This window comes from Corylus avellana, chromosome ca3 (assembly GCF_901000735.1).
Source record: "Corylus avellana chromosome ca3, CavTom2PMs-1.0".
NCBI lineage: Eukaryota > Viridiplantae > Streptophyta > Magnoliopsida > Fagales > Betulaceae > Corylus > Corylus avellana.
This window is the reverse complement of record NC_081543.1, coordinates 8,231,021-8,303,109: the sequence shown is the minus strand read 5'-3', so window position 1 is coordinate 8,303,109 and position 72,089 is coordinate 8,231,021. Positions and strand designations below refer to the sequence as shown.

At 33.7% G+C, this 72,089-nt stretch overlaps 4 protein-coding genes across 4 annotated transcripts; all 4 read left to right on the top strand.

Moving 5' to 3' along the window:
* The first annotated feature begins 15,357 nt into the window (after positions 1-15,357).
* On the top strand, positions 15,358-20,802 carry LOC132174845 (probable trehalose-phosphate phosphatase F). The gene is made up of 14 exons (XM_059586548.1): positions 15,358-15,437; positions 15,554-15,623; positions 17,989-18,114; positions 18,213-18,713; positions 18,905-19,045; positions 19,129-19,200; positions 19,316-19,441; positions 19,584-19,640; positions 19,722-19,823; positions 19,922-19,999; positions 20,087-20,156; positions 20,257-20,327; positions 20,429-20,521; positions 20,621-20,802. The coding sequence occupies exons 4-14, from the start codon at positions 18,423-18,425 to the stop codon at positions 20,684-20,686; spliced, it is 1,167 nt and encodes a 388-aa protein (XP_059442531.1). The 5' UTR covers positions 15,358-15,437; positions 15,554-15,623; positions 17,989-18,114; positions 18,213-18,422; the 3' UTR covers positions 20,687-20,802.
* A 3,362-nt stretch (positions 20,803-24,164) lies between these two features.
* On the top strand, positions 24,165-31,399 carry LOC132175114 (uncharacterized). The gene is made up of 13 exons (XM_059586946.1): positions 24,165-24,299; positions 24,375-24,468; positions 24,593-24,671; positions 25,046-25,121; positions 25,236-25,319; positions 25,404-25,508; positions 26,537-26,617; positions 26,743-26,807; positions 27,625-27,694; positions 27,776-27,853; positions 29,130-29,227; positions 29,327-29,462; positions 31,089-31,399. The coding sequence occupies exons 1-13, from the start codon at positions 24,240-24,242 to the stop codon at positions 31,233-31,235; spliced, it is 1,173 nt and encodes a 390-aa protein (XP_059442929.1). The 5' UTR covers positions 24,165-24,239; the 3' UTR covers positions 31,236-31,399.
* A 14,210-nt stretch (positions 31,400-45,609) lies between these two features.
* Positions 45,610-50,397, top strand: LOC132176597 (acid beta-fructofuranosidase). The gene is made up of 6 exons (XM_059588853.1): positions 45,610-46,242; positions 47,424-47,432; positions 48,128-48,978; positions 49,061-49,464; positions 49,566-49,653; positions 49,763-50,397. The coding sequence occupies exons 1-6, from the start codon at positions 45,861-45,863 to the stop codon at positions 49,970-49,972; spliced, it is 1,944 nt and encodes a 647-aa protein (XP_059444836.1). The 5' UTR covers positions 45,610-45,860; the 3' UTR covers positions 49,973-50,397.
* A 13,826-nt stretch (positions 50,398-64,223) lies between these two features.
* On the top strand, positions 64,224-69,229 carry LOC132175623 (monocopper oxidase-like protein SKU5). The gene is made up of 9 exons (XM_059587622.1): positions 64,224-64,731; positions 64,984-65,093; positions 65,182-65,452; positions 65,550-65,688; positions 66,150-66,516; positions 67,221-67,586; positions 67,695-67,773; positions 68,552-68,751; positions 68,849-69,229. Exons 1-9 carry the CDS (start codon positions 64,591-64,593, stop codon positions 68,949-68,951), a joined length of 1,776 nt encoding a protein of 591 aa, XP_059443605.1. The 5' UTR covers positions 64,224-64,590; the 3' UTR covers positions 68,952-69,229.
* Positions 69,230-72,089: the final 2,860 nt, after the last annotated feature.

The window sequence follows — 72,089 nt, the reverse complement described above, 5'->3', positions numbered from 1 at the left end:
TTACTATCTTTTTCATCCACTTTGATTATTAACCCTCTTTTGAACTCATTTTTGTATTGAATTATAAAAAGTTATAACTCTCATAATCCTTTAATTTTTTTTATTTTTTTTTTCTATATCAATAAACCATACTCCAACATTGTGTGATCCCTTGTCAATATGCATAATGTAAAACGTATTCATTATTATATGCTTGGCAGGGGCTCCTATAAACAGCAGCTTTTTAAAGAGGTTCTCAATTGGAGTGCCTAGTTTCAATGGGACATAAAGATGATATTGAGAGCTATGATGTAGAAACAATAATATTGCACCAATAATGATGTGTATCTTTTTCACTTCTCTTTAATTCAGGCACCATACTTTTTGACTTTGATGAAGGGGATCAATTATATCTTTTCTTTCTTAATCCTCGAGATGGTGGAACCCATGAAAAGAAGTAAGTTCAATTCTGTCAGACTTTCAACTTAAGAAAGTCGTTTTTCTTTTCTTTTATTTATTTTTTTATTTTTTAATGAAACAACTTAGAAAGTCTTATGAATCAAAGAGATTAAAAACATGAAGATTCCACACACCAAAATGTTGGGCACCGACGAATCTCTATCATCCTGTCCCACTCGTGACTTGCAGATTATTACACAATATTACTAACTTGCACGCCCCGGCACTAGACCAACCTAATTGATTCAACAACAAACCCTAAATGACTCTTTCTACCTGCTAAAGAGCAATCAATTCACTTGGTGTACAAGATTTTCCATTCGAGGGATGATCATGTCATGTCACGTCATGTCATGTCACGTAGCGGTGCGGTGCGGCCACTTTGTCATTCTTTTTTAAGCAAAAAAAAAAAAAAATCAAGTAAAACTTTATTCACATTAAAAATATAAAACACTCTCCAAAATACATTAATAAACATACCCTTTTAACCTTAACTTTGAACTTTCCATATAAATAATTCATAAACAATCTTAAAAAAAAAAAAAAAAAAATTAAAAAATATCATTTGATAATGAAAAGAGATTTTATGCAAGTGTGGGCGATAAAGGCCCAGAATCGTTTTCTTATGTACATGATCTATTTCGTTTAATATATTTGGCCACAGCTTCGAAGTCACAAAAAGGGGTGGAGCTCCGCCGTTGGAAGTGCACGCGCCGGGAATGAGAAGATTCCGAGTGTGAACGAACGTGAATGTCGGTCAAAGATACCTCTACCAAAGCCGTAAAATGGTTTTGATTATTCTTCATCACTCGCCTTTCTCTTCCGTGTGCCTTCAGTTTCCACAAACAACCCACCTTTTCAGCAGGAGGCTGATTCAGATCTGTTGTTAAGTCCTCGTCAGCTCCGACTAAGGCCACGTCCCCAACCAACTTTCCCCGTAATTTGTGCTGGTGGGACCCATTTACAACAGAGCCCGATTTACCACTTTGTTCTCGGTCTTTGCCAAAAGTATTGTGGCCACGTCATCGTGTAACATCAATGAATGGGGAGGTGGGGGGGCCCAACGCTGGTTGTCGTTTTCAATATGGACAAGGATTTGCCTCGTGTATCCGAGGTGGCTGCATGGACTGTACTTGGGTTTTTCTGCCTTTTTTTGGTCCCAGACTTTGCTGTCCTCTGCACTTTGCCAATTCCCCATGCTTGGTAAAATCATTTTCCGCACCAAAATTAGTAATCTACTTATTTTTTATTTTTTTTTTATTTTTTTATATCTTCACATAATAGAAAGAAGAGGAGAAAAAATTCGAATTAATAATATCTGTTTTATTAAGCGTGATCCACAACCAATTGAACTATCCTTAAAAACAATAATCTAATTTTTGTTTCATAATACAAGAAAAATATATTTTAGTTTCTTTATACACTCATATTAGTCCGGAAGTATATATTATGATGATGAAACTGTACATGTTTTGGTTGATTTCACAATAATTCCAAGTAATTTTGATATATATATATATATTGTAAGGTTGTTTGGTGGGGAAGAACATAGAATATAGATGATAAACAATAATTGATTTTCAATTGGGGACAGCAAATGATGTTGAGCATGCTATAGCTAGGTCTCTTCTATGATCTATGACTATGACTACGTGGTACTTGCAGGGGAAGGAAAAAAAAGGCCAGTTACATGACTATTCATAGAATTTGACCCTAATTTTAAATTAAAACTTAAAATTTCAATTATATCATATAGTTCTAAAACAATTGCAATTTGAATCCTTAATAAATTCCTGTTTACTAAAATTAATAAAAAAAAAAAAAAATTACATGTAAACTGCAATTGGGAGTAATGTATATAGAAATTAAAATAAAGAAAAAATTCCCTAATGTGGACTTGAAAAATAAAATGTTGTAGCATGAGATTCTAAATTATTTAACAGAATTTGACTTCAGGAACTGAATTGTTTTTTTTTTTTTTTGGAATATCTCAAGAACTTTTGATTTTACTTTCATACGACTTGAAGAAATTTGTAATTTTGGCCAACTACAGTGACTAATTATTTATTTATTTCAAAAAAACCTTTTTTTTTTTTTTGTATTTTTTAAAAAATTGTTTGATTTTTTTTACAATTATTTTATTATTTAATTTGTTAAAAGAATAGGGGTATAATAGGAATATAAAAAAAATAAGTGGCATTTTTAATACATTTTGGTAGTTTGATGTGCTACTTTAGTATCTTTTGAACATTGTGAAACTTTATCGTAAACGGCTATTAGTTTGAGAAACTTTTTTATATTTTTCTCCAAAAATAAATAGGGTAGATGAAAAAGTGACATCAAATGAGAGTAAGGTGGCAATTTTAGGAACCAAACGTTGCAATACAGAGGTATTTAATTAGCATGTTTTCATTAAGGTAGGATTGGGGTTTGGTATCACCTGAGTGTTTGGTCGCCCCCCCCACCCCCCATCCAGCCTTATAAAAAATCGCCGACCTTTACCTACTAGCCAGTATTTTCAATATTGGTATGAAAACGACAATTCACAACAAATGTTTATACAACTACTATATATATATATATATATATATATATATATGGACAATAACATGCCGGGCTTAATTATAAAATGTAATTAATGTGAGCTAGCAGAGATTACATCCCAGTGATATCAAAATGAACTCAGCGATGAGGTATGTCAAAAAATTAATTTAGTCTCTACAGTCAAGTTTCGTTAAATGACTTAACATATTCCAATAACGTGAAACTTTAGAACTAATAAAATTGTGACTTGTCTCCTATTTAAGTAAGTGTCACACTAATAAAATCTATTAAATTAGTGAACGTAATTTGATTGTAGGGGCAAAATTATTATTTTTTGTATATCTCAGGGACCTCTGAATTCATTTTGATACCACATGGAGCTAATTGCAAATTAGGTAAATCACAGTGACTAATTTTACATTTTTTTTCCTTATATTTATATATATATATCATCATTTCAATAACCCATCGAATTTTTTTGGGAATAGGATCAATCCTTTCCTTTTCAATTGGAATGGGAGGAGTAATTTTACGATCAAAATTTTATTTTGTTTTATCTAATCATGTATATAATATTATTACGTGATAAATATGTTGTCATATCATTTACCATCTTTAAATAGCATGACATCACTTTTATCATAAAATGGCTACTCTCGCTCTCGTCCCCAAGAGATAGCTCAATTGGGATCACGCTTAATGAAGCCAAGGTCATTAATTCGAATCACCCTCTCCCTCTTGTGCGGGATAGTCATTTTTATATTATAAACTTATTTTTAAGTTGCATACGCTCTTTTAGTTTTCTTTTTATTTCTTCATGTTCACTTTTTTCAACATTAATAGTTCATCGTTTGGGATTAGAGATTCTGTTATAAGACATATTAGATATGTTAATGTATACGATGAATCAATCATTTATAAACTTAATTAGAATCATTTAACAATAATAATATCACACATAAAAGAAATACAAGACCAAAGTTTGTTAAAGTCTTGCGAATGAAGTGTTTGTTAGATTTATTTAAACTAAATTATTTACTTAAGTCTTTCAAATAATTATGAAATATATTTTATATCTAAAAATGGTTTTGATGGTTAAGATTTTGGACCATAAAATTGGATTTGGTGGTTAAGATTTTGGACCAAAGTGTCGAGTAAATTGGATTTGGTGGTTACCATTTTGGACCATTATGCTACATTATAAAGTGTCCATTAAATTGGATTTTTTTATTACAGTTTGGACCATTAAATCAAAATGTTTTTGGACCATTAGATGTATCCAAAATCATTATAAATATAACTCTTTGGTCATATATATATATATATATATATATATATATATATATATATACAAAGACACACTACCAAATAACTTTTTTTATTTTTATTTTCTACAAATTTCCTTTGTACAATTTTATTTTAAGGGTGTTTCAGACTTTCAGCTAACTCTAAAAAACTATTACGACTTCATTTTATAATCGAAACATTTTGTCAAAACCTTTTAATACTTTAGAAATGAGACAAAGCGAGGCAAGGAGTCACCAACAGCAAGTCGCTCATGTCGCCTAGTGAGCATGTCGTGGGAGACCCATTGTGCACGTCCCAGTTATTACATGATCCCGCTATTTATGGTAACCACTACGTACGGGATCTGACCCAAGCACGCCTCTCCTGCACGAGAGGTATCGGGCACGACTCTCCATTGACAGAGATGGGCCCACAATGAGGCATGGCCATACTGACCCAATCCCAAGGGCGCACTACTAATAAAAAGAGAGGAAATTATTCAAAGAACAAAGCTCTTACGCTAGAAAACTCCCACTTCTCCTTCTTCCCTTTGAGTTCAATATCCTTCTAATTGTCGATAGCTATATTGCACCACCCTCAATTCAACCCAAGTTCTCTAGGGTAACCAGAAACTGTGTTAACAATGGATTCTATTGATTGAGAAATGTTAGGTTTCACAAGATTATTTCTCAAAATTTTGGATCATATAATATGTGTTACTATCTGATCTATTGTTTTAATAAATAAAAGCACAAGGTAATGAAATATTAATACATCAATTGAGAACAATTTTTTTTTTAAAAAAAAATATATATATATTGAAAAACATAATATTTCTTACATGTTAAACATGTGGATTGGCACACACATAAAGTGAAACTAATTAATTAGTGACTTTTTGTCGTGCAATACTAGAAGTCTAGACCCTGACTTGACAAGATAGGCTATTAAAGTATAGGGTAGCCTGGTAACTAATGCGAACCTTCTGCAATAATACAGCTTCGACCCTCATTGGAAATTTGTTTTTTAGCTCTGCCACAGGCCATGTGTACTGTTATGCTGAGTGATTTGCATTAAATTAATTAATACACTTAATTTATCATTATAAAAATATAGTATTATGAATGAAAATTGTTGTTTAATTGGTAGGAAATGTAGATTTTTTTTTTTCTATAGTTTGACTGTATAACTTTAGCGCTAAACAAAATGAGAGACTAATTAATTTATAATTTCTTTAAAATCACTTATAAAGTTTAATTTTATTTAATAAGTATGTAATGAAAAACTAATTAGTATCAATGAATGTTTTTATAAACCATTAAAGAACTAACCATCTTTTCAATTTAAAACAAAAGTGTTACACTTGAAGAGGATCTTGATGAGAGATTTGACATCTCAATGCACCCGGCCCCTTTGTTGGATTCTTTTTTTTCTTTTTTTTTTTTGGAAATTTCATATTGATAGAAATATTTATTTTAAAGGTGGTAACGAGTTTGTTGTTAAAGTTGATTGACATTGTATAGAACAATCCGGACTAATATTCATCCAAAAAAAAAAGATTTAGAGAACAAACAATCATAATTCAAATTTCATTTAGGACTGGCTAGATTTGTTGATAGTTAAGCAATATCCACATAATACAGCTCCAATATTTTATTAACGGACAAAAGAGAAAGAAAAAAAAAAAAAAGTTTTTCACTCTACATGAAAAATGAAACATATGTTTTCCCGTTTTATATGAAAGAGTAAGTGACGCAACGTACTCGTCTCATATCTCACTCATATACCATTGGGTTAATTTGACAATGCTCATCAACCATTGAATCAACATTTATTTAAAAAAATAAATAAATAAATAAATAACTAAGTAAATGGACAAAAATAAAAATAAAATAAAATAAAAAAGTTTTTACTTTGCAAGGTTGCAATGTATTGAAATATATTTACATATATATGGACATGAAAATATACTAATTTATTGGTGGTGGGGGGCATCCTTTTGAACTTATAAAAAGCGCCTAGGAATTGACTTCTTGTGTTGAAAGTTGAAGTAATTAATGTTAATTAATTTAGAGTGTGAAAGGAAGGAAGCACAAGGAAAGTGCATGCATCTAGCTACCGATCGATCCCCCAAGTAATTAAAGGGAGAAGAAGTGAAGAAACAAAATTGCCCATTTCCGTTATCCAATGTTGTTTGGTTCCGTAATCCTCGTATCATTCATGCATTAATCTTATATAATATTAAATCAGAAAATAAATGGCATTAATGCATGCACCATGTCGCCACGTGGGTAGCTGCTTATAATGTCCATCTCCTTGCCGCCCATAAGAAAAACTCACACTCCCCTTACACTTTCCAATTCGATTATGTTGAAAACATTAACCACATACTTCAATGTTAAGTAACCTAATTGCCATCAACTTTCTTTTATATATATATATATATAGATATATGCACATTGCTCAATCTCAAAGCGTCACGTTAGTCAACAGTAACATTAAAGTAAATGGTTATTATATAATAATGTATGTGTTTGAAAAAAAATCAGTTTTTGGTTGGTTTTGTTTGTTTCCGTAGTGCTGAAGCTGAGGAACTTAGAATAAAGGTATCGAAACCACTTTCTGGTATACTTCCTTTAATTTATCACCAAAATGAAATATAAATTATTCCCACGTTTACAATGATGTGAAGTTGTGAACCAACCTTATAATTTGACTACCTATTTAATCAAGGGTTTTAGAAAAATCAAGGGATATAACCAGTTGAGAAGGTTGGTGATTAATGGTGTTCACATGGTGAGATTTTTGTTGTCCAATCAGCCTTAACCTGCTTTCCTTTTAGATGAATAATATTATTGTATAAAAATCAGATGAGAGAAATAAGGGTTAATTTTTTTAAAAAAATATTTACTTAAGACCACGAAAACACCTAGTATTCCCCTTTCTCAAAGTAAGTAGATCGATTAAGTAATATATATATATTGCTCAATTAGTCATGAAGTTATTTGATTGTATAGACGGGTTAGTGTTTTCTTAATTAAATTATTATAAATAAGAAAGTTACTTGATTGGTGTCGTTTCTTAAAAAAAATACATTAAATACCAATTTTTTTTGTAGTCCAAGTTTAATGTCCTTAATTAATTAGAGTTTTGAGTTCTTTAAACTCTTGTCAACCACGAGCATGCTGCGAGCACAATGCCGACAAGGCTCTTTTGAGCCAACGACGGGGGAAGCTATCGCCTCATTTCATGCCGCGAGCCTATGTAAAGATCTTGAAATTCAACATCTAATATTGGAGGGGGATGCAAAACAGGTTGTGGAAGCTATCAATTCAACCACGAGCACATTGAGCCGCTTCGGCCACTTAATTGAGGACACACGACGTGCTTTACAGATGTTTCAAAAGTGGAGGTGTCTTTGTCAATCGGGAAGTTAATGAGGCAGCGCACCGGCTGGCGAAGAGGGCTACTACAAACGTTAATGATAGAATATGGAGGGATCAGACTCCAAATTGTATTAATGATATTGTTTTGATGGAGCAGTCAGCTTCATCTCTTTGATTGTTGTTGGAGTTTTTTTCTCCACCTTCTGATCTTTTATCAAAGATAATGCATAAATTTTTCAAAAAAAAAAAAAAAAAAACTCTTGTCAACCTGGATATGGAGTAGTAGCAGTAGTGCATGCTCATTGTTTGAATAAAATAAATAATTTAATTAGCATATAGTTAGCAATGGAAAAAATGTGTCAAATCAAGAGGGGATTACATATCAATATCATTGCCATGTAGGAAACATCTCAGCAGTTGCGCATCTGCACGGCAGTTTATGATTGTAATGGTGTCTCATTTTCATGAAATGTATAAAATAAAGCATCCATTATGCAATGTCGATGTGGATTCTTAACAAATATATATATATCTCTCTCTTAACTTTTCATCCGATCGAACCCACTTGTGAAAATCATCTACATTCATCTTCTCCCTCTTAATCTCTCTCTACACGTACAATAATCCTCATTATTATGTTACTGCATGAAAGCAACTCCACGCTTTTATTCTGTCTATATATTAATTAATACTAATATATTATAATAGCATACTAATTATCTTAATCTCTTATAACCCTTCATCCTCTTCTAATGCCTATTTATGTATATATTTATCTATATATATATATACTAGCCTTCTCAGTATATGAAAAGGTAAGGTTTCTTTCTGACTTTCCCTTTTTCTTTTCTCTTTTAACTACTTCTTTAACAACAAATATATATTTAAATAATTAAAAAGAATCTTACCCATACATATCATACATATATAAGAGATGAAAAAAAAAAAAAAAAAAAACCAGCATAATTGGAAATGAAAGTGCAGAATTGTTTGTTAATGGAGAGAAGAAGAAAAAAAATCTGAAAAACTTTAAATATTAATATGATTTTTGTGAGTTATTATTATTATTTTGTGTTTAAGTACTGATTTGTCCTCTCTAGAAATTGCTTTCGTAGAAAAGCAGTTGCCGAGGTGTTTGGTGAAAATCGGTTCACGAGAAGCCCGAGCTACCCAACAAAAGGAGATTGCTTTTCAAAGCTGCTCCACATCGGTCTTAATTACTTTTTTTTAAATGTTTGGTGTTCTTCTAATGTTTTTTTAGTGTTTTTTTAATTGTGATATAACTTTTAAAATTACAAATAAATTAAAAGTCAATAATGATAATCTCAAATTTAATAATAATTTTAAAAGTCACATCATAATTAGAAAGGCACCAAAAGAACACTGAAAGAATACTTAGTATTTTTTTTAATTTTTATGTGATCAAAATTAATCTCATTATTTTTTTCAAAATTCCCATTAGTGTTTTCCTAATTGAATTATTAATAAAAATAATGATTTAGATTTAGATTTGATTTAAAAGTAAATATTTGACTTAGTGAGCGTTAAGATGTTTATTAAAGTCGTACAGATGAGCACACCAAAAATAGGAATAACATGGTACAGGAGGTTTCCATGAATATAGAAGAAGATTCCATCGCGATCGCCGAGGAAAAACCAACCAACCGTATCTGGACCCCACGGCTTGTCTTTTCAAAACGCATGGCCAATCTCGGCCGGGCCCCCTCTCCTCAGACTCTTCTTCATGCTTTTTTTACTTTTTTAACTATTTCTAGACGCTGTAAATTGAATTAAAAAAAATAAAATAAAATAACTGATTTGCCAGCTTGGATCATGGGCCACGTGACCTTTTTTTTCGGTAAGTGGACCACGTGACCTCTCCCGCACGAGATTTGCGCGCCTCCAGCCGTAAAAAAGCGAAACGCTTTCACCGATTCACGCACAATGCCTATTTTCACAGGTGACCTCCGCCACGTGCATCGCGTCTACTTTTCACAAAAAAAAATAAAAAAAAATAAATAAAATACTTCTCTTAAATTAATATCTAATTATCAAATTATTAATTGACTCAATGTTCATCCAAACTATTAGAGCATTCACGAATCACAATAGGAGTGTTAAATAGTACTTTTATCTAAAATTGTTAATTAACTTTGTAAAAAAATACCACACAAATGCTACATATAGCGGCATTATTCAGGAAAGTTATTTTATTTTTTCTTACTATTTTTCTCTCTACATCTCTTTTTTTTTCAAAAAAAATTTGAAAAAAAGATCTTTAAGAAAACTACAATTCTTATCAAAAATAAAAATAAATAAAATTTAAATGATATAGATATAGATAAAAATAAAAAAAATAAAAAAATAAAAGATAATCAGATGTATGATGTCTTTTAAAACTCATTAAATTGGATAAAATGAGTTTTGAAGAGCCATTTTGCATAAAAATTTGGCTATTTCATTGTGAGTGCTCTTAGAGCATTCCCAATGGAGAAGCCATATTTTTATGTAAAATGGCTTCTCAAAACTCACTTTTATCTAGTTTAGCTAAACCATTTTTAAATGTCTTTACATCCGATTAGCTATATTTATATCTATTCTATTAAAATATTATTAAAAGTAAGAAAAGTTTTGGGAAAAATAGAACATGTAGAGAAAAAGTAGGAAAATATTTGGGAAAAGGAGAAAACAGATGTGAGAAACAATGAAAAATAAAATAGCTCCATTGAAAAGTGCTGCTACATTTAGAGTATTCCCAATGGAGGAGCCATATTTTTATGTAAAATGGCTCATCAAAACTTACTTTTATCTAGTTTAGCTAAGCCATTTTTAAATGTCTTTACATTCGATTAGCTATATTTTCTATCTATTCTATTAAAATATTATTAAAAGTAATAAAAATTTTGGGAAAAAGAGAACCTGTGAGATGAAAAATGGAAAAAAGTTTTGGAAAAAAGAGAATATGCAGAGAAAAAGTAGGAAAAAATTTGGGAAAAAGAGAAAACATGTGAGAAAAACAATTAAAAATAAAATAGCTCCCTTGAAAAGTGTTGCTACATTTAACTTTGTTTTTAGCTATTCCAATCAAATATCTATTTTACATTTTCTTTTGGCTAATCTAATGTAGGGGTTTTTTAAACATTTGAAGAGTCATTTTAGATAAAAGTAACATTTGGCTCTTCCATTGGGAATGCTCTTAGCCTTTTTTTTAGCTCTTCTAATCAAATATTTATTTTACATTTTCTTTTGGCTAATCCAATGTAGGGGGTTTTTTAAATATTTAAAGAGTCATTTTAGATAAAAATAATATTTGGCTCTTCCATTGAGAATGCTCTTACAAATTGTCCATACAACCCACGAAGTTAGGAAAAAAAATGCAAACTATCTTCAAACAACTTCAATAAAGCAAAAATACTTTTATAAATTTAAAAAAAAAAAAACCTAAAAATTAAAAACAAAACAAAAATTTATAAAAACAATTATGAATTTTTTTACAAAAAAATCAAGGGTGGCCAAACTACCTCCCACCCTAGCCATTGGAAGGGATAGTTCATCCACCTTCAGGCCGACTAAAGGGGGTGGCCAAACCTCCTCACATGGCCTTGGGGTGATTCAGCCACCCCCATTTCGCTAAGGGGGTGGCTCAATTTTATTTTTTATTTTTAATTTATAGTTTTAGTTTTTTTTATATAATATTAAGATTTTATTTTTATTTTTATGAAAGGTATTTTTGTTACTAGGAGACATTGACAATATGGTGGTAATTTGAGGAGAGTATGTGTACCTTTTTTTTTTTTTTTTTTTTTTTTGAAAACTTTAGAAAACTTCATGAACTTCCACACATTTTGAAATTACTCGTTGCAGTTCAAAATCTCTTAATTAAGGATATTGAACTTTCAATTTCTTTCAATTATCTCATTTCGTTATGATTTTTCGTTAAATCTTGTCAAAATTCTCCAAAATTCAAATATTTTTTTATTATAAAAAATAAAATAAAATATTTTAAAGATTCAGGTGTTTATTTTTTCATTAAAAAAGAAGAAGACATATTTGCAATATTTTTGCAACATCCTTACAATTTTTTTAATAAAAAAATATGGTATTTTGGAAATTTTGACCAGATTTAACAGAAAATCCTAATAGAAAGGGTAATTGAAAGAAATTGAAGTTTGATACTCTTAATTAAGAGTTTTTTAAACTTTGAGGGTAGTGTCAAAAGACTCAAAAACGAGTGGAAGTTCAGAAGAGTTTCGTAAAGTTTCTCATTTTTTTTTCTTATGTTATGTTCGGTAGAAAGGAAACTAAGAGAAAATGGAGGGAAAAAAAATATGAGTAATGTTATAAGTCTTCTTAGAGTCCTTCTAGAATTATCCAAAATGTGATGTGGCTTTTAAAATCACCAATAGATTAAAAGTCAATATATCACATTTTAAATTCAACGGTAATTTTAAAAGCCACATCACATTTTGAATGATTCTAAGATGATTCTAGGAAAACTAATAGCATTACTCAAAAAAATGGTGTGGATGAAATTTTTTATTCTACTTTATAAGTGGAGTACTTGGTTACCAAAAGACTCTTTTAGCTTAGTCAATGGTGACTCCCATGGGCCTAAACAACGGTAAAGAGTTTACGCCCTCAACCCATTGTATTCCCAAGGCTAAAGAGACTCACAATATATCGATTAATGCTAGAAGTCACTTTTGTTTTCCTTCAAAAATGATGTGGCTATAAAATATCCGTACTTAATGACAAAGCATTTTTGGTGTTTTCATTGGGGATTACTTACCTCAAACGCTTATATTGAACCTCAAACATACCAAAAACGTCAAACTTCTTGTTTTTGCTAGCAATTCTCTAATATTAGTCAAGATACTTAGCAAAACCCTAACCCTACACTTAAAAACCATAATCCTACACTTTTCACCCAGAATGATCGATCGCTTCTCGAGATTCGTTTGATCGTTCTTCAAGACTGTTAAATCGCCATGCTCCGAAATGTGTTTTTTTTCTTCCTAATTCATCCTAACAAAACTTGATTCATCACTTAATTAAGACCCTAAGAGGTTATAACACTCCTAAAGGGTAACATAGAACATGCATAAATGTTTAGAAACAATCAACATAACTATAAAAACTCCAAAGGTCCTAACTTTCTTCCCCATAGTCACATTTCCCCTATTAAACAACCAAATAAATGCTCTAAGGTGTTGAAAGGTAGACATTGAAAGGTAGTTGATTTAAAACTACTTTGGGGTTAAGACGAATGCTAGTCCTCAAGGTTCACACCTTCCCTGGAAGGTCATACTTATTTACCCAAAAGACTTTGTCTATGCTATTAAAAAAAAACATATACATCCCACATATTCAAATGATACATGTCATTTTTATAGATTAACTTGGAGTAAGTTCCTCCAACTCAATTTAGAGAAAAACTCTGTTTTTGAAAGATAGTTGATTTAAAACAACTTTAGGGTTAAGACGAAAGCTAGTCCCCAAGGTTCACACCTTCCCCGCACGGTCATACTTATTTACCCAAAAGACTTTGTCCATACTATAAAAAAATATATATATGCATTTTATATATTCAAATAACACATGTCATTTTTATAGATTAACTTGGAGTAAGTTTCTTCAACCCAGTTTAGAAGAAAACTTTGTCCTTGAAGGGTAGTTGATTTAAAACTACTTTAGGGTTAAGATGAAAGCTAGTCCTCAAGGTTTACACCTTCCTAGCAAGGTCCAACTTATTTACCCAAAAGATCTAGCTTTTAACCATAAATAAAGAAATGACAACTAGCATGCAAATTGTTACTCCCCACCAATGAGTAAGTCGGCTATGAATAAGGCAACTAATCCATCATTTACAATCTTGCCAACCAAACTAGAGATGATTGTGCAATGAAGGATTGAGATCCCCTCCATTTTTTTAAAATTGAAAAATCTCATGTTACGAAATCGTGGCCCTTCATTTTAAATTCAATGGTCTATAAAATCATTTAAACCTCGATAAAATAAAAGTTAGCTTAAAATCAAAATTTGATGTTTCGATTATACAAAAATAACTGACATTTTATAAACCATTGAATTTAAAATGAAGGGTCGCGATTTTATAACATGAAATTTTCAAATTTTAAGTAATTGGTGGGGATCTCAATTGTGCGATGAAAGTTACCATTAAAATCATTTTACCAAGGGAAATTGAATTGTTAAGGATGTGCCATATTTGCCACCTTCCATGTTTACTTCAAGTCTTCCATACCTCTTCTCTTAGCTAAATTCATGCATGCATCCGATTAAGGAGAGTCTGGAACAAAAAGTCTATAAATAGATAAGGGGTAGCTATTCGAGGTACACTCGCCCCATTCTTTTTACCTACAATTTGCCAATTAATTTGTTTCCTCACTCACCTACTAACTTAAAGATTAGTGGTGGTTCTGTCGATATCTCCAACGAGCGATCATGGCTTTTTGTCTTTTTGCAGATCTCTTCTACCTGATGTTTGTTGTGTGATAACTATTTTAATGGTAGGAAAGTAAAAGCAAAAGGGAGGGGTGGACTTTTTATTCAAAGCCAAAAAAATTTTAACCCAAAATGTCAAAGAAAAATGAAAAGGAAAATGTTGGAAAAAAAAAAACCTAATTTATCTTTAAATTTAATATGCATTTTAAATATTTATAGACACTTGACACTATTTTAAATGGGTTAAAGGATATTTTCTTCAAACTGGTTTGGAGGAAATTTCTGTCCATAATTAGTAGTTTTTATTTAATATACAATGTAATGACAATTTGTGACGTCCCATATTGCCTGAGTGTGAAAAATATAATGTGTTTTATATGGAATATCTTTTCTCTAAGTGGTATGAGGCCTTTTGAGGGTATACCTAATAATAAACTGTGCGAACTTGGCCCAAAGCAGACAATATTACATCACTTGTGTTACATATGCTATCATATCCATAACCAAGCTAAAACAATGTAGAAAATAAAAAGAGAAATGCTTCAGTGTAATATAATGTCCACATTTAACCCATTTTTAATGACATGACAGATGAACCGTCATATAAAAGAAATGATTGAAATTTGAAATTTGAATTTCAATCTTCTCTCCCTCACTAAATATGGATCAAATGTAAACATTATATTGCATTGTAACATATCTCAAATAAAAAACACCTGCTAGTTGAGAAAACAGACGTGGGGTAAAAAATAAAAAGGAAAAAGTGAAAAAAGGAAAAAATAAATTCATTTTTGTCCGTGACACCGACGACAGCCAGCTGTGCAAGAAAGCGATGCGAGCGCGAAATCCGTCCGTCCTTGCGTGGATGGCCCAGACTGACACGTGGCCACGTCAGTGGCTACATTCACAGGTGTCGTCATTTAAGTACAAAATAGGACCTACACGTGTCGTTTGTAAGTCACCTCTTGGGATGGAGCCATTTGGGAACCTACACATATGTGCAAAATAATTTGTTGGATTAATAAAGTAATACTAATTACTAAAACTAAATTAAAAAAAAACAAAGAAGGAAAAATTAAATTGTTTAAAAAAATGGAGGGATATATGGTAAATAGCGGTCGTGTTTCCCAATTCAACAACCAAAGTTACCTTGTTAAGCACGTCTTCCATTGGGCATCAAACTCTATAAATACCCAAACTTCTCGGCCTCCAATCCCTTCCTTTTCTCTTTTCGGTTATAATAACACACACCACATTTCTCATCTCTCTCTGTTTCTGTAATGTTCTAGGGTTCTCTCGCCTGCGTTCGTTTTCTCGGAGGTAACTTCTTCGCCTTTTAGAATTCAACCTCTGATTTTTTGGTGTCGGATTCTCTGTTTTCTGGAATGTTTGAAATCTTGCGGTGTCAAACATTCATGAGGTGTCTTTGGTTTCAGCTTTTCGATCTGGTCGTGTCTGGTTGGCGGAAAAAAGTAAACGTTACCTTTTCTTTGCTCCGTCAAGCAGGTATATATATATATATATATATATATATATAGATTTATTTATTTATTTTCCTGAGGTTTTTGTTTTGTACTCTTAAAATGAATTCGGATCCTCCGTTTGATTTTAATGCAAATGCCATAGGTGTTGGGATCTTTAGCATTTTTCTCTTGAGACGTGTAAAGCCAGTGAGCTTTTGTAGATTTAAAAGCAAAGCTTTTTTTTTTTTTTCCTATATGAAAAAAAAAAGAAAAAAAGAAGGGAGAATCGGCAGCTTTTGTTTGATTAAGATTTTGCCTACTTGGTTTTGGATCATAATGTATGTATTAATTTCTTTTCTTCATTTATTTTTTCTTTATAAGATGTAGGTGTCGAGCTGTATGTATTAAATAAAGGAAACGATTTGACAGCTCACTTGTTGATTTTCTTAGTTTTAGACTTTTAGTACGATTTTTTTTTTGGTAAGATTTAGTACGAATTTCGATTCCGTTTGTTTTTATTTTTTTTATATTTTTATATATTTTTTTAATGTATTCATATAAAAGAAAAAATAGTTTCTGGGTGTTTTGTGTTATTTATTAATTTTTTGTTTTGAAATTGAGAGAAAAAAAAAAAGTATTATCAAACAATGTCCATAATGTGAACTGGGAAAAAGATTTGAGTATTTTTGCAACGTGTCCTTTGGATGTAACCCAAAAAAGAAGAGCAAAAAAGGAAGATAGAAAGAAAGAAGGTGATGGCCTTTGTTAGAGAAAACCATGTGTTGTACGTTTCAATGGGGCCTTTTCTGACCATGCCAAGAAGTATCTATTATTATTAGCATTGACTTGGTGTGGGTAATGGCTCAAGAATTATACACCCATCATTTTGTGACCTTCAACTTTGTTTTTAGAATGTTTTGATTATGTTCTCTCTCTTATTTAGTCTTATTTTTTTTATGTTGGGTATTTAAGTTTAATGTTCGATTTGGTAGTTGTACTGTCATATCGATGCTGGAAAATTATTATTTTTTTCTTTTTATTTTTTATTTTTTTTTTATTTACACGAATTTTGAAAGTGATGTACTAGATCTACAAGCAAAAGCAGCTTCTAGGCTCCAATTAAACCCCAATTAAACCCATTATATATATATATACTGGGCAGATTGGTAAGTCTAGCAATTCCAAGAAAAGACACATCAACAAAATGGAACAAGATAACAAAGGAATGGCATTTTCTGTGGATCTGGCTTATGTAGTATTTGGAGCTAAATTATAATAATAGAAATGATATAATATTTTTATTGTAGTTGCCTGATTTTTTATGACTATATGTTGAATGGGTTATCTTATATATTGCCTTGAAATGCATTTTTGTTATTAATTGTGGTTTTGAATTACATGTTTATCTGACATAGTATCCCGATTCAAGACATGGAAACGTAATTTACATTGATTACTCATATTAATGTATAGAATATGAGTTCCTTATGGTATGTCTGGGGAAGCTTTCAGCTCTTGTGAAATTGATAAAACCATATTTTGTTTATAAGGTTGTTTTTTTTTTTTTTTAAATTTATTTTTTCTTCTTATTTTATACAAATGGTTGAGAGTAATTATCATGTCTCAACTGTGGTGAGCCTTGGGAAAAGCTGCCTCATTAGATCTGACTTAAATTATTCTCTCGAAATAAGTTTTTGGTCAAAGTGATTTTCCTATAAAAAAATAATTTATGCAATACAGGTACTAGTCGTTTTCTTTTGGAAATTCTTACAGGATCGCTATCCCTGTCATGAGTACATAAAATATAGCTGTTCACAAATTGCCACTTGCATTTGAAACTTCTATTGTAATCTTGAATTACTCCTTTGTTTTGACAAATAATATGTTGATGGCGATTGAATCGGTCAAACTTGAAAGAGTGGTAACTTTCTTGACCAAAATTGCTGCTTCATTTTCCGTCTATAAATATATTCAATATATGTATTTCCATCCCCAAGATTCAGGTATTTCCAATATATGGTGCAAGAATGTTAATGATGTATGTTTACAAAATTGCTTCATTTGGAATTTGTGATTGAACTTGCATTCTCTCATCCCCTGAGGATGGATATTAACTTTTTACCCTTCCTCTGTCATCATCGCTTCTGCATTTTTTTGATTCCTATTACTTATTCTTCTTGGACTCTTTCGTATTCCACCTCAAATAATGTCAAAATATTTGGTTTCCAAGAACATTAGTTTCTTAATGATTCTCATTTGAGAAAGGTCTTATGATTCTCTTCTGCACTTGTTATTATTGGTAACGTACATGGGTTTTTCCTATGCAAAAACGTTGTTGTCTGTCTGCATACTTCAATAGTTACTATGTTGCTTGGCTGAATAAGTAGCCCCTTTTGATCATTCTCCAGGTTGAGATTAGGAAGAAATATTGTTTCTGGTATTGGAAGCTAGATACTAATCCTTCCACAAAGATCTGTGTGCAAATAATGTCCAGTCACCTGCTATAAATGCAGTGTAGCTTTGGAAATGACAAGGTATTCCTAGTCTTTGCTCTAATTTAATTAACAGCCTTTTGTTTTTTCTTTGGAAACTATTTCAAACTGTTGGTATAATGATATGATGTAATCAACAGTTTCCAGGAAGCTTGTGCTTGATGGACTGCTCGCCCAGCAGCAGTGACAAGAAAACATTGAAGAGGTGGTTTTTCATAGACAAAAGGGTTGGGTAAACAAATCTGGAATAAGGCGCTTGATTCTGCATTTTGACTGACTGGCAGTTGTGACATATACACTTTTATTAAATCCTTTATAACCTTTCTAATTCCAAGTAATCTGTAACCCCCATGGACTTGAAGTCGAATCATGCTTCTCCTGTTTTAACTGATCCTGCACCTATAAACAAGTCAAGACTTGGCATCCATTCTTTGTTGCCTTACTCACAGCAAGCAGCTTCGCTCTCCTCCACTAAGTACATGACGATTCCAAGGAAAAAGCCGGGAAAGCTTGATGATGTTCGATCTAATGGTTGGCTGGATGCGATGAAATCCTCCTCACCTCCTCGGAAGAAGCTACTTAAGGATTTCAATATTGATGTTGCTTCAGATGATGCTGATTTTGCTTATTGCTCCTGGATGGTATGCTTGTTTCTTTTGATTAATTTATTTGTTGTTTTATTTTCACAGTTGAAGTAGATTGATCCCCACTTATTCTGCTGTTGGTTCTAATACTTGATTTTTATTTTTAATTTTTTAATTTTTTAATTTTTTAATTTTTAATTAATTAATTTATTTATTTATTTTTTGTGGCCTTCTTTCTGATTGTGCAGCTGAAGTATCCATCAGCACTCAACTTTTTTGAGCAAATTACAAATTTTGCAAAGAACAAGAAGATAGCAATGTTTTTGGATTATGATGGTGTTCTTTCTCCAATAGTAGATGACCCAGATCGCGCCCTTATGTCTAATGATGTAAGAGTTTTATGTCTGATAACCCTTTCCTTTATTTCTCTTCCCGGTCTTGAGTTTCATGAAATCAAACTTATTGTTGTTAGATGCGTTGTGCTGTAAGAAATGTTGCAAAGTACTTTCCAACAGCAATCATCAGTGGAAGAAGCCGTGATAAGGTAGATAAGAATATTTTCATTGAATAATCTGAAAGTGTTTTGTATTTTTTCCATCAATTCTTCTCTACATTTATCACCTGTATGCCATTAGACTCTGATCCATTGCATCTATCAGGTATATGACTTGGTAGGACTAACAGAACTCCATTATGCTGGTAGTCATGGGATGGACATTATGGGCTCTCTCAGTCACACAGCGTCTGATGACCATGCAAATTGTATTAAATCTAATGATGAACAGGTAAAAGATGACATCCTTTTTCAAGCACACCCTTTATTGCACAAGAGATTGTAGAATTGGAATTTTTTGAGATCTTTTCTATTCAATCTTTTATGCTGCATGGAATTATTTTGTTAATGTTTTCCAGTTTTGGATTTGGTAGGGTAAGGAGGTAAATCTTTTCCAGCCCGCTAGAGAATTTTTACCTTTGATTGACGAGGTGCATAAACCTTTTCAGTTCACATATCAGTTTAGGGATAATGTATCGACATATTTTCTGATTCTTTAGTTTTTTATGCAGGTTTTTAGAACCCTCGTTGAGAATACTAAAGGGATTAAAGGCGCAAAAGTTGAGAATCACAAGTTTTGTGCCTCTGTACATTATCGTAATGTAGATGAGAAGGTGACGATTACTTTTGTTGCTTGTTTGACCAATATATAGATCATGATGCACAACTCTAGTTTGGCTTACAGATGTTTTCTATTGTTCTCTGACTTCAGAAATGGCCTATTATTGCACAATGTGTTCATGATATTCTAAAGGACTACCCTCGATTGCGATTAACTCATGGGCGGAAGGTACTTTTTTTGATCTTGATCTCGTGAAAATTTTGAATTCTTCATGTTATAACACATAGATTGATTACTTGCTTTCCCCCCTGTTAGGTTTTAGAAGTCCGTCCTGTTATTGACTGGAACAAGGGAAAAGCTGTTGAATTTGTGCTTGAATCTCTTGGTATCGACCCCTCTCTCTCTCTCTCTTTTTCTATTAACAAGCGACGAGATTGAATGCTGGATTTCTAACATTTGATTGTGTCATTATCTTAATGGTGCAGGGCTAAGTAATAGGAATGATGTGCTTCCACTCTATATCGGAGATGATAGGACCGACGAAGATGCATTCAAGGTAAAACAACACTATTGTGATTTCATTTGATGGGACGGGTTTGTAATGTTCATATATATATGCAGCTAATGAACAAAAAAAATCTTCAACTTGTTCACCAGGTGTTGCGGGAGGGCAACCGAGGTTATGGAATATTGGTGTCTTCTGTCCCTAAAGAAACCAATGCATTCTACTCTCTCAGGAACCCAGAAGAGGTTTAGAGCTTTGATCTTTATATTTATATATAATCATCATCTTCATTTGATTTATAGCAGCTCTCTGATATAGAGGGAACTCTGCAAAATTATATGCAGGTCATGAAATTCCTCAACTCCCTGGTGGCATGGAAGGAGCAGGAAGGAGCTAAATGCATTGTATAAGAGAAAGGAGCATGTAGTTTTATCTCTTTATATAGTATATATATATAGGGTCTTATTTCTGAATTTTTTTTTTATTTGTAATAAAATTAAGGCGTTAAACAGCTCATTATTTTGGTCTGAATTGGGATTTTATTCCCTTTAATTGAGTTGATTATTTGATCTTATTGCAAACAATTATTTGTTGCCTCTCCTGCCAACCAATTGAAAGCCAAATTGTGTTCTGTCGGGTGACTGCAATTCCTTAGTTTTATGAAAAAAATTCATAATGTTTTAAACAAGGAGATGAGGAAGGAGTTTTGTGGCATATACTTGGGGCTGTTTCTGGCCCTCTAACATGAGGTTGATTCTGCACAAGGTCAAAGCAAATGATGCAAGCATATAATATTACAAATATTGGTTTGAGTGAGACTTGCATTTACAATGGAGAGGTTGGCAGTTGGGATACTTTGTTGACTTGTTGTGCCCACAAAGCGACTTTTCTGTTTTTTCTCTTTCATTTGTGATTGTTTTTAATTTTGGTTATGAACATTTTTATCGTAATAAAATATAATATGGGATAAATATACTTAAGTCCCTTAAATATAAATGACTCGGTCCATTGAAAAAATTGGGACCGCCAAAAAAGGTGGTAAGTAAAGATATAGTTCCGTACATATAACAACATATGGAGTAGTTGAAACCTAAGTAGCAGTAGGAGGAAAAATCTCCATCATAAAAACAACCAACAACATATTAGGGAGACTAAATTCCACCAAAAAAAAGATCAAAAACAAAAACAAAAAAAATAAGAAAGTAACAAAAAAACCCAAACTACAACAGGCACATATGAAAGTACTATAAGAAAGATGAACACTAATAAACGCGTGAGATGTACGTACTTTTAATATACATGATTCTCATTATATTAAACATCATGGGAAACACGCGCCACCACATGGTTGCACATCATCGTCGTTTTGAGAGGTTAAGAATGGCGCGTTAGCGGCAGAAATAAGTAAAGATATGGTGAATGGAAGGAGATTTAGGTGACCGGTAAAGCGAGCAAGTTAGGTGGAGAAAATCAACGTACTCTTCTTTAGCAATCAAATGGTGAAAGAGTTGCACACAACTGAAGTCCTTGAAGGACTTTTGGAATGGATGCATTCAGAAACTAGTGTAATCAAAATGCCTTTCAATAACCTCATAATTAAATGATAATCCCATATGCCTTTGCAGAAAGATGTAATTAGATTCAGGGGTGTATAGGTAATCACAAATACACTTTGAAATTTGACAATTATTTTATTACTTTCTCCTCTTGCTTCCACTTAGATACTAATTACTAACCCTTTTTAAAATTATAAAACTTACGAATAGGTAACTCTGAAGACACCAAAAATCAAACTTTTTAAAATAATTTTATTAATTTATATATGCACCAAATGACCAACTTGGATCCCTCATCTCTACTTTTTCAACTTTTCTGTTCTAATTTAAAAGAAAATTTCCAAAAACCTTAAAAAATGAATAAGGAACAATTATTTAAAAGCTACCAATTGGTTGGGAGAAAGCTTCCTTTAAATGACTTAATTAAGCTCTCAATAGTTAGTACAAGAGTGATGAAGTGTATATAATATATATGTCCAAAAAAAAAAAAAAAAAAAAAAGAAGTGTATATAATATATTGAAATTTAAGAGAGATTAATATTTATTATTTAATCCAAGACAGAGACCTCTCAATAATTGAAGGGTTTCTGGGCTTAAACTCATCGCCAAGGCCCAGTTATGGAGAATCTTTAATGCATCACTCTGTACTCTTCTTCTTCACCTTTACCTAAGAAATTGATTCAGAGCTCGTTTAGGAGTATGTTTTTAAAGAAATAATTTGTATTTTTAAATTAAATTGTAATTTTGGAATGTTTGGAATTATGATTTTAAAAATCGTGGAAAAATTATGTGCGATTTTAACATGTTTTATCAAATACATGCGCAATTTTAAAAAGTGACGATTTTAAATAAAAATCGTACTTGAAGGCCAAGCTGAGAATACAAGAGAATACCAAGCCAACTGAAGTCCAAAAAATAAAAATTAATAATCAAACGATTTTTTTTTTTTTCTTTGGGAATGGAAGTAATCACATGGCTTAATAATGTGTCCGAGATGCCCGTCGACAAAAGTGGCGATTATTTCGAGTTGCATATTTCTTAACCTTAAAAAATCTTATGACAGAGAGTATCAGAAACATATGCGTGTCACGTGGTTTTCGTTTCCTTTACTATTTTTCCACAAACAGCAACTCAAGAGCACTCTCTAAATTTAACTCATTTTCCTAAATATTGGAAAAATCCCTAAAATTGACTTGTAGTGAATTCTCAAAACTACTTTCTTTACTTCTTATTTAAATACTTTTCACAGTAATTTTACTTATTTTACTTATTCTTTTTTTTTTTTTAATCCAATATTTATTGGATTAGAAGTAGCACTCCCAACTATACTTTAGATTGATCCGTATTAAATAAAAAAAATTCAATAATTAATTTAGAGTCGAGTGCCACTTCTACATTATTATACATGAGTTTTTGACAATTTTTTTTTTTTTTTTTTTTTTTTCTAGTTCCTCAAAAAGTGGTGAAATACCTTGGGCTGTGTAATGTGTTTAGCAAAAGAATGGGTCAGACCAGATCCAAAAACTCAAAAAAAAATCATCTTAAAATTAACTCCAATATTATTACTTTTTATACCACATCAATCACTTTTTATTACTATTCAAATAAAAAAAATTACTACAAAACAAATTTTTTTTTACTTTTTTATACAAAATATTCTTACTTCACATCAATCAAATCTGCTAGACTGCTACAGTATCAATCCCCTTCCTAAGTTCATCCCTTTGCCGAAGCGTAGCCCAAACCTTGCTTTGAATTCGAAACCCCAAAATACGTTCTGAAAATGAAATATTAAAAAGATCAATAGGTGGAACATATTAAAATATTGATTTAAATAAATAAATAAATTAATTGATTTTTAAGATATCGGTGGAATTGAGTTTAGTTTATCGGTATTTGGAGAGAGAATGAAATAACCAAGAAACAGAGAAGAGAGGGGGAGAGAGATCCTTGCGTAGAGAAGAGAGATCATTGCAGTGAGAGAGTCGATCGCTTTGAGAGACAGATATCATTTTGCACTGAGAGAGAGGCGACGTGGGTGTGAGAAGGGTGCGGTTTTTCTTTGGCAATTTACAAAATAATTTTAATCCCACATGAAAGGATTAGCTAAGCCATTCATTTTTTAGTGGCTTAGTTAACCCTGTGTGTATGTGATTAGTAGTCCCATGAGAATAAACTATTCCCAAGAATAGAGTATTACCAAACAAAGGATTTACTATACCTAGTATTAGCTAATCCAATCAAAAGGTCTATTCCGCAAACAAAACAAAACGGGCTTAATGTTGTAAATTTTGGTCCGGTTCAGAACTGTGAGAGTAAACAAACATATAAAAAACTGTCTTCCCTTGTACATAAAAAGAGAGAGAAATGCAGGTGATCCCATTCCCATTCCCATCCCCAGACCAACATGTCACTCTCCTTGCAATCTCCGCCCTTCTCAGCTCTCTTCTCCTCTTCGTTTCTCCAGGTACGTGCGTATTTATGTATGTATGCATGTATGTATGTGTGTGTATGAGAGTGAGTGAGTTGGTTTTGATGGCAGGGGAGGTTGAGCTTCTCGGCTGCTAATCTGGAGCGGCTCAAGTTTCAGAGATCGTTTCCGCGAATTCGAGCTTCCTCGTCCTCACTCGACTCTGGTTATATCTCTTTCCGATTTATATACACCCTGATTCAATCTCTGTTTTCTTTTTTGATTTTTGATTTTCTTTTTCTTGTTGTTGTTGTTGTTGTTGTTGTTGAAGTAATTGGTGGGTTTTTTAGGTCCAATCACTGAATTGGATACGGTGTCGAGCTTCAGCGAGATTGTTCCCGACACCGTCATTTTCGATGATTTCGAGAGGTAATTGATTCTTCTCCTTCTTTCTTTTTTTTTTTTTTTTTTTTTTTTTTCTCCCTCTGAGCTGGAAATGGAAGTTGAAGTTTTAAATGCAATACGCTATTTGGTTTGTAACGTTTGTTGTTTTGCCAGAAATCGTACGGACAATAGTGAATTTACTATAATTGTTGTTATTTTTCTTGGAAATGGTATTAATTAATTTGACTCTCATCTGGTTAGCAAATATGGAAACCCTGAGAAAACCAAACGGAAAAACCTTCATCAAGCTCAGTCTAGCTCTACTTAATTAGATTAGTTATTTATCTTTTATTCGTTTTCTGAGCAATGTAATGAAGAGCTAATGTTCTTATAAGTGGTTTTGCATTATTGAAATCTAGGTTTCCTCCAACAGCGGCCACTGTTAGCTCAGCGCTCCTTTTGGGTATATGTAGCCTTCCTGATACCATATTTAGAGTAAGGATTCGAACCTCATAAAAAAAAAAAACACTAACTTTTGCATTTGCAATTTGGTATTGAAGTAGCATATGGTGTTTATGTCACTTAATTGATTAATTTTCTTTTGCATAGAATGCTATTGAAATGGCTTTGGCGGATTCGGGATGTTATGGGCTAGAAAACTCTGATTTGAGATTGTCATGTTTCTTTAATAAGGTTGTTTTCACATACCTTAATTGTAAGATTTGAATTTAATGGTTAAATCAATCAAATGGTTTACACTAAGTCATGGATGTGTAGGCTATGGTGAATGTTGGTGGTGACTTGGCAAAACTAGTTCCTGGTCGAGTTTCAACAGAAGTGGATGCACGTCTTGCTTATGACACACATGGCATTATCAGGAAGGTTGGTTTCTTCAATCTGTTGTTATGTGATTTATTGTTTTAAAGAAAATGCTTAACTTTTTGTATTTGAAATAGGTTTATGATGTGGTTGTTGATTTCAGTTCCCATAAATCATTTTTCGCTTGCTAAATCAATCTCTAATTATGCTTTTGGGTTGTGTTTCATTGAAATGGCAATCTAGATTTGTTCTTTCTCTCATAATGTCTTTCCACATTTAATTGATTTTGGTGGATTGGCATCATGAAGAAAACTAGTTTACCTGGGCTTTGATATTTAGGGATGTTGAAACTGCCCTAGGCAAAGGATGGATTTTCACATTCTTAGTACTTTTTAAATCTTCTGTCATTTCAAATCGATATGTACATCAAGAAATCCAGTTACAAGGAAGGACCATGTCGAGATGTGGTGTGGAAGTGTGAGATCAAGGAAAAAAGAAATAAACAAGTTGAGAGGAAATTGATGTCTTCCACTTAAGAGAGATCTGTTATCTGAGTTGATTTATTTATTTATTTTTTTAAATTGAAATTCCACTTGATATATTTCACAACTTGTCCTGTTTCTGCTGTTCTGCACACAAATGCTAATGATGTTGTCTTACGCAGAGCAAATGATAAAAAAAAAAAAAAAAAAAAAAAGGTCCAAAAAAGAAAAGAAAAGAAAGAAGACCAAAAATGTGCTGCTCAAAGGAAACATAAGCTCTACTGTAAGATTTTAACAAGCATGTAGAAAGGACAGTGCATAGGCAATGCCTATGGTGTCTAGAGAAACAGTTCTACTTTTAAGGTCTAAAACAGCTCTGTACACACTTCTTTTTAACATTTTCATCTCTTAGATGCAAAGTATCCATGGGTTCTCATGGGAGTTATTTCTGGCATGTTTTTGGCTCCTGTTTATGATCTTGTATCTTGGGTGCAATATATGTTCATTCACCTAAATTTCCATGGCAATCTGTCTCTGTTCCTTTATTAATTATTACCTTAGTATGCCTTGATATGCAATCTAATTTTTGCAGTTTACCAAATTATACAGGTGCATGACTTGTTGAAATTGTATGATGAAATTAATGTACCTCCTGAGCGTTTGCTGTTTAAAATTCCTTCAACTTGGCAAGTGAGTATTTGAGAAAAATACGTTTGTATTGGTAATCTTAAGAACTTTCTTTGTAGACTTGGTGCACAGAAGCTGACAGATCTTTTCATTCCTTTTTGGCCATCACTTATTGGCTTTCTATACAGGGAATAGAGGCCTCAAGATTGCTGGAATCTGAAGGCATACAGACACATTTGACTTTTGTATACAGGTATACACTATGATGTATAATGGCGCTAGTTGAAATTTCAGTATAACAATCAAATGATGTTAATGGTGACTAAAGGCTTGTCTCCATGCGTATACTTACTTTTATCTAGGGATTTTGTTTTTTTTACAAGTAATTGACAAATATCATTAAAAGCATAAGCCGCCTCTAAGTACACAAAAAGTATACAAAAAGAAACTCCTAACTAGAATTAGCAAAAATAACAAGGAAATCATTATAACTAATTGTCTGAGGAGATACATTAGCAGCTGTTCACATATACAAAGTTTTGAAGAATAAAGATATAATCTCCTCCAATGACCTCTCTCGATTCTAGATACCTCTATCATTCCTTTCCCTTCATAACATAATAAAAGGCACATAGGCATCATCTTTCACACTGAAGCACTCCATGGACTATTAGAGATCCACCAACAAGTATACAGATCGACTACACGTCTAGGCATAACCTAGGACAACTCAAAATGACTAAAAAAGGCAATCTAAATGGCATAAGTCACGCCACAATAAAGAAGAAGGTGGTCCATGGAATTCCCATTCCTCTTACACATGCAACATATGTCCATCACGATGACATGCCACTTCCTAAGGTTATCTAGGGTAAGGATCTTACCTAAAGCCGCTGACCACACGAAAAATAGACAAGGTTGATGCTAATGTATGATTTTGCCCCAATCATTACTTAAGCACATCAGTTTGTCTTAAATAGCTTTTGCTATTATCCTGCAGTCTTAATTTAATCAACCTTTTATATCTTGTGATGTTTCTTAATCATAGATGGTTTTGACCTGTTTTTCAGCTTTCCTCAAGCTGCAGCTGCAGCCCAAGCTGGTGCTTCTGTTATTCAGATTTTTGTGGGCCGTATAAGGGTAATTTCCATCTCTATTGTGTATTACATTGTTTATACAACCTTTTTGATTTTCTATTTTTAAAGTGCACTCCTCCTTCAGGATTGGGCACGCAACCATTCTGGTGACCCTGAGATTGAAGCTGCTATCAAAAGAGGAGAGGATCCAGGGTTGGCTTTGGTTAGTAAAAATGATTCAGATCTTCTGATTCGATTGTTAATTCAATATAGTCAACAAGTTTTTATTTTTAGCTGATTTTTGTTACACGCCGTTTATTGGTATTATATAAGAAACCACTTTGTGTTTATAAGTTTCGTTAAGTGTCATATATATTACAAACTGAGATTGTGGTTGCTTGGGGCTGTCGGCAAATGAGGCTCCACACAGCCCCTGGGTGTTGGCTAGGTGGCAAGTGTTTGGAGAGATTTTAGGTTCAAGTCTTAACCAACTAAACGGAAATGGCATTCTCATTGAAGTTTTTTTGGCTGATTTTAGTTACACGCTGTTTATTGGTATTATATAAGAAACCGCTTTGTGTTTATAAGTCTCATTAAGTGTCATATTACAAACTGAGATTGTGGTTGCTTGGGGCTGTCGGCAAAGGTGGCTCCACACAGCCCCTGGGTGTTGGCTAGGTGGTAAGTGTTTGGAGAGATTTTAGGTTCGATTCTTACTTAACCAACTAAAAGGAAAATAGCATTCTCATTGAAGTTAAATAAATTTCATTTTATTACTTAATTTTGAATTTTATACGCTCCTGGCCCTCATCCTGACTGGTTAAACCAATGTTATCAAGAGTTTCACAATATTATGTTGAATGCTATTTTTTCCACATGATATTTTCTTATTTCAAATTTTATTCCCTACTTAACACTACACCAATCTTGTTTCATCAATTTTTTATTTTATTTTATTTTAGTTTTTATTTTTATTTTTTATCTGGAACATATTGTTTGTTAAATTCAAATTTCATTATGCCCTTTCTCACTATGTCTATGCTTCTCGACCTTCACTTAAGTTAATAAGGCACCTCCAAATTGGACCATATAATTCCCTTTTGGTGCTGAGGGGCTGTAATTGGTGGTTGTTGTATGTGATCATAGTTCCACTCTACCAGATTTCCCTCATTTTGAGCCAATTGGGACCTCAACTTTCCAGCAGCACATGCTTTCGTGGCAATATATTTGTCATGTTCAAATTTTGTTAGTGGAGGTATATATTGATTTTTACATCATGTTTTGTTTCACCATCTATGGTTCATAGATCAAAACATGATTCCTGTAGCCTTTTGAAACTAATTCTAAAGGGCATTTCTTTCAGCATTGCAAGAAAGTCTTCTAAGTTGATTAAAGTTCTGGTACCGTGTTTGATAGTTCAAGTGACTTCTGAGTCTACTTAACAACCTGTTAAGATTAAAAAAGGCCTGAATCAAACATAATATTTTCCATCCTTACAGGTGACAAAGGCTTATAATTATATTCACAAAAATGGATATAAATCAAAGTTGATGGCTGCAGCAGTTCGGAACAAGCAAGATTTGTTTAGTCTTCTAGGGTAACCATATGACTCATCTTTGCTCATATTATATCTGGAAATTCTTGACAGGTTTCTTGTTTGGAATAACCTTTTATGCTTGTGCTTGTCTGCACTCAGGGTTGACTACATCATTGCACCATTGAAGGTATTGCAATCTCTCAAAGAGTCGGTTACTGCTCCTGATGAGAAGTACTCCTTTGTTAGGAGACTCTCTCCACAGTCTGCTGCGACCTACAGTTTCAGCAAAGAAGAGGTCTGCTTTCTTTTAATATTCTCACTCCTCTTCTTGAGCATCAAGATTGTGTTGAACTAATAAAATTGTGAGGAAAGGAACCAAAACATACTACCTTTTATGGTCACAAAATATAGTCTCAAGGTTGTCTCCTTTAAATATGTCAACAATAAAACAACAACAAAAGAAGGACATTGATCTAATGTTTTCACCAGCAGTGGTGCAGCCAGGTTTTATATGTTGAGGGTGCCGAACCAATATTTAGATATCAAAAAACTAGTAAAAGTAAATTAAAAGAAAAGGCAATTTTCCATATCCCAAAACTAAAACATAAGAATACAAAAATTTCTTCAATCTGTACTTAACGGATCAACTGTAATTTGAAGGTAAAATGAGGCCTTGAAAACTTTATTGTTCACAAGTTTTTTACCTCTCTGTTTTCCTTTTTTCTTTGTTTTCGTTTTTGTTTTTTGTTTTTATTTCTGCGGGTTATACTTTTTACAAATTGTTTAGCCCCCACAAACCATATCTTTCAGCACATAAAAGAGAACGGTGATATTACATCTCACTCTCACTAGACTGTTTCCTAGGTACATGTAGTGCCATAAATAACACAGAAGTCTAAATAAATAATAAACCTTTCTATTTACCAGGGAATTAATACAGTTTCTAGATGCACACATACACACAAATATATTTTCTTAACATTTTTAAACAAAAGTTCTTTCTTAAGGAAATCCATTTAAATCCTAATCAATCTTTAATTATTTTTCTTAAGAATTAAGTATTTTGTTCCTATATCGTAAGACTAAAAATATTGACTGCATAGGCTCCCTCCCCGTCTCCGTCAGTGTTCACCAGCACATTATATGGGGTATCTTAGTACACCAACTTTCATCAGGATTTAGATCTGTTGGCTTTCATAATGGCTACATACAAAACCAAAAGGCTTTACAACTATGGATGTGTCTATGTACTTGGCATGGATATATGCTGAACTGCAATAAAGGCAAAACTACCAAGCCATTATTGGCTTAAAGGGTCATTGCCTAGTGCCCGGCTAACAGAAGTTATCATATTGCCTTACCTTTGAACTTTATAGGAGAAAATTATGGCATTTCCTTGTATATCTGTAATAACCATTATCGTTAGTCATATCACACCTGCCCTTTTGATGGATTACACCGCTGCCAAGATCCCTCTTCCCCTTGATTAGGTTGTTAGGAAACAGAGACATAATGTCCTCATCCTACATCATTGCTTCCATTACCCATGCATTTGTGCTAATAGTACCACAGTGGCTCCCACAACACCACCACTTCTGCTATTCTTGTTGCCATCAACACAGTATGCAAAAAAGATCTCCTGTTTACTGTAAATATGTATTTTTGGTGTGAGATTATAACAAAAACCTTTTGAATTTGAGAGTGCAGAAAAGTTTTGAATACTTCTCTCATTACTTCTGCTATACTTCTCCAGAATACTTAGAAAAGCTTTGACGAAATCATGGTTGCTATGCGAGGGCATATTTTATTAAAAAGAAGTGATGTTTGGATTTTTACACGGGCCCTCCCTAAATTTCCTGCTTTACTTTGATTTCTCTGATCACTCTCTTAAATGGTTAATTGATTCTCTCTTCATATTCAGCTTGTGAAGTGGGACCAATTAAGCGTTGCATCAGCTATGGGACCAGCAGCTGTGGAGCTTCTGGGGGCTGGACTGGAAGGTTATGTTAATCAAGCCAAGCGAGTGGAAGAGTTATTTGGGAAGATTTGGCCTCCCCCAAATGTTTGAGGTGTTCCCATCCTTTCCCATTACTGAATAAAAATTGTGAATTTTAAGCGGTGTCTTTCCTCCTTTTTCCGAAGTTTCCTTTGACCTTGTAATCATCGGTGTATCTTTGGTAATACTTGTTTCCAGCAAAGCTATTAAATCCAGTCATCAATATTCCCTGTTAATTTACAACTTGTTATAACCATCAAATACTCTGACCACTTTTGCCAACCGAAGAGGATCTGCTTGAGTTTTTTGTGCTCCACCACTCTTAAATTACTTTTTATTTTAAAAACATAAGCTAATAGGAATAGGTAAATTTAATCACTTAACCATTACCTTAACATTCCCCCTCACGTGTGGGCTCAAACTCTCTTTTAATAGGTGGGGTTTAACACGTGGAATATTTAATTGAAATGGGGAGTAATTTGATGAAGTAAAGGTTCGATTCCATGACCCTTTTGCTTTGATATCATGTTAAATTAAGGTAAATTTCTCTAGTTATCTCAAAAGGTTAAGCTAATAGGAAAAGGTAAATTTCTCTTTCACTAATGTTGTTATCCCATTCTCGTCATATAAATACTGCATTTTCCCATCTACCAAATTCAACTGCAAAACAAAACACAAGCTTTATAATACCAAACTGTAAGACACTGATTATGTTTCAAGTATTTAGGAGGGAAAAGTGTTTGAATGGAGTAGAGAAAATGGAGTTTGAATGATGAAGCATTATTGACGCAAGCTGTAAAAGTAATCACAAAGATCATTCCGAGTCTAATCACACTCCTGGCTACAGATTAAGCAAGCTAAGTAGATGCTAAAGGATTACAAGTCTGATGAAAAGCTTGAATGAGTCACTGAATAATAGCCTTGGGCTTTTATATTGAACTGACCCAGATACAATAGGCCCATCCATAGGATAACAAAACCCAAAAGCTTTTGCAACTAGTATAACCGCTAAAACCCACGTGCGTCGACTGTTAAATAACATAAGCTCACTTGTAGAGGTAGTTCAATCGGCTGGGAGTACGCCTAATGAAACAGAGGTCACTAGTTCGAATCTCCTCCTCCTCTAAAATCTTCTCCCCTCTTATGCAGACATGGTAAAAAAAAAAAAAAAAAAACAGAAGCACACTTGCATTAAGTGGAAGACAGCATGTCATGGACAATCTCCTCCATGCGTATACTGCAATCTTCTGCCTAAGCATTCTCGTCCATATTTCCCAACTGCCACGAACGTTGCATTGCTGACTGAAACAGTAAGCATTCTTCCTTCTTTCAGCTATGCTTCTCAAAGCAAGCTTTCTTCCTTATTCCTTCAACCTCTTTCTTAGCCCGGTAACAAATACCCCCTCTGTTCAAAACACCTGGCCCACAAGGTGTGAGCAAGAAGATTTCAAACTGTGAAAAGCTTCCCATGAAGCTTCTTCAGGAATCTGGCCCTGCCAACGAACCAATAGCTCCACCACTGCACGATTGCGGACCTTCCGTGAACGGCGGTCCAAGATCTCTTCAGGTTTAGGTTGGATGACGCCCTGACCATTCATAGGAGGCAAATGCATTATGCGTTATTGGTACAATGGATCTCCCCAATTTTAGTTTCAGCTGAGAAACATGAAAAACAGGGTGAATGAAAGACCAAGCTGGTAGATCCAAACGATAAGCCATTGTTCCCGCCTTTCGTAGTATTTGAAAGGGTCCATAAAACCGATGAGAGAGCTTCATATTTTGCCTCCAAGCAACAGAAAGTTGTCGGTATGGCTAAGTATACCCAGTCACCATCTTTGAAAACCCTTTCAGTGCGCTTAAGACTTGCATATTTCTTCATAAGATTCTAACTCTTCTTTATGTTTTCCTTTAAAAGTTGTAACAGATGATCCCTGTGTTGGAGTTGATCCTCGACAAATGCCAATCGAGTAGCCCCTGCATAGAAGTAAGCAGCCAAGGTGATAAATATCCATAGATAGCTTCAAAGAGTGTCACTCTCGTAAAATGATGAAAAGAAGTATTATAGCAATACTATGCTAGAGGGAGCCAAGTCACCCATTCCTTAGGCTTGTCACAAATCATGCACCTTTTATAATTCTCCACATACTTATTGACTACCTCTAACTGACCATCTGATTGATGATGGTAAGCCGTACTAAAAGCTAGGAAAATTCCCAGTAGCTTGAAAATTTTAGTCCAAAACTTTCCTGTGAAGGTGGAATCCCTGTCAGAGATAATATATTGAGGCATGCCAGGTAGGTAGGGCTGGGCACGGGTCGGGGTGGGTATCGGGTTTTTTCCCACCCGCCCCGCACCTTGCGGGTTTGGGATTTTCCAACCCACTACCCGAGCCCAACGGCCAAGATCCGCGCGGGTTCGAATATTGCGGTGCGGGTTAAATAGGTGCGGGTTTTTCGGGTCGGGTCAGGTCAGGTTTATTGGCATGGCATTTTTGTAATTTATTTTATTCATTTTTTTTTTTTGCTAAGCCTAAAAGGTCACACCTATATGGGCTTTTTTTATTATTTTTGAATCAGAATATGGGCTTTTTGTTGGGTCTAAGCCGAAAAGGCTACACCTATAATGATATTTTGGCTTTCATAAAAATATGGTTAACTTTCTTTTTTTATCAAAAAGATGGGAAAAAAAAAAAAAACCGAAAAATGACTTAACACCTATAGTTTATAGTTATTTTACAGCGACAAAAATTCATTACTTCAAACTCTAAGCAACAAAACCCAACAGAATGCAACTTCAAGTAAAATTACTAATCATCCAGAATGCAACTTCAACTTCAAGTAAAGTCCAAAATGCAACTTCAAGTCACTAATCATTGTCAAGTAAAATGCTGATGCTCTTCAAAGTTACTTCGACAAAGAATGAAAAAAAAAAAAAAAAAAAATTACAATATCAATTGAAACCGATAAATGAAATTTGTAAATAGCTAAATATATTAAGCAAACTAAAATGAATAAATGATCAAAAAACTGACCTGAATCGAGCTTATAACTTTCAGCATCATCAACCATATCTAAGTTAGAACTTAGGGGCTTTGATCTTAACCAATTTTGTGAACATATCAATGCTTCAACCGTACTTGGGGCCAATGAACTTCGAAAATGATCCAACACACGTCCTCCGATGCTAAAAGCCGATTCTGAAGCAACTGTTGTAATGGGAATTACCAACACATCTCGTGCTATTTTGGCAACTACTGGGTATTTGGTTGAGTTCACCTTCCACCAATTTAAAATATCAAAATTCGCATTCGCTTTTTCAACATCCTCCATCAAATATCAATCCATCTCCGATTTGTTTTCAATATCACTTTTAGAAGTTAGGTACTTATGAAACCTATTCATGAAGTAGAGGTTAGCATTCTCACTTTCTTCTATTTTCATTGAGGAACCTTGAGACAATCTACTACTATGTGGAACTTGAGATGAACTCTCTCCAGAGTTGTTGTGTTCATATAATTTGTTAAGGATGCACTTCAATTTTTTCTACATTTCATTACATTTATCAACACCTAGAACATCTTTGAACCAATATTCTAATGACACCAATTTGGTTCGTGGATCAAGTATAACCGCAACAAACATCATCAAGTTAACCCTATCATTGCTCTCAAGATCCCCCCCAATATTTATTGTACTTCGTCATTCTCCGCCATAGCACTCAATACATAATCATCATTATCAATATACTCTTGTAAATGCATTTGCATGCCACAAATTTCTTGAAAGTACATATTAGATGTACAGTACAAAGACCCCGAAATTCGAATTGTGGCATCATAAAAAAGTTTGAGAAACTTGAGAAAAATCTTAATACGACTCTAATTAGCACAAGTAGGAGGTCCCAAACCATTTTTCTCATTCTTTTCCTCAGTCAATGTAGGCTTAAAGTTCTTATCAAGCTCTTCCATAAGTTGGAAATTAGCTCGACATTTTTCAGCACCTTCCAACATAAAAAATGTAGAGTTTCATCTAGTGGGAATATCCAGACCCTTAAAATCAAGTTGTTATCTTTCAATACAAGCCTTAAACTTGTCAAATCTTGCAGGTGAAGACTTCACATACTTCACCGCACTTCTAACCCTCACAATGGAGTCATTAACCTTTTTCAAACCATCAGTCACAATAAGATTTAACATGTGTGCACAACACCTGATGTGCATAAACTGACTCTCAAATGTGGCGCCCTCCTTATTACTAGTTCTCTTCTTCACAAAATCCAAGGCAGTATCATTGGCAATAGCATTGTCAACTGTGATAGTGAAAATGTTACAAATACCCCACTCAAGCATACACGACAAAATCTTCTCCCCAATGGTATCAGCTTTGTGATTAGGAATTAAACAAAAGTTTAAAATTCATTTGTGTAAGTTCCAATCACTATCAACAAAATGAGAGGTGATTACCATGTAATTAAGGTTTTCAACCGAAGTCCACGTATCAGTGGTAAGACAAACCCGAACCCCAGTTGTCATAAACATTGCCTTCAACTTTTCCTTCTTAGACAATAAGAGCTTAACACAATCCTTCATCACAGTATAACGAGAATGAATTGAAAACCTAGGCTCAACTATATTCATGAAATCCCGAAACCCTTCACCTTCCACAAACCTAAATGGCAACTCATCCTTAATTATCATCTTAGCAATTGTTTCCCTTATTTTCGCAGTATTGTATTTAGTAATAACCAAATTACCAACAGATCCTTCTCCCACTGCCATTTGGCCTTCCCTCTTACCCTCAAAACTCAACTTTGATTGTGACTTATCATTGTTATCAAACCTACCAGGATATTTTTTGCAAGTATTCCTCAAATGCCCAAGCATGGCATTTGTACCATGCTTTCTAGTGTGATAACTAAACAATTTGTTATAATACTTGCATTGTGATTTAGGATCCTTAGGATCACTCCCCTCTAACTTGGTAAAATGTTCCCAAACCATTGATATTTGCTCAAATTTTATAGGTTTTGGTGGGAGAGCTGAACTAGGGTTATGAATAGATGACATAGAACTAGAACCAACAGCACTACCTGAATGACCATCCATGAGTCTACAATAAGTGAACAAAAAAAAAAAAAAAAATCAATACTGCATAATATTAGCATTTTTCAACATGAAATCAATACTACATAATCAAGTCATTAGCATCTCATTTTTCAACATGAAATGAGAATCAGTACTGCATAATCAATCACAATACAGTAAAGGCAAGACTAAATAATCAATCGGCATACAAAAAATCCAACCCAACATAATCAGACTAGAAGGCACACGAAACTTCTTTACCTGAGGCCAAGGGGTGAGAGAATCAGCTTGATTCGGTACTTCAACAAAAACCTTAACAAGAAGCAAAACTGAAATTAGTACTTCAACAAAAAATCGAACCCAACATAATCAAATCATAAATTATTAACAACTAACAAGAACCCTTAACAAAAATCGCTTATCAAAATAAAACCCTAACAAGAAAATCAAACCTTAACAAGAAGCAGAAGCGACAGTGAAAGAGGAACCGCGATAGAGAGATGAGCAGCAAGACAGAGAGGAGCGGAGACAGTGAGCCGTGAGGACTGAGGAGAGAGGAGAGCGGACGGTGAGAGAGATTCCGACAGTGAGAGCCGACGGTGAGAGTCGATGGTGAGAGGCGACAATGAGAGAGATGAGAGTCGCGAGTGAGATGAGAGATCAAGAGGCGAGAGTAGAGCAGGCTGAGCAGCTGAGCGCCAAAGATCGTGAGAAACTCAAAGAGTGAGATGGGAGATCGAGAGGCACGGCTGTGTTGAGTGCTGGGTCTCTAGGGTTTTTTGTGTTTTAGGTTAAATGCGGATAGGAGCGGGTCGGGGCGGGTACCCGCATAGGAAAAATTGGTAAACCTAAAACCTCCCACGCCCCGCATGGGTTGGAGATTCCCAACCCGAACCCGCAAAAATAAACACTAAACCTGCAGGGGGTAGGGCGGGGCGGGGCGGGGCGGGCCGAGTCGGGTCTACGGGTTGGGCAGATTTTTGCCCAGCCCTACATGTAGGGGTGTAAACCCAATCTCGGTTTCCCAGTTATTGGCCAAAACAGGGAACCGGAACCGGGGTCCCCAGTTTTGGATTTTTAAAAACCGGAACTGGAACCGGGTACCCCGGTATCGATTAACTAGCCGGTTCCGGTTAGTACCCGGTTATCCGGAACCGGGTAACCGGTTTTGAAATTTTTTATGTTTTGGGCTTATTTTATGTATTGAGCCTAATATTTGGGCTTAATTTAACTATTTTGGACCAGTTTTGTAAAGAACTATTAGCCTTTTTGTGACAATATGTTGGGCTTTATTGTGATTATTCTATATATATATATATATTTTAAAAAAAAAGCTAAAAAAGCTGAAAAAAGCCCAAAAATCCTAATAAAATCAAAGTTTTTGCCTTTTGGGGCTTGAAAAATAAAAATTCATTTTTTAAAAATAAAAATAGAAATACTCAGATGCCTCCTCTACTAAATAAAAATATAAATATAATATTTTGTTATTTTATATATATAAAAAATAATAAAAATATTATTATATACATATGTACCCCGGTTACCCGGTTATAACCGGGTATCAAAAACCGAAACCGGAACCGAGGTACCCCAATTTTTCGGTGTTTTTATTTTTTTTCAAAACCGGGGTACCCGGTTTCCCGGTTCTCCGGTTTCCCGGTTTCCTGGTTCGGATTCTAGTTTCCCGGTAAAAAATTACACACCTAATGCCATGCAATTTAAATAACTGACTCATGAAGAGTTAAGCTAACTTGTCAGCTGTGTAAGGATGCTTAAGAGGCAAGAAATTGGCATATTTAGTTAATTTGTCCACCACAACCCAAATCACATTGTAGCCTTGAGATAAAGGCAGCCATTCTATAAAATCCATAGATATACTTGACCAAGGCTTTTATGGAATAGGCAAAGGTTGAAGTAACCCTGCAAAAGAAAGATTCTGCCTTCACCCTCTGGCAAATATCACATTCTCTAATATACTTCTCAATATCAACCTTCATCTATGGCCAGAAAAAAATCCTTACGAGCCCTATGCATTGTTTTATCATATCCTGCATGACCTGCTAATGGACTGGCATGAACAAATTGCAAGACCTTATCTTTAAGGGACTCTCCAATATACTGTTGGGAACACGTATGCAAATAAATAAATAAAATTGCGCAGCGGAAAGGAATCGTATTCCCACTCTCAAGAAAAAATTTTATGAAAAACATACGAAGAACGGACTGCTATTTAAAAATAGCAAGAGCAAGAACAACTTACTTTGATGATCAACTGCAACATCTTGGGTTTTGACAAAAAAAAATTTCTTTTGTTCTTCAAGAACACGAAAGATTGTAACATGTAGATCTTCTCACCAATGACTGATTATAACCAAAAAAGAATGGGCTCTTGCTTGGCTCCTCAAATTTTAAACTTTTGTTCTTCATGAGTTGACACAAAGAACTAATATAATTTTCAGAGAGTTTCTGAAACTATGTGTCAAAATCACTTGATTGAATGATTTGAGAGCCCTAGGCTCCTCTCTATTTATAGGCATAGCTGGGGAGAGAATTTCCCGATTTTAGCAATGTGGGACAAGCAACTAAAGAAGAGTCCAATTGGGATAAGGAGAGAGTGTGGTGGACAGCGAGGGTTTCCCAAGGAGCTTGGGCCTGGGATTTAATCCCAAACCCTTTCTCTTTTAGCCCAACACATAGGGCCAGGAATAAATTCATCGCCTTATGCCTTCATGCTTTATTTAAAGTCCATAAGTTTTATCCTAAGCCCAACTTTAAATATATTCTATAGCCCATGTTTTAATTAAATAAAACACTTAGCTCAAACATAGTAAGAAAGTCTTTTATATGGTTAACATATGTATCAGCTTGGTAAGGAACCTAAAGTAAACAAATAATTATTAACTTAAATATTTCTATAATTGGACTTAGCTTCCATGCGGTAGACCAAACTACCCCAGATATGTGGTAGTTTGGTTGGAGGGCTAAAATTCTCTAAGGGGCTTTTAACCACCCCCCACAAAGACTAGCGTGTATTCAAAAAAAAAAAAAAAAAATTGACGGCAATTTTTTCTGTTAACTCCCATCCAAACAAACCTCTCTTCTTGGACTCCCATCCAAATCAAAGCTCTATCTTCTTTTAAAAATTTTTTTTTTTTTCCCAAAACGTCTTCTCTCTCTGTTCTCGATCTTAATGTTTATATTCAATGATTACGAATTTCTTTTCTTGTCTATAAAGTCTTTTATATTGATTGAACTCAATCTTTCATATTTTCTGTAATTATGTGAATGATTGTTATACAACGGTTTTAACTGACACATGATCAAGAGGGTTAGATAGGTCATGCCTAAGGAAGACAGATGTATTACACCATAGTTTAGTGCAATTTAGGTAGATAGTTCGTGCCAACCGAAGATGGGTTATGCTTATTCCTTGATTGTGTGTAACCTATTAAGGAATTAGATAATCCATACCTAGAGAAGACGGATCGCACCGCATCTTAGTGGTTAAGTGGACGACTCATGCCAACCGAAAATGGATTATACTTATTGCTTAATGATAGTAATTTCTTGAGAATTCGAGTGAGACGAGCTCTATATCATGCATAATATGAATTTTTTTTCTTATTAATTTATGATTGATCATTGTTATGCGGTTAGTGGTGAAACCAACCCCTTATTCTATCTCTCATCACAAATTACTTTTTTATCTTTACTTTTATGCATTTATTTTTATAAAATAAAAACAATCAAACAAACTTCTTTTAATTGAAGGAACTTCAACTAAAATAGTGTAGAGATGAAGTTTTAGCCTTTTTAAGATGATGCAGTGAGAGTGAAAACCTAGATGCATTATTTAAAGAAGTCGGATATGTTGAAGCAAAATATATATAACCTTATTTTAATTTGTTCATGTGGTTAATTAAAGTAACAAGGTTTACAAGTTATGTCTTCTCTAATTGCTAGCAAGTTAAGAGGTTCAAGAATAAAAGAATGCCAAAGGAGAGACAAGTAAAGAAGATACCAGACTTGGTTTTGAAGTGACAAAGAACTACTAAAAAACATGATAAGCCCCATCCGTTAGTCTTCTAGATATTAAGTAAAATACAAAAGGAAGACATTAGCAATACGTACGTGGCATGCCTATCAATACAAGGAAAGTAAACAACGTTCCTGAAGCTACAACGTTCCAAATATTCCACCCCGTAGGAAAGTCCACATGCATGCGCATATGAATGCAAGGAAAATCTGCATTAATGGTCACATATTCCAAAATAGTTCTAGTAAAATTCTAACTCCACCCGTTAGGAAAGTCCATATGAGCATAGCAATATAAGAGAAATCTTCAACGGTAACATGGTCGAAAATAGCTCTAAAAGTTATATATTCCTAAATGAAATATCTTCTTCAATGATTTGATGAAGCTCCAGTATCTATGTGGATTCCTAGTCCTTATCACCAAGAGAAATCTTCAACGGTAACACGGTCGAAAATAGCTCTAAAAATTATATATTCCTAAATGAAATATCTTCTCCAATGATTTGATGAAGCTCCAGTATCTATGTGGATTCCTAGTCCTTATCACCAAGAGAAATCTTCAACGGTAACATGGTCGAAAATAGCTCTAAAAATTATATATTCCTAAATGAAATATCTTCTCCAATGATTTGATGAAGCTCCAGTATCTATGTGGATTCCTAGTCCTTATCACCAAGAAGTATATTCGAAGCTTGTGGATTGATAATAACATAGTTATAGAAAATAAAGATGACAAGTTTATGTGATGTGAGTATTTTCGATGTGAAGATGAAGCCCATTTGTTTTGCAACATGTTACTTAAGAAAATGGATCATATTAAAGTTAAGGAATTTTACAAAGTACATTTATGGGATTTGGTTTACATTCTATTTTTTTATAGTTACAAAGTTTATGTTTTGTGATAATTGGGGTCTTGGGTTGGATATTCTACTCTAATAGTAGGTTGTTTTGTTGTTTGCTTTAGTAGTACTCTTTAGTGTAGGGATATTCTGCACTAATAATTGGGATTAAGATAGAATTATCCCAACATCTACGATTATAGATAGAATTTGTTGTGGTCTTCTTGCGTCCAAAAATATTAATAATAAAAATAACCACTAGCAATAGAACAAATCTTTGTAGGATATGGTTATATTGAGGGTGTCGAACCTCAAGGACCGCACATGCATGTGTTGTTATCAAGCTTGTCAAGATCAAATAGCTTATGCAACTTTAGCAAGTACATCCCTCAACGAGTCAGTTGGAAGAGATTTAATGGTCATCTTAGGCTGCTGTCTTCTCTTTCTCGTTCTCTTCAGTGTGTTTGAAACCCCCCAACAAAGGAAAAAATAAATAAAAAAATAAAAAAGATAATAGTAAGAAAACAAAAGAACATTTAAGAGGACCATTAATACAAATGAATACTAACTCATACAGTTACTCAAGCCTATTATGGTTAGAAGTAATGAATGTTTAATGGAAGGATAATGTCTATATACTTCCCTTAAACTATCATTTAACTGATAATATATTTTCTTCAAACTTTCAATTATGACAATGTTCCTTCAAAACTAACAAAATATTGTCAATGTCTCCCAAGACTAGCAAAAAGATAAAAATATCTATAAATTTATCAATAAGACAAAAAAAAAACCCTATAAATACAAAAAATAATTTTTTTTTAAAGAAAATTTAAATTTAAAAAATTATTTTCTTTAATTTTATTTATACGTGATACAGGGAGTATTATTTAAATTAATTTAAAAAATAAAAAATAAAAGGAAAGAGGTGGCTGCCAGAGACGGCGCTGCCAAACCAGCAGCCACCCACCCCCTTTCTTTTCCTTTTTTTTTTTTATAAATAATTTTTTTAAGTTTTTTAATTTTATATATTTATATATATTTTTTATAAAGAGTTACACATGTCATTATTTTATTGGTGTTCAAGTGGCACCTAAAGGAATTTATCAAATTTTTTTGATGAAATTTAACTACAAAAACAATATTAATTTTTTGACATACCTCATAACCTCTAAATTTATTTTAACACCGTAACGAGCTAAATCACATTTGTTTTTTTTTTTTCCTTATTTTTATCTGGATTATTTATTCAAATTTCAAAAGCTCATGGGTTGAGTTAACAACCGTTGATGATGTTACAAAAAAAAAAAAAAAAAACTATAGATGAGGAATCCAATTTAAATTCTAACTATTTTTGGGCGAAAAAAGATATGCAATTTATTTAATTTTGATTCGACTGCTGAAAGTGAAAGTAGTGCTGTAGTAATACTACTGCAAGAGTCATAGAGGCAGATAGTCTAGGGCCTAGGAGTAACATTGGCACTCCTGCCACATGTCAAATTGAATTATGCTATGACAATTTGGGTCCACAAAGCCTTAGGTACCACCTAAAACTCTCTTTAATTTACTTTGAGACTACGATAAGGAGATAATTATTTTGTCGGGAAAAAAATAAATAAATTAAATCTATTAATGATATAAGAAGTATTAGAGTGTTTTTAGAGTCATCTCAAATATGACGTAAATTTTAAAATTATTATTGAATTTTAAATGATTACTATTTAATTTTAATTTATTAATAATTTTAAATGCTACATTATATTTGAAAGTTCTCTAAAAATACTATAATCATCCCTATATCATTACTCTAATCCCTTTTAAATCTAACTTCATCTATTTATTTACATAAATTATTCATCCTAATTAAACTAAAAAGTGTTTGATTGGACGATTTACCTTTCTTTCGTGTATTATTAAACAATTAACAAAATAAATTAAACAATATTTATAGGGTTAAAAAATGTATTAAAATAAATATTGTGAATTAAAATGACTACAAAATAATTACTCAAAAAAAAAAAAAAAACAGATATTTTTTTCATATTCCAAACTTTTACTCCAAAAAAAAAAAAACACACACACACACAAATAAATGCAAGAAAAAACAAGATGCAGGGAAGATGGCTAAGAAAAAACATATACAAACAAAATAATGCATAATGTGTTAATTTTGAGGGAACAAATATATCATTTTGGGGGATTAAGTCATAAAATATACATACTTTATCAAGAATATTAAACATTTTTTGGTGACATTCTCTACACGAGTTTGCCCTTGGCCTCTAGGTATAACAACTAAAAGTGAAAAATAAATATCTATTATTATTTCAAACATATCATGTTTCTATTTCCTTGTTGCTTTTTTTTTTTTTTTTTTTTTTTTTTTTTTTTTAAGAACTATGATTAACAGTTTCATCTCTCTCAATTTCGCCTCTCCTTATGAATATTGACAGTCAAAAAGGACCTGTCTGGTTCCTTTTATGTCCTTTTTTGTTTTTGGACCCTTACTTAAAAAACAAAAACAAAAACAAAAACAAAAATGCAAAAGCAAGGTCTATTATTCACTTCCTACAAAAGTGAATGGGTCCTTGAAAGTTGAAAACTTCTGGGCACATGGATCATTTGGCAACAAAGTCACATCACTAAGCAAATTATATACAACATGTCTTCTGCACATTATTTTGAGGATAACAACCCAAAAACAAAACAAAATTCAACTCTAGTAGAAAAAGTAAGCTTATACTAAAATTATCCTATAATTTTAAACGTTTAAAATAAGCGATCGGAACTCTATAATTCACCTTAATTTTAAATAAATATTTAACGTGTTAGTTATTAAATTTATTAATTTTGTCTCTTATCTTTTAATTTAAGTGTTGATTTAAAATTAGCTCATTTTTATCATGAGCTAGGATTTAATAGGGCGTTCTTGGAATACGATGATCTTCAAGTAGTGCACGCAATTAGGAAGGATGGGAGGAGTTGAAATCGTTATGAATATCTTGTTGAAGAAGCTAGAGGGGTATTAATTAAATTGTTTTCATAGTTGGAAGTTTAATCATGTTAGCCGACACTCAACGAGGCAACCCATCGTCTAGCGAAAGAAGTGCTATCTCTCACCGTAAAAAAAAGGTCACATTGAGGAAATTTCTTACTGTATTTCTGATATTATTTCTTGTAGAACGTTGCTTAATGCTTTTTTGCTATCTATAAATATCACTCTAAATAAAAGAAAGTGTTGATTTATGTTATTCAAAATAGATTTAGAATTTTGGAGGAAAGCAGTAAATTGGTGGTCCAGGTAGAGCATGATTATTCAAATGAGACTGATCTCAGCCGTTCAATCGGCTGTTCCCTGTGGTAGCAAATGCATGTGGAACTGTGAGCGCCATGTGGGCCGGCATGTGAAACATCCAGAATTAGGGCACCTCACCCAACAAAAAAAAAAGAAAGAAAACATATTTGATTTGTCAAATTTGTTTTAGGCTCATTATTTTTATTAGTACTTTTGTTTTCTTGTCAATAATGAAGCTGAGTCATCACTTGCATGTGGATGTGGCTGGAAACATCCCTAGCTTGCTCCGATTAAGGCCGGTCCGGTTGTCACCTTCAAATCCGAATCAGCGTTTGAGTAATTTGTTTTAACAAAACAACACATTTGTGGTGCTGAGAGACCCAAAATGGAGAATTATTGTAGCGTGTTTATTGGGTTGATTACACGTGTCAATTCTGCTAATCAATCATGCAATCTTTTACATCCAAATGTAATTGTGGGGTCTCTAAAGCCTGTTGATTCCATTCTTATCCCAATTATATTGCCTCCAAATCATCCCATTGCCACCTACACAATTATTTCCTTTAAAATATTATTATGATTCTTCAAAATTTCCCCAATTTTATCATGATTATCATCATACTGCCATGGGTATGCATGTGTCAATTTCTAATTAATCAGTAAGTTATTTGAAGATTGAGATTTGTTACAATTAAGTTAAGATCCCTCCTTATCCTCTACATAGATAAACTAATTACATTCAAATTCAATCTAATCCTACCAAATCTCTCTAAATCAATTTCTCATTTAATCAATCAAAACTAAATCTCTAAATCAGTTTTATCATGATTTCGGATTCCTTATAAATTCATGTTAATGATACATGTATGTATATATGTATGTATGTATGTCTCGTCTGATCCAAATGAGGCGAAATGGAAAGGTTTATTAGTTGCCTAATTAACATCATCCATAATTAACATGTGACAAGAAATATAATATAGATGAAGAGTTTTGAAATGATAACGTGGACCAATGAGCGAGAAGTAATAATAGAGGAAGCAATTATGACACTTGCTTTGATGACCGAAAAAGCAGAGTACCAAATCAATGCCCACTAAAAATGCTGCTCCACCAACCGCAAGCCTCACATGAACTCTCTGTTTTTCCAATATTTACATGTCTCGCATTATTTCTGCAACATCCTCTTCATACAAATTTAAATAAATAAATAAATAATAATTTTACCTGAGCGTCAATCGTCTATAAATATACCAAGTTACAGCCACGCTAGGCAAACCGCTCATCCAGCCAAGCAGGCAAAGGCAAACCAATCAAGCTCAAAATCACAGAGCTCATATATACATACATCCGCCATTGAAAATCTTTTGTCAATAGCATATCGGAATCCGACACACCGCCTTGTTCTTCCTCTCCACCCTTTCTCTCTTACCCCAGGCTGTAACATGGAAGGTTGTACCCTTCCATGCTCGTACAGTCCTCTCCCTGCAGAACCAACTCCGGCGAGGTACAGGCCACCCAAGAAGGCTACGCTCATGGTCTTTTCTGGGTTGTTGATGCTTGGTCTAGTTTTGGCCATTATCAATGGTTCTAGGGATTCGGATGTCCGTGCAAATGGGAATGCATCACTGGATAAGTTAAAATCATCAATGCCATTACCGTCGGAGCCCTTGCAGCCGGTGTCACGTGGGCCATCGGCCGGGGTGTCGGAAAAGTCGAACCTGGTAATGGCCGGCGTCAATGTGATGTCGTTTCCATGGAACAATACCATGTTGTCCTGGCAGAGGACCGCTTACCATTTCCAGCCAGAGAAGAATTGGATGAATGGTAAGTTTATTTGAAATCCATGTGTTTGACATTTGTTATTTATTTATTTTATTTCATTGGTCCTATAAAGAGTTACTCCTTTTCCAAAATTATTAATATAATCTCCGGTTATATTCTATTAACCATGAAATTTGAAACTTTAAAAAATCTGTATCGCCATAAATATAGGAGTAGTTGTTATATATATACCATTGATTTTAAAAAAGAAAGGATGAAAAATAATAGAAGAAGGACCAGAATAGATGTTGTAGTATTTCTCTCTCTCTCTCTCTCTCTCTCTCTCTATATATATATATAGTTAGTTTAGATTTTAAATTCCTATAGAATATTACTAGTAATGGTATATATCATTCCATTATTTTCCCATCTCTCTGGGGTGGTACCCATAATATTTGGTACAAAGAAATTAGTTTTTTTAGTTTGAATACGATTAGCTTGAGTGATAAGGTGATAAATAGAATTATTGGTTACTAAGGGTCTGTTTAGGATTATGGTATCAATAAGTGAAATTTTAAAAATTGCATTTTCTAAATTGCTACTTTTTAAAATCACAAAGACGTTTGGTAAAACATGTTTAAAAATATTTTTTTTTATCAAATATTTATTATTAGAAATCATGATTTTGATTTAAATTCATCCCTTTTCAAATAGCACATCCTTACCTTGTTTATGAAAATCGCAGATTCTTTTTTCTTATTTTAGATTAGTTCTTTTTAAATCGCAATGCCAAATGCCTTAGGTTTTGCAATATTTTTTAAAAATACAGATTATTCTTGCGAAATCATAGTCCCAAACGCACCCTAAAAAAAAGTGCTTTTGGGCTGCCCGGTTGGGTTCCACATGACAAAAGCAGACCAAGCAATTTAGACACGTAATTATTGTGAGTAATTGACAAAAGCAGACCAAACAATTTAGACACGTAATTATTGTGAATCCCAATTCAAAAATATAATCGCAATTAGAATATACAGTGTTTACATGCTCTCTCCATGTTGAATAGTGATGTTAGAGGCATGATCCCAATTAGAATATCAATATTTACTTTAAACAAATACCAGTGCACCTATTTTATTTATTATTTTCTTATTATATGCTGATTTGGGTTCCTTTTTTTGCCCTTTTTGTGATTGTAATGCTTGATCATTGCCTTTGATCGGGGACTCTGGTTGGTTCTGCTTCAGATCCTAATGGTATGCCCTTATAATCCCTTATTTAATGTTTTTTTTTTTTTTTTTTTTTTCTGCGATTGATTAATATTATTTGCCACATATTGAACACTTGGACAAAGTAACATCTGATGATGATCTGGAAACGATGTGGGACAGTTGAAGAAACATGATTTCATTGTTTGGGTAAAACTTTTGAAAATGAGGTTCCAGAAAAGTGGCCAATAGAACTGTTCTAACTTTTTGGTATGACAGGCTGAAAATCGGGTCATTATTAGGACAAGCCAGACCAATACTCTAAAAATATTGATATATTTCATTTTTGTGGTCAGAAAAATATTAAAATATTAATTAGTTGCCAATATTTTTAGTCAAAAGTTTGCAACTCTGATTGGTATTAATATTGTTACGTGACCATGGCTGCTTCAAAGTTTAGTTTGGTCATATTTGACGGTTGATGAAAAGTAGGAACCCTTTTGGTCAAATCTTGCCAACTCTGTAAAATCTTTTGGGTTCCCCATGTGTTCTAGAAGAAAAGTAGGAAATGAAATTTCGCATTAAATATTTTATTTTCCAGGGCTAGGCAAGAATCAAGTCTAATAATACCTTGATCTTTAACACTTTCTGCAATTTTGCCTTCACCCATAACTTACTAATTTGTTTTTTCTTTTTCTTTTTTAATTAAAAAAAAAAAAAAACCCACTTGCAAAATCCTACAGGGCCTATGTTCTACAAGGGATGGTACCACTTTTTCTACCAGTACAATCCAAATGGAGCAGTGTGGGGTGACATAGTTTGGGGGCATGCAGTGTCCAGGGACTTGATCCATTGGCTTCACCTTCCTTTAGCAATGATCGCTGATGAGTGGTATGACATAAACGGTGTTTGGACTGGGTCTGCAACACTCCTTCCTGATGGCCAAGTTATCATGCTTTACACTGGATCCACTAATGAGTCGGTGCAGGTTCAAAATCTTGCATATCCTGCCAACCTGTCTGATCCTCTCCTCATCAACTGGGTCAAGTACTCCGGAAACCCCGTTCTTCTCCCGCCACGGGGTATCAACTTCAAGGACTTCCGGGACCCGACAACGGCTTGGTACACATCGGACGGGAGATGGCACATTGCCATTGGGTCCAGGGTTAACACGACAGGCATTACTTTGGTCTACCACACCAAGGACTTCAAGAGCTTTGAGCTTTTAGATGGTGTGCTCCATGCTGTCCCTGCCACTGGCATGTGGGAGTGTGTAGACTTCTATCCTGTGTCAAAGAATGCTGAGCAGGGTTTGGACACATCGGTTAATGGGGCTGAAGTGAAGCATGTATTCAAAACTAGCCTTGACAATGATAAGCACGATTATTATGCACTTGGGACTTATGAGAAGGCTAATGGTAGATGGGTTCCCGATGACCCCAAGATCGGTATTGGAATTAGGTATGACTATGGGATTTTCTATGCATCCAAAACCTTCTATGATGTGCGTAAGGGAAGGAGGGTGTTGTGGGGTTGGATTGGAGAGTCTGATAGTGAAAATGCAGATGTTCAGAAGGGCTGGGCATCAGTACAGGTATATTTAATCATTTAATTTATATTCTAGCACTTGTTCGTTGACAAGATTTAATGTTTGTCTTAAAATTGGCCCTGCTCAGAGCATTCCAAGGACAGTGTTGCTTGATAAAAAGACTGGTACCAATTTGCTTCAATGGCCAGTGGAGGAGGTGGACAGTTTGAGACTGAGCAGCAAAGAGTTTGACAAGGTGGAGGTGAGGCCAGGATCAGTTGTTCCACTAGATGTTGAGACAGCCACACAGTTGGACATTGTCGCGGAGTTTGAGTTAGATAAGGAGGCTTTGGAGAGGGCAAACCAAACCAATGTGGAATCCATGATCAGCTGCAGCACCAGCGGTGGAGCTGCTGGACGTGCTGCACTGGGACCCTTTGGTCTTCTTGTTCTTGCAGATGATGGCCTTTCTGAGTACACTCCTGTGTATTTTTATGTTGCCAAAGGAGCTGATGGCAATCTCAAAACTTTCTTCTGTGTTGATCAGTCAAGGTATTTTTATGTTGCCTGTCTGTTGTCAAGTGATGTACGTTAATAAAGCTTTCTTTTGTACGTGTTGATCAATCAAATTATGCTTAATTGTTTCCTTTCAGGTCTTCCGAGGCAAGTGATGTTAACAAACAAGTTTATGGGAGCTCAGTTCCAGTTCTAAAAGACGAGAAATTATCTGTAAGATTACTGGTAAGTTGAGCTCTGAGTTTTTTAGCTGTAAATGAATGAATATCCTGGCATGTTTTAAGTGGACCAATTCCTTAAATTTGCATGGAATGTTTTGGTCATCCAAATCCAGGTGGATCATTCAATAGTTGAAAGCTTTGCTCAAGGAGGGAGGACATGCATCACATCGCGTGTTTATCCGACAAAGGCAATCTATGGGGCTACTCGGCTATTTCTCTTCAACAATGCTACTGAGGCCACTGTAACTTGTTCACTCAAGATATGGCAAATGAATTCTGCCTTCATACGCCCCTTTCACCCTGACCAAGAAACTTGGATTTAAAGGAGTGGAAGATGAAAACAAGAAAGTGTGCTCCTTTGGCAATCAAAATGTCCACTTCCAACACCCTAAAACACCCAATCATTTTACCCATTTTGTGTAAGATTCATCCTTTGTAACATTCCCTATCTTAGCCTCAGTTTTGTCCATAGATTGGTTGAGCCTAGGTTAGCTTAGTAAAATTTATGAAAGGCCCATAAAAGGAATCAATTGATTCAATTTTTATTTATTTATTTTTATTTTTTGGTATGATGGAAGGGTAATCAAATTTGATTCTACTGGGAACATAGGCATACTTTTGCCACATAGCACGAGATTACCAGTATCTGCGATTGATGCATTTGATGTTCTATTTCTGTATTTTCATCATATCATTTTGTCAAGTTTACTGAAAAATAGTCAATTTCACATTTGAAGTATGAAATGAAGAAACCCTATTTGTCATTTGCTTCAACATTACCAGTGAGAGGCACTGTAGTTTTGTGTTACCAATCCTATACTTAATTACATTATGTTAGCACCTCAAAAAAAAAAAATAAAAAATAAAAAAAAATTACATTATGTTAGAAGTAGGCGCAGAATTTTGATAACAATGAGAAAAATAAGTAACATCTCCAAACTAGTGTTTTGATTCAAGACTATTAAAATATGTAAGCCTTCATGCTGTTCTATACCTCGATTCAAATGTTAGAAAAATAATGGAAATTGAAAATCGAAATTACTCATAAGGTGTGTTACAATGTATATTTCTCTAAGATACAATAAAGCACAAAAAATTTCTGTAGTTTAGTTGCATTTTGCCCAAACGAAATGAAACCCAAATACTCTCAGATTTTTTATTCTGTCAAGCTTCTAATTTTCTGTGTTTTTCAACATTGAACTGCAGTCATTTAATTTCAAAAATAAATTGCTTTTTCAACCGTCATAAACTGCTAATCTAACAGTAATAAACTTCTTTTTAACCAGTTAGATTAAATAATTATCAACAATTATTTAATAATAACTGTTGCATCTTAATTATTTAATCTCAATTGTTAGATCAAAGTTGATTTGATCTTACGATTAACTTTAATTACGGTACAGTAAATCTAACCACTGGATCTACCTAAAAAGCATCATATGGTCCAGATCAAACCATTGGATCAAATGATCCTAACTGTTCAAAAGTGAATGGTCATGGTCAGATCACTCCAAGCTCCAATGCTTCGTGCTAAGTGTCAAGTACGCCATCAAGGCACCACAAAAGTGCCACTAATGCCCTACAACCCACGCCATGTGTGCCCGCGTCCGGTGCTTCACACCTACTAGGGTATACACACAAGTGTATACACCCAAGCATTTCTAAAGGCTTAGAGTTTGTTGGACCTTATAAATGCCAACTGCACTTTCTTTTTCTTTTTTTTTTTTTTAATTTATTTTTTATTTTTTAATATGAGACTCTCTTTATTCAATGATCTTTAAAACCTTCCATTTAAAAAACATTCACAAGACACAAAATAATATCTGTATCAATCATGTATATATATATATTAATTTTGAAAATCTTTCAACAATCCCCCACCATTTTCAAAATCAAAAAGTAACTTGACTAGAATAGGAAAACTCATGCATAAATGAAGGTGTCTTGAGGAATTCAACCTCCACTTAGTGATAATATGTCAAAGATAATCAAAAAAACATGGAAGATAAACTTTGAACCGACTATCCTATTTGACAGACCAGACATACCTTACACATGTTTTTTCTTCTCTTTGAGTAGTTCTTTTAAGCCGACACGCGGATTGGCCTTGTGTCTATATCCCGGTTTTATGAACGTTTTAGAGACAAAACCTTAGTCTCATAAAAGACGGCATTGCCTGTGATGCCCCAAGTTACCAACGAATGATTTATTGGAAGGCAACTGCTCACTTGAGCCTATAAAGCCTTTTTATAACCTTCAAAGAAGTGTCTTATCCCCTAATCAAACCCTCATTTGAAAAATAGCCCAAAAAACCCAACCATAACTGTGATGCCCAAAAATTACCAAAGAATGATTTATCAAAAAGCAACTGTTCACTTGATCTTAGAAAAACCCTTTTATGACCCTCAAAGAAGTGTCTTATCCTTTAATCAAACCCTCATTTAAAAATAGCCCTAAAAACCCAACTCTAACTCTCTGGTTGAATGTTCGGGAGGAGACCACACTGAACGTTCGACCATGTCCTTAGTGCGAGCGTTCAGCAAAGGACCACATCAAACGTTCATTGACCAAAGTTTGACCCACTGGGTATTGACCAAACATTCCACCTGCAACCCTAGAATCCTTGTGTAATAGTACACCAAATGTTGCCCAATAGTACGAAATGTTCGATAATAGTTTGAAAATCATTTTTAACCTATTTTCCATCTTGCAGGAAGGAGCACGCCTGTCTACCCCTATAAATACCTCCCCTTCATCCCTAAGTCTCCCCTTACACTTGAGACACTAACCCTAGACTGAGAGGAGATTTTCTTGAGAGGAAGGAGAAGGTTTTGGGGGTTATTGCCATCTTCAAGGTAACCCTTGACCATTCATCAAGCATTTATGTTATTTTGTTGTTATTCTTGTTTTTCTTCAAGTTTTAAAGATACTGTGCTAGGCTTGTGTACCATTTCTCCTGAGATGGAAGAAGAGGTTTTCAAATGTTTTAAAAGCACCCATTGTTTTTTTTTTTTTTTTTTTTTCATAATATCATGTTTTAGTATGTTTGTAGGAACTTGTTTAGAGCCTAAGGTAAATAGCCACTCGTTGTTTGTATGTTCTTCATAAAGAATTCTTGAGTATGAGAATACGATTCTTTTCCGTTGCGCAAATACTCGATTTGCATACGTGGTCCCAACATGCTTTCCAAAAAAACGATTTCACCACCCTAGGACTCGTCACTTGCCAAAGTTTCTTCCACAATTGTGAGATGGGTTCCCTGTTCGAGCAACTGCCTCTAGACCCCTCCAGTTGGCCTTTAGCCAAATGGTAAGCACTTCGACAGAAAAAGTCTCCATTCCTTGTGCCAACCCACAGCAAACGATCACTTTGTTGTCTTGGGCATATAGGAATCGAAAGATTACTTTGGCCTCCTCTGTGGTAAAAATCTCCTAAATTAGTGGTGCATTCCACCATTTGGTGGCATCATCAATGAAAGCACTCACTTTTGCATCACAATCTAGGAGACGCACCGGTGACTTTATATAATAACTCGATGGCGTCGAGATCCAGCTGTCCTGCCAAATATGAATGAGATTACCATCACCCACTCGCCACATCATCCATTCACTTAGCAGCTTCTTTATAGTCCACGCATAAGATGGCTTTCTTCCCTGAGAAGAGTGAAGAAAATTATTGTTGGGAAAATACTTTTCCTCAAAAATTTTAGCCACGAGAGTTTCTGGATTTTGCACAAGCCTTCACCCTTGCTTAGCTAGCAGCGCCAAATTAAAGCATTCCAGATCTCTGAATCCCATACCCCCACAATCCTTTGCCCACCCCAATTTCTCTCAACTCATCCATGCAATCTTCACATCGTTATCTTTATGCCCCAACCAAAATTTTGACATCATGGAATTGACGTCCTTATACAACGTTTTAGCTTTTTACATTTAATTTTAATGATTTTCAAAATTTTAATATCATGCATTAACATTAGTTACATTAGTTATGCTCTATGTGTTCTATTTTTTACCTTTACACCTCTAAAAGCATGTTTGATATTGTATTTGAAAAATATAGTTTTTAATTTTTTTTTTTAAAAAAAAATGGCAAAGGCTTCATTTTTAAGCTTTGTCAAAAGTGCGTTTTTGCTATTTTTACAGTAAATTTTTATTTTTTTAATTTTTTTTAAAAGTACCTTTAGAATTTTTTACCAAACATGTCCAAGTTTGTTTGGCACATCTTTTTAAAACTAAAAGTACTTTTTAAGTTCTCTAACACAATCTCAAACATGTTCTAAACCTCTTTAATTAACAAACCTAAACTTAACGAACTGAGTGTTTAAAGTATTAGCAGCAGCTTCAATTTAATTTTGGGTTAAATACCAAATACCCCCTGGGGTTTGATACCTTTATTTTTACCCCCCCTGGGGTTTCATTTTTATCACAGGACCCTCCTTGGGTTTTGATAAAGGACCAAGTTAGTCCATCCGTTAGTTGACCGTTAGGACTGACACGCGGACCAATCAGATGTTGAAACATGGCACATATTTAATTTTTTTTTTTTTTAATTAAGAAAAAATGTATTTAAAAAAAATAAAAAATAAAATTAGCCATGGGTAACGTACAAAATTCCCCATTCGGGCCGCGGGATGGGGTGGTTCTACCACCCCTTGTTCCAGCAAAATTTCACCGTACTCACTCCAGCCACCCCCCATTGAGCCTCAGTAATGAAACCACTCACGAGATTTGGGGTGGTTTCACCACCCCCCAATTTTTTTTTTTTTTTACTTAAAAAAAATACTTTTTTTTTAATTAAAAAAAAATTAAATATGTGCCACGTGTCAACATCTGATTGGTCCACGTGTCAGTCCTAACGGTCAACTAACGGATTGACTAACTTGGTCCTTTATCAAAACCCCAGGGGGGTCTTATGATAAAAATGAAACCCCAGTGGAGTAAAAATAAAGGTACCAAACCCCAGGGGGGTATTTGGTATTTAACCCTTTAATTTTTCATAAGTTTAGGACACAAAACTATTTTTTGTTTCCCTATGAAAATATATTTTATTTCCCTTACATTTCCTTATACTATTAAAATATTATTTCTTTACAAAATACAAGTTTCCTACTTACCATCACTTTTTTCACAAAATTCCAACACAATTCCCAATTAAAGACCAAAAAAAAAAATGAAAGAATAGAGAAGAAAGATAAATGTTTATATTAAAATAATGTATAGAAAATCAGTTTTTGTTCTCTACACGTACACTGAGAAACACTTTAACAACCTTTGAGAGTTGGTTAAATGTAGGAAATCTGATATCAATAAGTTTTTGTGTTTTTAATTTTTTTAATTTTTCCTAAACATAAGAGAATACCATATAGAACATCCGCCGCTAGTACTCTTACAAAACCCATATAAAAGATGAAACTCATTCTTTTGATAATTGTTCAGAGAGACTTGAAGCCCCGTAACATGGGAGGGCACCTTAGATGAATCCCATTATATATTATTATTTGGAACTATAATCATATATATTTGATTTAACTCTATTCATTTGGCAGACGAAGCAAAAATGCTTCATGAAGAGCAATTGAATGCTTGGCTTTCCCTATCCAACGGATCAGAAACCTAGGCTCCGTTGGCATTGGTCAATTAGTGTTTAGTGAACAAGAACTATAACAAAAATTGGTTGATGTGAGAAAAAAATAAGAACGTTTTTTATGAAAAATTAAAAATAAAATAAAATAAATAAATTGTTTTGTAATATTTTTTTATTTTAATAATAATAAAAAATTATTAATGTGATATAAAAAATGAGAATATTGAAAATTTAGTTTTTTTAGATAAATACAAACTGTGCCTATACTCCTCCACCTGCCAATCCTCTACAGTTTTACTTTGATGTAACCATTTGTCATTTTTTTTTTTCTTTTCTTTTCTTTTTTATGTAACGTATACTCCATCCTTCAACTTTGTATTTTGGCTTCCTTAATCAAGGACTACATAATAATGATTGGCAAATGGATAGAAATTTTATCCAAATCAGTATGAAGAAAATATCTTTTAATCCATGTAAAATAGTGTCAAGTATCTATAAACATTTAAAAGACACATTAGATTTAGTCTAAATTAGTAAAATTCCTGTTAATGAGGTTAATAATTTAATGTACATTTTAAATGTTTATAGACACTGTGTTATTTTGCATAGTCCTGAAAGAGTAGCTCAATCGGTTGGGGACCATGTTTAATGCAATAGAGGTCACTACTTCGATTCTCACCTACCCGTCTTGTGTGGACATGTTAAAAATAAAAAATAAAATGTACTATTTTACATGGATTGGAGAATATTTCCTCCAAACTAATTTGAAAAAAATTTCTGTCATCGACAAATTAAACTATACTTCTTGTTTTACTATTTATATATTTTATTCCTTTTATTATTTTTTTTCTTTCTTTACTTGTTTGCCTTTGTGTTATAAGATAACCCTCTTTTTCCAATTCTAATAAATATAACTCATAAAAAATTCTAAACATATGTAAAAACTCAAAACTGGGCCTTCTGAAGTTCAGGAGCCCACTACTCTTTGTAGAACCAATGTGCGTTAAGTTTGGCGTTAGCCCTCTTCACATAAAACCTTCTTCTTGAGAGATCTAATTACATTATAAGATTAGCATGGAGAAAATTAATAATTAAGAAAATCCATTTAGAATAACTATGAATCAAATGCATATATTCAAATCATATCATTTGAGAAAGAAATAAAATTTATAGAGAGGGATAATACAACAAAGAATATGGAGGGAAAGAGAAAAATTTTATTATTTTTCATTCATTTGGTGAGTACTCTTCATTCTTTGATGAGGCTATTGGAAAGTGTTTTTTTGTGATTTTAAGTAAGTTCATCAAAATAGCCAAAAAAAAAAAAAAAACTAGTTTAGTGAGGCTACTAAGAGCATTATTAGCAACCTTACCAAAATAACCAAAAGTACAATTTTCTCTATTTTAACTACTCACTTTTTTAGAGCACCTCTTAGTAGCCTCACTATTTTAAAGGATAAATGCAAAATTGGTCCTTGTGATTGGCCTAAATTACAAATCACTTCATGTGGTATAACAAATAATTTGTAAGTCCCTGCAGTTGGCCTAAATTATAAATCACCCATTGTGGTATAAAAAATAATTTATAGGTCCTTAGGGTAAGCCAAAATAACAGTTTACTCTCTAAAATCAATTTTCGTTAAGTACCTTAATAGAATCCGTTACTTTGTCTCGTCATACTACTCTAGTAAATTAACATAATCTATTATATCCTCAAAATTTTATTTTGTGCGTAACTCTCCCTCATTTTCATTTTCTTCGCCATGATTTGTGTGAATTTTGCAAGAATTTGACGGTCGTATTTTGTGAAATGGCCAGCGAAGATGAAGATGATGGAGGGTTACGCAAGGGGTAAAATTTTGAGGATATAAGAATTAGGTTAATTTACTATAGTTGTATGACGTGGAATGATGGCTGATATGTAATCTTAGGTGGTGTAGTAAAATGATGTGAAAAATCTTAATTGTCATTTCTAAAAGTCAGAAATTAATAACAACATATGTTGCGTTTTTATTGAGTATAATATGGCAAAACGACAGATTTTGCTAAGTTACTTAATGAAAATTGATTTTATGGAGTAAATTGTTATTTTGGCATACCTTGATGACCTATAAATTATTTTTTATACATCATGGAGTGATTTGTAATTTAGGCAACTACAAGAACCAATTTTACATTTATTCTCTATTTTAACAATCAACTTTCACTATTTCATTTAAATATTATTTTTCAAAGATTTTTTTTTTCAAGCTATTAAAGGATGAGAGAAAAACAAAAAACAAAAATGGAGAGAGAAAAATTATTTTTTTATTCAATACATAAGTGAACAATACTCACTATTTTTTTTTTTTTTCCTAATTAACAATACTCACTTTCACCAAATTGTCTCATCAAAATTCAAAAATAATATAAAATAAAAAAATAAAAAATAGTTTGATGAGGTAGGGTGGGGTGGAGCCAAGTCAATAGCGGCCGAATATCTTTGATTTGTTTATTTAATCAAAGCCAAAAGTTGAAAAAGTTGTCCACCTAAGTTATTTCTTTAAACAAATCTCTCGTCGTGATTTGGCAATTGGAGCCAATCGCGGCCAGATTTCCGCCGATTGAGTTCACGTAATTTGTGTTCATTTCATTACCTTTCACCAAAGGCTCATGCAAACAAATACGTAATTGAATCAATTTTATATAGTTAAATTAATTGATATTTATAACCCATTTGTATAAGAGTATAAGCAACCTAATCAATTTTATATTGTTACTTCACTTGTATGACAATCAAATAAATTAAGGTATCGACAATAGTCCAAGCAAGATAATAACATTCCTTATTCAAATTGATGACCTTTTTAAGGGTAGGTTTCCTTGTCTTTATAAATATATTTTTCTAGGGTTTGAAGTGGGAAGTTAATCACTTCACACTGTTTTCTTCAACATAGAAAATGGGACTATCTAGTCTATCAAGAAAAAAAAAATTTGTATTTGCTTAAAACCATTACTAACTAAATTTTGGTGAAAATATTAACTTAATGAATATTAGGACAGCATCAAATTATTAATTGGCCTTTTAATTTTTGCAATTAACTCTATGCTTGAATTTCAAATAAATCATTCCATCTATTTTTTGGTCAATTTTTTAACAAAAACCATGGGAAGTCTCAATTATAGTCCTAAAGAAAAAATACAAACAAAAAAGTATTAAAAAAAAATGATTTGGGAAAGACTAAAAAAAAAAAAACGTGTATCTCCGGGCAGCCGAGTATCGGCCCACACCACCCCAACACTACCTAACCAATGGCGGGTAGGCGGCGAGCTTTTTCAATTTCTGATAAAGTTCGTTCAATAGATGGAACAGTTTTTTTTTTTTTTAAAAAAAAAAAAGAAATAAAAGAAAAAAGAGAAAATTGAATGGTTGTGAGAGTTTGAGAGAGAGGCATGGCCAAAAAATGGGATAAAACACTGGTTAGAGTTAACACAGGCATTTGGGATCGAACACTATCGTTAGCCAATGACTTTGCTACTATGAGGAAACTCATAATAAAATAGAAAATTAAAGACAATAGCGGAATGAAAGAAAATAAAGACAAAGAACTTTTGGGTGGTTCGTTGTTAGATACGTTACAACCACCTAAAAAAAAAAAAAAAAATTCTCCAAATGACTACATAATGCTCTTATTACTTAATTATTTACCATACAAATAATCTATATTTATAGGAAAAATGCGACCGGTGGTGAGAATAAAATAATGATAAAAAAGAGAGAATATCAAATTAGACATGCAAAGATGGGCGAAAATTAAAAACAGAATTACGTATTTATTAAAAAACCAAAATACTTATTTATTATTAGAATTTAGAACAAAACTCCAAAAAAAGAAGTTGAGACACTTGACATGGGTTGGAACGAAGTGAGTTGGCATGTCATGACCTTTTTCTTTCTTTGGTTTTCGGTTACAGCCTTACAGACATTTTGGACTTTACCTCTCTCCCTCTCTCCGTGCGGTCATGAGTGAGTTGGCGTGTCTGGACACTTTTGTTTTGGGTTACAGCCTACAGGCATGAGGCATGTCTGGACTTTCCCTTGTTAATTGAAAATTGAAATTATCACCTTTACATGTGATGTAGTTGATGTGAAATGACCCACACAATTTTTTTTTTTTCTTTTTATTTGACCCACTTTTCGGATGGGGCTTCTCTTTTTTTCACAATTGGCCCACCCACACAGCCTTCAACCACCAATACATTGCTTCTTATATTTAGGTTGTTTGCAATTGCGCCAATACGTGTCATTATCCGTTTAATTTATTTATTGGATGCATGCCAAAATCAGCCATTCAAGTAGGATCTATTAGGTAGGTTTTAATGGCTGATTTTCAAAAAGAAAGACAAAGGGAGATGGGAGAAGAGGAGAGAGGACAGAAATACGTTGTGTTTATCCAAAGTTTATAGAACTTATAGGATAATAGAACTTATAATTTAAGTAAGAGAAATGAGAACAAGGAATAGAGATTCAGAGAATTAAGGTGGTTCGGCTTATGATCTATGTTCACACATTAAAGCATTTTTTTAGCTACATATGTTCTTGATATATTTTTGACTGTCTACGATGCTCTATTTATAGAGAAAAAGTATGAACGTTATAAGTCTTTTCTACTTTCACATTAACAACAATAAAGTTAATTTATCATTTATAACTCTTATCTTTTGAGTTATTGTAACTCTTAAGTTATTGTAACTCTTGTCTCAATATAAGAAAGTTACTGCAAATAGTTTTTTGTGATTTTTTTTTCTTATTTTTAAAAAAAGAAAACCAATTATAAAATAGATGTTGTAAATGTTACCAGGTAATATTAGCTCACCCTCATCTGCCGGAGGGTTGTGAAGGGCAACTTCTCATTTTTTTTTTTTTTTTTCTAAAAAAAAAGAAAAAGAATTGTTTGTTTATTTTTATTATTATTCTTAAGATACATTAAATTTTTAGGAATTGGATGATATGCCGCTTTCATCATTAGATTTGATCATGTTTTTCTACAAGTTGTAATGAAGTGAAGAAGTTAGAATGAATCAAATGGATGCATGCTTCATTATTTATTGGCTAACTTATCAGTTTGTATATCCTGCTCTACAAGAAATAAGTTGTTATTAATTGGAAGAGTGACCACGCTACTTTACGAGCTTTATGAGGTGAGGAACTCAATAATAGTAGCAACATTTAAATTTTTTTTTTTTTTTCTTCAGATTTTAAAGGTTTTGATTGTCATTTTTATAAACATTGAAACGTCCGTTGGAACCGGATTAATTAGAATTGAGACATGTGTCACTTTTATAAACGTTGAAAGATCCGTTGGAACCGGATCAATTAGAATTGAGACATATGTCACTTTTATCTCACTGAACATATGCCGAACCCCTTTACCTGCCGCTTTGATCTCATTTTCAATCTGTAAAGCATCAACTTCTAAAATTTATATCAAAGAACCCAGCTCTCTAAATAAAACTAGTACTGCATGTAAGCCTTATTTTGAATATGATAGAATACTGAAAACTAATATATTTAGCCAGTCTCTATTAAGTGGTAAGAATGCATACATCCCATATTCCTAAACTGAATGAGATTAAGACTTATTTAAATTGAGTTGAGTTACAATGATAAAATATGTGCCAATTAATTTTTAGAAGGAAGTAGTTGGTGAGTAATCTTTCATATTGTTTAAATTAAGATTCTATTTTTGTTAATTGAAACACGTCAAATTCTACGAGGAATGTACGTAAGATAAAATCGATGGACATAATTGGAATGAGCTTGGTGTCTTCACGTAATTAAAAAGATAACACACACAACAGTGATCGAGCATTTATTATTTAGATAGGAAGGTGGGGAAAACTAGCAGTTGATGAAGTAGTTGACGGTCTATTGAAAATGTAGGATTAATAATTTAGGCCTTGCTAATCAAATTAATGAAAAAAGAGACTGGCACGAGAGTCATAATTTGCAACTACTTCATAAAACATTATATCCAACCGTTATAATGGAGGAGTACTATATTTGAAGATTTTAATATTTGCATAATTCACATCAAGTCCGCAAATGAGAGATAATCATTATAAAACAACGGGAAAAATGATTTTTTTTTTTTTTTTTTTTTTGATATGTCCACACAAGGGAAAAAGGATGAGAGATTCAAATTAGTGACATCCACTTCATGAGACGGGGTTCATAGCCGATTGAACTACCCATTTGGGACAAGAAAAATGATTTTGAGAAATGAGAAAATGAATAGAAAAGCATATGTTGAAATTATGATGATACGGAAATATGAGCGGAAGCAATATAGAAAAGGAACACAAAAAACTTTATGAGTGGTTCGGTCTTAGATACCTACGTCCACCACTTGAAATACCCCTTAGGGTTACATTGTGCTCATTAACTTTTTTTGTCTACAATACAAAGGTCTCTATTTATAAGGTAATGTTGATTTGATTATAATCCCAATATTTAATTACAATCAGTATATAAATAGAGAATATTTGAAATATATATATATACTTTGTGAGAAAATAATAAAGGTAATCCATCAATAAATTTTTCTTTTCAATAAGGATTCTGATTATCAGATCTAACCATAACACGAGAAAGAAAAACATCTTCATACCATCTATAATCAGACATAGTAGGACAACGAAAATTATTCAAGAAATCAAAGATGCGAGGAATAATATTAGATGGTGTTCCAATGAAATGCTTAATGATAGTATAGATTAATGTGTTAACACTATCAGGTTCACCAGTGCGACGTTGTTCATCAAATATTAGTAAACCATCTTCATCTTTTTTGACAGTTTTTCTAATTGTTTCTCAAGATTTTTCAGTGAGGTGTTTGTTCCACCAATTCTTGAGAGTTCCAGAGAAACCAGTAGAAAGCAAATCAATAATTTTTTATTGGGTTAAATTGTGATTAGTAACATAAGCATTAGTAACTATAGACATGTGATTCATTTTATTTAATACTTCTTGTTCAGATAAGCCATTAATGTATATATATATATATATATGGACCCCTTAGCAAATATGGCAAAAGCTTTTTTTTTAAAAAAAAAAATCTGGCGTGGCAGTCCAGGTGGGTAATGAGTAGCCTCCACCTCCACCTCCAACTCCACCTCATAACATGTTGGAGGCTTATCCGTTGCCGTTGGGTCCTGCCTGCTTTTCTGCCACGCCCAAAAAGTATACATACCGCACTCTTCCCTAGCTACAATAAATTAATTAATTATTAAATTATTTATTTATTTACATTTGGCATCTCGAGGTTAAAACTTTCGACAAAAGATATCAATGTTTAGTCAAACTCAGGAGGTTTCATATTGCACCATCGGAGGAATCAAACGGTAATTTAGTTATTCTGTTTTTTTTTATTTTTTTATTTTTTTTTATTTTTTTTTATTTTAAATAACAAAGAGGAATCTTGTACAAGATCATTTGATTGTTTCAAACTTTCAACTGTTTCTCGTTCGTACAACTATCGACTAACACAAATAAACTTGAGTGCTTCAACGGTCTTTCGTATGTTTCTTAATACGTTTTTGAGGATTTTTATTTATTTATTAACGAGGAAGAATTCACCAGTATACAATTTATGGATATGAGAGAATTAATATTATTCTGTATACTTATTTATAGTTAAAAGTATGATTAAATAATTAAATATACTTTTTTTTTATTTATTTAAATTTTTGGATAAGTTGTGATTTAACATATTATTAAAGTTCAAAATTATGAGTTCAAACCATGACTTCATCAATTCTATTTGTTTTAATTAAATATTTTATGTATTAGGTTCTACATAATAAAAGTGAGTTTAAGCCTACACATAAAAATGATTGTTAAAACATTAATTACATGATTAAGTCTACATCTTCAAACTACCAACTGTATCAATGCCCTTTAAAAATTGGAACAGGATCCTCTCCGATCCATTTAAAACTGGAGAATATCCAGTTCATGGTTATAATTTATTCTCAAAAATTTTAGAGTCACAAATGAGACACTTGTTCACTAACAAAAAATAATAATAAAATATTTTTTTATTTAAAAAAAAAAAAAAATGAGGTGGTTGACCCCAGAACCACCGAAGGTTAATCTAAAAAAAAAAAAAAATTAGTTTGGCCTTGAGGTGGTAGAAACCACCCCCCCAATTGGGGTGGCCCAACCACTCCCAAGGGTGGCCAAATCACCCATAAATATATATAAAAGATGAAATAATATTTTATTATTATTTTTGTTAATTGAAGGATGTCTATTTGTGAAATTCATGTAACTATTTTTTTAGTCCAAAATGGAATGGAGATGATCTTATTTCCTAAAAATTACAAAAACAATGTCAATGTCCTTCAAGGTTGACAAAAATATCTTTATAAGTTAAAAAAACCAAAATTCATTGTTTAAAAAAATATAAAATATAAAATGATTCTCTTATTATTATTATTTTTAGTTTTTTGTTATAATTTTAATTTTTTTTTAATTTTATGAAAGATATTTTTGTAATTAAGAGATATATTGACATTATTTTAATAGTGTAGGGAAGACATTGACATAGTTCATAATTTAAAAGGACATTGATAATAATAAATTGATAATTTAAGAGGTATATGTATTTTTTATAAACAAGTACGAAAAATAGCATAATTCATGGGGGGAGATGTTAGGTTGGACGGTCCTACAGTAATCTAAAGGGAGCCTGCATGGTGATTTATGAGTAGGGGTCCACGCGTGAACATTGGCAAACGGCTGGCAATCATTTGCAGCTTTCACAGAGATCTGAACGTTGAGAAACTATTTTCTTTTTTATTTTATTTTTAAAATTTTGTAATTTATTTGTTTTGTTTTTAATGACAGTTGAAATCTGGAGACGGACAACAGTCAAATTTAAAAGCATACATATATATTATTATACGTGGACTTGTGTGTGTGGCGAGTGAAGGTACTGGAAGTGTGAACTGGCTACTGGCTGTCACTCCCTTCTCTCTCTGTCTCTCTCTCTCTCTCTCTCGTGCTCCGACCGTATGAATCACGACCGGTGACCGACAAAAGCCTGGAATCAATCTTAAAAAAACACCAACCAAAGTACCTTTTCTCTCTTTATTCTCATACACCCCCCTACACACACAAGACTTTCTCAACTAGCCCCAAAAAACCCACCAACCGGACACCTAAAGTAGACTGAAAATAGAGCCGTTTTCTCTCTCTCTCTCTCTCTAGCGGCTCTGGTTACTCCTTTCTCTTTCTGATAATGTAAATCACAGAAAAGCTAGACAAAGATTGGCTCTAAATCTCCAACACACGAATTCAAAGGTCTCAAAAATGGCTTTTCTTAGCTTTTTATCAGTGTTCCTCATCCACATTACCTTGTTTGTGAGCTTGTGTTTTGCTGGGGATCCTTTTGTGAACTATGATTTTGTGGTCTCCTACATTACTGCCTCGCCTCTGGGTGTACCTCAACAGGTCTGTTTCACAGATCTCTTTCTCTCTATATCTACTTTCTCTCTCTACTTTCACTTAATTTTTTCATTTGGGTCGGTTTAATGTTTATTGATGACAAATGGGTTGGCTTTAGATTTCATAAAGTTTGAATTTTTAGCGCCAGATCTACAACATGTGCGTGTATTTTCATTTTCTGAGCCTAATGTTGTACTGTTTCGTGTTATCAGCTACTGAGCTTTGAGCTTTACGGTCCTGTATCTGCATTGTTTGTAGGTTATCGCTATTAATGACAAGTTTCCAGGTCCTAATATTAATGTCACTACTAACAACAATGTCGTTGTCAATGTTCGGAACAAATTGGACGAGAGTCTCCTCATTACTTGGTAGGATTTACTGTAACTTCCCATGGAGTTTGATACTAAAATTTATAGATTTGGTGATCGAGTGTATGTACTTTGGTGGATGTCACAGGTCCGGGATTCAGCAGCGGCGTAGTTCATGGCAAGATGGAGTCCTGGGTACGAATTGTCCTATTCCTTCAAAGTGGAACTGGACTTATCAATTTCAGGTCAAGGATCAGATTGGGAGCTTCTTCTATTTTCCTTCTCTCAATTTCCAGAGAGCGTCTGGAGGGTATGGCGGCTTTGTTATTAATAACCGGGCCATAATTCCTATTCCTTTTGCAACCCCAGATGGGGATATAACCATTTTAATTGGTGATTGGTACACCCGGAACCATACGGTTAGTGTTTATTGAATAATCAGAATTCCCCTATTATTATGGTTTAGATATTAAAATTTTGCGTGTATGATTGATGCTTGTTCTTTTTGCAATGTAGGCTTTGAGGAAGGCTCTTGATGCAGGGAAAGATCTTGGAATGCCAGATGGAGTTCTTATTAACGGGAAAGGTCCTTACAGATATAACGATACACTTGTCCCAGATGGCATTGATTATGAAACAATTGAAGTCCACCCAGGTGACATGATTAGCATAGGATCTATCTATTTTTAGTTTTCTACTTGATACGAAATCGCCTAGTTCTAGCAAATCAGAACATGGTGTTTTAATTGGTGCCCCTATGGCTGAGTCACGACGTCATTAGAATGATGGTTTTTTGAGTTTGAACCTCATTTCAGGTAGTGCATTGGATTTCTTAATTAGGACATAGAAACCTGCAGAGTGCTCAAATTATGTTGATTATACCATTTTATAGTGAGTTGTTCGCATAATTCGACTATAATGGTCAGACTACTAAGCACAGCTCTGTATCATTTTTGGACTTGTGCTATTGTATCATGCCAAATGTATATATTGGAGATGAATTTTTATTTTTATTTTTATTTTTATTATTTTTTTATTATTATTATTATTTTTTTATTTTTTATTTTTACCGTGTTTGAGTTATTTAAACGTTTTTAACATCATGATTTTGGACAGGGAAAACTTACCGTCTTCGTGTACACAATGTGGGAGTGTCAACTAGTCTCAATTTCAGGATCCAGAACCATAATCTGCTTCTAGCTGAAACAGAGGGATCATATACAGTGCAACAGAATTATACTAGCTTAGATATACACGTGGGACAATCTTATTCATTTTTGGTAACCATGGATCAGAATGCAAGTACAGATTACTACATTGTAGCAAGCGCTAGGTTCGTAAATGAATCACTCTGGAAAAGAGTTACTGGTGTTGCCATCTTGCATTACACCAATTCCAAAGGAAAGGCAAAAGGCCCCCTCCCAGACTCACCAAATGATGAATTTGACAAGACTTTCTCTATGAACCAAGCAAGATCCATCAGGTTTGTTAACATCTTGATTAACTGCATAAGCACATTTTTCTTGTTAATGTTATACGTGTTTCTGTCTTCCTATCTCTTAAATTGTCACTCAAAGTAATTTGGAAGAAAAAAATGAGCAGATAGTTCAGAAATTGCTTATACTTCTATAATTTTTTTGAAGTTGTGAATGGCTGAATAGAATTGTTATCAGATCAGCCCAAATGATAGCTCAAACTTTGGATAAGAGAATTTTTGGTATACTTCTGTGAATCAGTTTCCAATTTTAACTCATTTTTAGAATTCTGTTATCAACATTTTCAACAAAATGTGATGCAATGTGGCCATTTTTGTCACATGAAAAATCTATCCTTTTTTTGTATGGTCCTGAACCTTGTGGCCAAGCATTAATAGACATCATCTTCTGTTGCTTCTATCTCCAATCCTTGGCCCCATATATCCATCCACTAACAGGTAATTATTGTCACTTTATGCTACTAACAAAAATTCGTGCTAAAATAAAGTTGATAATAGGATGCACATGGAGGCGGCTCAATTAGAATATTCACATAATAACCTGACCGACTTTGTCTCTAACTTGGACTATAGTTTTTTTTCAAGGAATTGACTCACCGGCCTGAGCCGGAGTATCGTAACACAGATCTAGAAGCTGAGAATCAAATGCCCTCATGGAAAATGACTTGCTAATTGTCTTATTAATTCTGCAGATGGAATGTGTCTGCTAGCGGTGCTCGCCCTAATCCGCAGGGTTCTTTTAGATATGGCTCAATCAATGTGACTGATGTTTATGTGTTGAAAAACAAGCCTCCAGTAATGATTAATGGGAAACGACGGACAACGCTAAGTGGAGTATCATATGTCAATCCTTCTACACCAATCAGGCTTGCTGATCAGTTCAAAGTGAAGGGAGTGTACAAGCTTGATTTCCCCACTAGGCCACTTACAGGTCCACCTCGGATGGAAGCATCAGTTATTAATGGAACATATAGGGGATTTATGGAAGTCATACTACAGAACAATGACACCAAGGTGCAGAGCTATCACATGAATGGATATGCATTTTTTGTTGTGGGGTAGGGATCTGTTACTTTTATATTCTACTTCATAATATCAATATCCATAGATGGGTCTTTTATTTTTCAACATGCTTTTAAAGCCGCAGTTGGATCAATATATTACAGGATGGATTATGGTGAATGGACGGAGAATAGCAGGGGCACATATAACAAGTGGGATGGAATTGCCCGGGCCACAGCGCAGGTTTTTACTTTACACTATTATGCTTGGGGTCTTATTTGGTTCCTCTTAAAAGTTAAAAACCTTTAGAACTTGATATTTAGCAATTAGTGTCCTTTTGACTCGTGATCTTCTAACAAATATAGCAGTTCAGTTGCTTTCAAGGATTGGCATGCATATCTTTTATTTTTTGAGAAGTAATTGGCTCCAAAGGGCATTCATATTTGAGGTAGTCCCCAGCTGATTGAACTACCCTTTAGGGTTTAGGATTGGCATTCATATCTGAGGTAACATAATCATGTTTTTGTATCTGTTGCTGTCAAAACGATCATTCAGGGTTTTATACTAAATGACAGTTGGGATTCCTCAGAATAGGCCTCTGATGTTGGTGTTGTGTGCTGTAGTTACTAGATTATAAACAACCTCATCTTGAGATTAAATAGTTTTAACTGTAGAAGCTGTTGGTCAATATTTTGGTATATGGCCGTCCAGGAACAGGATCACTTTGTCAACTCCGAACACCCTCTCATATCGTATAAGTTAATGTAACTGTTAGGGAATACAAATCAATATTTATCACCAAGGATTTATATCCTTAACACTAACATTTGTTAGTGCTGATACCCAAAACTCATAAAAGATGAATTTGGAGATTTCTGCGATGAACATGATATGGTATATTATAGTAAACAAATCAGAAAAAATCTCCCTTTTTAAGTCTTTTAACTTATTTCTTACTATTTTGTGCATGCTCAAAATGGTCCTATGTTATGCTCTCTCTCTCTCTCTCTCTTGTTTCTAGGTATATCCTGGAGCATGGACTGCAATCCTGATATCCCTCGACAATGTTGGAGTCTGGAACCTCAGGACAGAAAATCTTGATTCTTGGTATCTTGGCCAAGAAACATATGTCAGGGTTGTCAATCCGGAGGACACTAACAAAACTGAGTTGCCCATTCCAGACAATGCCCTCTTTTGTGGTGCCCTTAGCAAAATGCAGAAGTATGTAACTGTGACTCATTTGTGCAAAACACTCTCCATTTCATCTGAGACAACAAATCTGATTTTTTTTTTTTTGAACTTTCTTTTCTTTTTGCAGGGCACAAGATATATCTTCAGCAATTTCAGTCATGGGAAACAGATCAAAGCTCTTCTCAACCCTGCTGATGATCGTTTGTGCTACGATTTCCATCCTCCGCTAATTGTTTTAGTTTCGGGTGCCCCCTCTTATGTTGGTTTCTCTTAGCTCGGGTTGTGGTTGACTGGTTGAGTGAGTGTTTAGTTGTGTAAAATTAGTCTTGTTGATACGAATCTTTTGTGATTTTGACCTGCCTTTTTTTCTCTTTTTTTTTGGGTTCTAAATGTTCCTCCCCCCCGGCTTTTCCTCTAGTTTATTGGGACCTTTCATTCTTTTAATATCTATAATTTATCAATTTGCAATACAATTTGACCTCCCACCTAGTTTAGTTGTCTTTCCTAATGAGTTTGAGAACTTGTAGAACTTTAAACTGCTGATTTATTATTATTATTATTATTATTTGTGTATTTGTTTCAAAATGGCTATGACCAGATGTGATGTGGTTATTTTTTGAGGTAAAAGATTTTCAAAGAGCTTGAGGGTAAATTCCTGAAGATGCAAACAAATTTGGCATGGGGGAGGTGTTTGGGTCTATATGTATGTTTCATGACGTTGACAGAATTGGACCCATTCTTTTTCTGCCAATCTTCTTATATCCAGCAAACAAAGGTCGTGTCCACCTTATGTAGTGGCCCAAGCCCAATGTTCTTATCTCTATGAGCGATTCAGGATTACTCACACCTCTCATTTTCAATTTTAAATACTCATTCAGCTTCAGGGAAAGCTTTTCCAACCGGTTTTCTTAAAATTATATATGTATATATAAACATAGAAACAAGTACACTTAAAATAGAATTTGAAATCCCGGCAAGTAGGAGCTCCCAAATAGTTGGAAGAGACAGAACCCTTCATTGTTTTCCGATTACAGCACCAATATCTAGGGCTTCGTTTTATCCTGTTGGCCCTATGCTCTTTTAATTCATTTTAAGCCTTTAGGAATTAAATCCATGAGTCCAAACATAGAAACAAGTACACTTAAAATAGAATTTGAAATCCCGGCAAGTAGGAGCTCCCAAATAGTTGGAAGAAACAGAACCCTTCATTGTTTTCCGATTACAGCACCAATTATCTAGGGCTTCGTTTTATCCTGTTGGCCCTATGCTCTTTTAATTCATTTTAAGCCTTTAGGAATTAAATCCATGAGTCCAAAACTATTTTAATTGTTTCTTTGCAATAATGTCTCCGACCAAATATAGATCTCCCTTTTTACGCCATTACTTCATTCTCTGCCTTGTGTATCATTTGATGAGCCATCTAACGAGAAACCAGAGAGCATTTTTTAATCACGTCATGTGTTCGTCTTTACAAGCCATCTGAGAAACCAAGGAGCTCATTCTTCAGTCAAGTTATGAGCTTGTCATGACCTTCCATCTGATGAGAAACTAGGAAGCATACTTTGAAATGCCGTCACGTGCCCGTCATGATGATGAGAAACCAGAGAGTACTTTGTAAGGTGCCGTCATGAGCCCATCATGACGCCTATCTGACGAGAAACCAAAAAGCTACCACAGACCTCTTAATAGAGAAAAAATAATACAAGGATAAGTCTGACGACTTAGTGAGTAAAAATGCATATGGTGCACATGTCATTTGAATGATGAACTTAGTTGTTAAACCGCACGTAGCATTATGAGATGACAGTTTATCATGGATGCAATATAGATATAGTATATGCTATAATTATGAGAATTAAGTCATAGTTCAAATTGTCTGATCTATCCGAGATATTACTAATTTTCAGCAGGATTGGCGCTGTTCTGAGGGACCTGTAATACAATACAGGTGTACCTACCGTTCATAATACTAGCAGCCCAACCGAGTCTGACCTCGAATGTCCCATGTTACTAATGATGTAATTAAGTCCTATAGTGACTCGTCAATCAAACATGAATGTGCCAATCACGAAACAACTATTAGATCCAAGGCCTATATAAACACACACACCTTTGACCATAGAGTTAACATGTATAGTAAGCTCATGCCCGTTATCCCGCACTATCGGTGCACCATGTCATATGATGCAATTAGTTTTTATCCATATTTTACATGCATGCTCTTACAAATCTTACCATGTTCATTTTTTTGCTTAAGAACCACATGTTTTCACAAAGTAGAGTTCATTGTTGATCAAAATATATTTTATGAGAGTTGTAAAGATGCATGTTTGGTACATATAAAACAGTCGTGCAATGTGGGAAAAGTAACAACAAGTATTCATGTGAGTTTGTATTCACTTGTGTTGTAAGGCTCCTCCAAATACTCATTTGAGTGTTCCATACTCTCCAAATCTATGAAAAGACCTATCATCAATCCTAAATCTGAGCTAAAACGAGTCTTAGACCTAAGAATGTCCAAAACAGAGTTTTTGCTTGGCCATCGAACATTCTGACCAAATAGCGAGAACGTTCGGGCTTGAAGTAGAACATTCGGCCAGAAGGGTGCGAACGTTCTCTACTGGGCAAAAAACCTATTTTTGAACCAATTAGCCTTGTAACCACTTTTAAGCAAGTCCTAAGGCAACAAGAAGGTACATACTCCTAGCCCAAAATAACATCTCCATACAGAATAAATTACGTCCGACAAGAATGAAACGCTAACCAATGCTTAAAGCAAGATTAAAATCTAAAACAATAACATAAGCCCAAAACTAGCAACCGAGCTATGGAAAATACTCAACCAGCATAACAACTAGGTAAAGAACAAGCTAAGTTAAGAAGGTTACCTCTCTAGAACAAAGATCTACAAGAAACTTTCTTTCTTCTTCTCTCAACTCACAAATAACTCAAGCAAGGTTTCTCTAGGGTTCAGAGGGCAGAATGAAGCTTAGAAGGTCGTGGGAGGGGATATTTATAAGGTTGGAAAAGTTGAGGGCGCTGCTGTGACAGTCTTGGAAGTTAGTGAACATTTAGTGGTCTTGGGGCAAACGTTCGGCAATCCTGGGACGAACGTTCTGTGTACTATTGCACAGTGGTTCTAAGGTTGTAGAGCGAACGTTTGGTCACTACCCAGTAGGTCAAAATTTAGTTAATGAACTTGCTTCCTCATTGAGTAGAATTGGAAGGACGTTGTCTCTTCTGCCGAGCTGCTATCTCCGACCGAGCAAAGCGGGGAACTATTGGTTCTAAGCCATCTTAATCTAAACTTGTTCCATTGAACGTTCGGTCAGAGCCTACAAATCGAAAACTCTTACTTTCAACAAACT

Excerpts from the sequence above, each read along its gene's own strand:
- LOC132175623 (XM_059587622.1), top strand. The coding sequence starts at position 64,591 with ATGGCTTTTCTTAGCTTTTTATCAGTGTTCCTCATCCACATTACCTTG. Across the intron at positions 65,689-66,149 it reads AACAATTGAAGTCCACCCAG|GGAAAACTTACCGTCTTCGT; the intron begins GTGACATGATTA and ends GATTTTGGACAG. Across the intron at positions 66,517-67,220 it reads AACCAAGCAAGATCCATCAG|ATGGAATGTGTCTGCTAGCG; the intron begins GTTTGTTAACAT and ends TTAATTCTGCAG.
- LOC132176597 (XM_059588853.1), top strand. The coding sequence starts at position 45,861 with ATGGAAGGTTGTACCCTTCCATGCTCGTACAGTCCTCTCCCTGCAGAA. Across the intron at positions 48,979-49,060 it reads AGGGCTGGGCATCAGTACAG|AGCATTCCAAGGACAGTGTT; the intron begins GTATATTTAATC and ends GGCCCTGCTCAG. Across the intron at positions 49,465-49,565 it reads TTCTGTGTTGATCAGTCAAG|GTCTTCCGAGGCAAGTGATG; the intron begins GTATTTTTATGT and ends GTTTCCTTTCAG.
- LOC132174845 (XM_059586548.1), top strand. The coding sequence starts at position 18,423 with ATGGACTTGAAGTCGAATCATGCTTCTCCTGTTTTAACTGATCCTGCA. Across the intron at positions 18,714-18,904 it reads TTGCTTATTGCTCCTGGATG|CTGAAGTATCCATCAGCACT; the intron begins GTATGCTTGTTT and ends CTGATTGTGCAG. Across the intron at positions 19,824-19,921 it reads ATCGTAATGTAGATGAGAAG|AAATGGCCTATTATTGCACA; the intron begins GTGACGATTACT and ends CTCTGACTTCAG.
- LOC132175114 (XM_059586946.1), top strand. The coding sequence starts at position 24,240 with ATGTCACTCTCCTTGCAATCTCCGCCCTTCTCAGCTCTCTTCTCCTCT. Across the intron at positions 24,469-24,592 it reads CTCGTCCTCACTCGACTCTG|GTCCAATCACTGAATTGGAT; the intron begins GTTATATCTCTT and ends TGGGTTTTTTAG. Across the intron at positions 29,463-31,088 it reads ACAGTTTCAGCAAAGAAGAG|CTTGTGAAGTGGGACCAATT; the intron begins GTCTGCTTTCTT and ends CTTCATATTCAG.